The 72,089-nt window shown below is 44.3% G+C and overlaps 1 protein-coding gene across 1 annotated transcript; it reads right to left on the reverse strand.

The window, feature by feature from the left end:
- Nucleotides 1–13,273: 13,273 nt before the first annotated feature.
- FAM20B (FAM20B glycosaminoglycan xylosylkinase) lies at nt 13,274–49,297 on the reverse strand. The gene is made up of 8 exons (XM_082266620.1): nt 49,149–49,297; nt 34,951–35,408; nt 28,616–28,702; nt 28,419–28,528; nt 22,601–22,772; nt 22,332–22,523; nt 14,241–14,300; nt 13,274–14,102 (listed from the first exon to the last, which is right to left on the reverse strand). The coding sequence occupies exons 2-8, from the start codon at nt 35,325–35,327 to the stop codon at nt 13,871–13,873; spliced, it is 1,230 nt and encodes a 409-aa protein (XP_082122746.1). The 5' UTR covers nt 35,328–35,408; nt 49,149–49,297; the 3' UTR covers nt 13,274–13,870.
- Between the last annotated feature and the right edge of the window lie 22,792 nt (nt 49,298–72,089).

The raw sequence follows: 72,089 nt of genomic DNA on the forward strand, positions 1-72,089 counted from the left end.
ATCCTGCTGGAAGGAGCCATCATAAGATGGGAACACTGTAGTCATAAAGGGATAGACATGGTCAGCAACTACACTCAGGTAGGCCATAGCATATAAACAATGCTAAATTGGTGCTAAGGCGCCCAAAGTGTGCCATGAAAATATTTTTTAGTTACTTTTGCCTCATTATCATCTTGAACCAGTCTGCCCATTCTCCTCTGACAAGGCGTTTTCGTCCATACAACTGCAACTAACTGAATATTTTCTCTTTTTCTGACGATTCTCAGTAAACAAACCCTAGAGATGATCTACTGGGATTTTCATGCACAATCAGCAGTTTTTGAAATACTCAGACCAGCCCCTCTGGCATCAACAACCATGCCATGTTCAAAGTCGCTTAAATCCCCTTTCTCCCCCATTCTGATGCGCAGTTTGAGCTTCAGCAAGTCGTCTTTACCATGTCTAGATGTCTAAATCCATTCAGTCGCTGCCATGTGATTGGCTGATTAGCAATTGGTTACCAAGCAATTAACAAGGGGTACCTAATAAAGTGGCCGGTAAGTGTATATATATCTCACAGAATGCTTGGGATTGGAAAATGTATGCACCCCCGAGACACTGCATCTACAACACTTTGGCCAGATATGGTCCTTTGGTTCACAACAACCAATTTAGCAGGTGTTGTGGAATCAATAATACCATGGGATGATGGGGGTTTAAAAAAAAAAAAAAAAAATTTAAGCCTAGTACACACGCAACGAATTTCCACCGAACGGTTATCTGTCTTTTGTCCAGAGTGGTGTTTGTTGGTTGGAATGTGCTCTCTAGACTGCACACGAATTTTCCCGCACGACAGAATTCTACTTCAGAAGTGACATCAAGTGTTGGATTGCTTTGTATGTGTTCTTTCTTCTCTGAGCATGCCCAGTCTTGCTCATAAGATTTTTCCCTGTCGAAATCTGTACTGACTGCACGAAAATCGGACGTGTTTTGAAGGTGGACAAACATTTTATAGCCTGCACACCAGATTTTTTTCGGCCTAAAAGTCGGAGTCGGTTGTCGAGAGCACCATACTAACAAGCCAAAAAACGGCAGATCGGTCATCGGACGAAAATTCCCGGCCAAATTTCGACTCGTGTGAACGGGCCTTTAGTAAGAAGTGTGATGCAGGGGTTTTGTTGCTACATCTACAATTGGCCTTCTGCAAAGATGGGCAGTATGGGTTGCTTCCTCCAATAAGCAATCAAGTCCTTATCAAATGCAACAGAAAAAAAACAGAATTTGGGTTTAAATTAAAAGGAAAAAGAAAACTGGTCTGCAAGTTGAGATGGGAGGGTATGGAACTAAGAGGGGTGTACCTGGGGAGAGGGCTCTGTTGAGCCCTCTGAGGACATAGTGAGATCATCAATGAAATATCAAAGAATTTCCAATTTAGCATTCTATCCTTTTTAGGCCCATTACACACAGGCTATCCAGGTGCATGGTGTCCCTCCCAGTGTTTTAGTGCTCCTGGGACAGCTGCAGCATCCAGCTCCTTTGTAGGCAAGACTGTGGCTGGACAGGGTTGAAAGCTATACTAAAAATGGTACCCGGCCAGCATTCTAGACTTTCATCCCTGGACACACAGGTCCTAAAATGCCGGAACCACTCTGTACAGCATTCAGCCATAGACCTTGACAGGCTGCTTGCAAGGGTGCTGGATGCTGAACCTGTTCCTCCTGGGTGCACTAAAATGCCAGTAGGGAAACACTGCAGATGAACACCAACCTGCACAAACGGTGGAAGCAATGGGAGGATCAACTCCTCCAGTTACCCTGGAATTAGGAAGAATCAACAGCTGCACTTGCTGCAAGCTCTCTGTATGTCACTGGTCTCCATCATGAATTTTGTGCATTTAGTGGCATCAAGTTAACATCATCTCTTAGCCGCCCTCTAGCCAGGCATAGGACCCATTCACAGCTCTGCAGTGTGGTGTGTTGCAATGGGAATGCGTGCAATGACACTCAAGGCAACACAGAACTGATGCTCATGTGTTGCAGCACATCACAATGCACAGAAATACTCTAGACCAATATATCATACCAATATATCATACCACAACACTACTTTTTTTTCTTAAGATGTTTTGGTGTATTGTTATTTGAACAAACTGAACAGAACATGGAATACCCTGCATGGAATTATGCAATGCACCAGCACGCCAAAGTGTTCATGGGCTCTTAAAGTAGCAACCAATCGAACTGTCTTTACAAGATAAGGATATGCAAGTAGATGGTCAGAGCTTTCGTAGTAAATTGTGGGTTGTAGAATACAGGAGAAAACCCTGCCAGATAATTGAAACCTATTTGCGATGAGCTGAGTTGGCCACCATGCTGCCTACAATGAATGCACGTTTCTAGAAAATAGACACCCAATCATAAAACTGTATTGTAACTAAAGAGTTCTTTGCAATGTGGCAATGGTTACAAGGGATGACATTTGTTTCTAGAGCCAACTTAAAAGCAGTATTAAACCCAAAAGCAATTTAAATACATTATACTGTAGCTTACCAAGTCTTAGTTGCAATGGCTGCATTAGTTTTCTTTTTTATAATTTTCATCTGGTGATCCACCCAGTAAAGCTACTTTCACACTGAGCCACAGCAAAAAACGCAGTAAAAATGCATGTGTTTTTGCCACATTTTTCACAGGAAAGGAGACTCAAAAGCTGCATCAAAAAGCATCCGCGAGTTCGTTTTTGCCACGTTTTCTATGCATTTAAAGAGGAAGTAAACCCGCTGAAAAAAAAAAAAAAGGGAAAAAAAGACCTGTAAAGACAAAGGCATAATGAGCTAGTATGCATCGAATACTAGCTCATTATGAAGTACTTACCTAAAAATGAAGCCCCCGCAGTGCCAACAGGAAGGCCGACATGTTCGGCCGTCCTGCTTCCTGGATCGCGCCCTCCGGCCATCTGATTAGCCGGAGGCGCGATTACCTCACTCCCTCGCATGCGCGCAGGAGCCGCCGTTCACGGCACTGGGCTCTGAAGGAACAGCACACGGGTGGCTGTTCCTTCAGAGCGCATGCGCCGATGAAGTCATCAGCTGCATGCACTGTAAATATCTCCTAAACAGTGCAAGTTTAGAAGATATTTAATAGCACCTATAGGTAAGCCTTAATATAGGCTTACCTATAGGTAATTGTCAACAAAGTGGGTTTACAACCACTTTAACCACTTGCCTACAGTGCACTTTCACCCCCTTCCTGCCCAGATCGATTTTCAGCTTTCAGCGCTCTCACACTTTGACTGAGAATTACTCAGTCATGCAACACTGTACCCATACAAAAATTGTGTCCTTTTTTTCACACAAATAGAGCTTTCTTTTGATGGTATTTGATCAATACTGGGTTTTTTATTTTTTGTGCTATAAATAAAAAAAGACTGAAAATATTGTGAAAAAACGCATTTTTCTTTGTTTCTGTCATAAAATTTTGCAAATTAGTAATTTTTCTTCACAAATTTTGGCCAAAATTTATACTGCTACTTATCTTTGGTAAAAATAACCCAAGTAAGTGTATATTATTTGGTCTTTGTGAAAGTTATAGAGTCCACAAGCTATGGTGCGAATCATTGAAAATTGATCACACTTGATCACACCTGATGTACTGAAGGCCTATCTCATTTCTTGAGACACTAAAAAGTCAGGAAAGTACAAATACCCCCCAAATGACCCCTTTTTGGAAAGTAGACATTCCAAGGTATTTAATAAGGGGCATGGTGAGTTTTTTGAAGTTGTAATTTTTTCCCACAATGCTTTGCAAAATGAAGATTTTGTTTTTTTTTTTTTTTTTTTTTTACAAATTGCCGTATTAACAGGTTATTTCTCTCACACAGCACATGTATACTTGCAACTACACCCCAAAACACATTCTACTACTCCTCCTGAGTATGGAGATACCACATGTGTGAGACTTTTTCACAGCCTGGCCACATACAGAGGCCTAGCATCCAAGTAGCCCCGTCCGGCATTCTAGGAGCACAAATTACACATATAATTTCCTGACAGCCTATCGCACTTTTGAAGGCCCTGGAGCACCAGGACAATGGAAACCCCCATAAAATTACCCCATTTTGGAAAGCAAACAGCCCAACGTATAATTTTTGAGGCATAATGAGTCTTTTGAATATGTCATTTTTTTCCACAAGTTTTTGGAAAATGTGGAAAGAAAATGAAAACACATTTTTTTTACACAAAGCTGTCCATTTATGCAATATTTCTAACACATAGCATGTACATAGCAAAAATTGCACCCCAAAATACATTCTGCTATTCCTCCTGAGTATGGCGATACCACATGTGTAACACTTTTTCACAGCCTGGCCACATACATAGGCCTAACATCCAAGTAGCGCTTTACACAAAGTTGTCCATTTATCCACTTTAAGACTGGGCCTATTTTTGACACTTGGTGTTTACAAACTAAAATCATTTTTTTTTGCTAGAAAACTACTTAGAACCCCCAAACATTATATATTTTTTTTTAGCAGAGACCCTAGAGAATAAAATGGAGATCGTTGCAATATTTTTTATCACACCATATTTGCGCAGCAGTCTTCCAAATGCGATTTTTTTGAAAAAAAATTCACTTTTTTGAACTAAAACATAAGAAAACAGTAAATTTAGCACATTTTTTTTCCATAATATGAAAGATAATGTTACGCCGAGTAATTAGATACCCAACATGTCATGCTTCAAAATTGTGCATGCTCACAGAATGGCGCCAAACATTGGTACTTAAAAATCCCCATAGGCAACATTTTAAAAATTTCTGCAGGTTACTAGCTTAGAGTTACAGAGGAGGTCTATGGCTCAAATTATTGCTCTCGCTCTAACGATCGCGGCGATACCTCACATGTATGGTTTGAACACTGTTTACATATGTGGGCGGGACTTGCGTATGCGTTTGCTTCTGCGCGCGAGCTAACGGAGGCAGGGCGCTTTAATTTTTTTTTTTTTTTTTTTTTCCTATTTATTTTATTTATTATTTTTTTATTTTTACACAGTTTAAAAAAAAAAAATGTTTTGATCATTTTTATTGCTATTACAAGGAATGTAAACATCCCTTGTAATAGAAATAGGCATGACAGGTCCTCTTTATTGTGAGATCTGGGGTCAAAAAGACCTCACACCTCACAACTACACTAAAAAAGAAAAAAAAAAAAAAAAATTGTTGAAAGAGGAAAAAAAAAAAAAGCAAAAAAAAAAGCGGCCCTTTAAACCGGTTGCTAGGCAACGTCTTTTGACGTAGCTCCGGTCCTCCAAGACCATAGAGTTGAGTGAGGGCCATCTTGCCCTCACTCGACTTCCTGTCTCTGAGGATCCGGGACCGGATAGTTTTCCCCGCTGCCGGCGGGTCCGGTAAGCTGGGAAAACGTCTGGGACGCGGCAGGAGGGGGGGGGCGCACCTCTTCCCCTGCACCGTAAGGGTAATTCCGCGGCGAATCCGCCACTGGGACCACCCTTATCTGAAAGCCGACCGCCCGCCGTTTCAAAAAATACCGGGGTTATGGGGGCTATCTGCTGCCTTAACCCCAGTATTTAGCTTTTAATGGCCGACGCATATAGTCGTTAGGCGGTCAGTAAGTGATTGCATGCATATGGCAAACAGGTGACGATGACTGATGGGGTGACAGGTGACGATGACTGATGGGGTGACAGGTGACAATGACTGATGGGGTGACAGGTGACGATGACTGATGGGGTGACAGGTGACGATGACTGATGGGGTGACAGGTGACGATGACTGATGGGGTGACAGGTGATGATGATTGATGAGGTGACAGGCGACGATGATTGATGAGGTGACAAGTGACGATGATTGATGGGGTGACAAATGACAATCACTGACGGGGTGACATGTGACGATGATTGATGGGGTGACAAGTGACGATCACTGATGGGGTGTCAAATGACGATGATTGATAGGGTGACAGATGACGGTGACTGATGGGGTGACAGGTGACGATGTTTGATGGGGTGACAGGTGACGGTGATTGATGGGGTGACAGGTGACGGGCGATGGTCACTGATGGGTGACAGGTGACGGGCGATGGTGCACGGCGGTACTGATGGCAGTCTCTGGTGACCGGTGAATTTTAGGCTACGTTCACATGTGAGCGTAGCGATCACGGGCAGAATCACTGCGATTCTGCCCGTGATCCAGAAATCATTGCAAATGGCGGGACGCCTGTGCGTTGCCCGTGATTTGCAATAGCACCCCAAACGCTGTGCGATGTTGCAGCGATTTCCGCCTGCCGAATCGAGGTAACATCACGCAAACAACGCATGACGCCCCAAAGAAACTCTTGTACCTTTTTTGGGCATCATGCGATGTTTGCGCGATGTTACCTCGATTCGGCAGGCGGAAATGGCGGCAACATCGCACAGCGTTTGGGGTGCTATTGCAAATCACGGGCAACGCACAGGCGTCCCGCAATTTGCAATGATTTCCGGATCGCGGGCAGAATCGCGGTTATTCTGCCTGCGATCGCTACTCTCACATGTGAGCGTAGCCTTATGGGTGTCAATTTCTGGGCACTGATGAGGTGACTGTTGGGTGACAGGGGACATTGGGGGGGGCTGAGGACTGTGTGTGGGGGACCTTTATTTGTGTGCTTTTTACTTTTTACAGGGGTACAGAGCAGTAACTCACTATTTCTAGCTCTTCTCCCCTCATACTGGAAGCTGTATGAGGAGAGAAGAGCTAGTAACACTGAGTTACTGCTCTTTGTTTACATTTTGTGATCGGCTGTGAATGGATTCACAGCCGATCACATAGTAAACAGTCACTGTCAGTGACTGTTTACTACTGCCGGTGACAGCTGTGTTCCTACGGAACACAGTGCCACCGACATGACCGCGCTGCGCGCTCCCGATCGCGCATGCGCGGTCATCTCCCGGGCGCCTCCATTGTGATCGGCTGTGTCATTGGAACACAGCCGATCACGTGGGAAACAGCCATGCCTATTGGCTGTTTCCCCCCTGCCGGTGACGGGGGGTGTCCCGGGGACACGCCGACACCGGCAGTGCACGGCGGCGCGCCCGCGATCGCGCGCCTGCCGTGCATTTACTGGGTCACGTCATATGACGTCCGCCCAGGATAATAGCCGCACCGTCCCGCCGTCATATGACGGCGGGCGGGCGGTAAGTGGTTAAATGGGGAGTTGAGTTTTTGGTGCATTTTTTACTGATCCAAGCCTGCACAAAAAAATGCAGCAAGCAGGATTTTACTAAACGCAGCAGAACCGCAATGAATCAGTGTGAAAAGTTCCATAGGTCACATTTTTCTTCTGCTTTTTTTTAACACAGAAGAGGAAGAAAAATTTATTAGTGTGAAGCACTCCTGTAAATGTAGCAGTTTGGAGTGTTGAGACAAACCAGGGGTACTTATAATGAACAGCTTTTATATAAAACATCCCAAAAAAAATAAAATAAAAATTTACAAAGTGCTTGTGTATAGCAGTGGCCAAAGGTTTGGAGAATGACATGAATATTAATTTTCACAAAGTCTGCTACTTCAGTGTTTTTAGATCTTTTTGTCAGATGTTACTAATATGCTGAAGTATAATTACAAGAATTTCATAAGTGTCAAAGGCTTTTATTGACAATTACATAAAATTTATGCAAAAAGTGAATATTTGCAGAGTTGACCCTTCTTTTTCAAGACCTCTGCAATTTGCCCTGGCATGCGGTCAGTCAACTTCTGGGCCACACCCTGACTGATGGCAGCCCATTCTTGCATAATCAATGCTTGGAGTTTGTCAGAATTTGTGGGGTGTTTTTTTTTTGTTCACCCGCCTCTTGAGGATTGACCACAAGTTATCAATGGGATGAAGGTCTGGGGAGTTTCCTGGCCATGGACCAAAAAATGTCGATGTTTTGTTCCCCAAGCCACTTAGTTATCACTTTTTCCTTATGCTAAGGTGCTCCATCATGCTGGAAAAGGCATTGTATATCACCAAACTGTTCTTGGATGGTTGGGAGAAGTTGTTTTGGGCAGATTTTTTTGTACCATTCTTTATTAATGACTGTGTTCTTAGGCAAAATGGCGAGTGAGCCCACGCCCTTGGCAGAAGCAACCCCACACATGAATGGTCTCCGGATTTTTATTGTTGGCATGACACGGGATGGTGATGGTAGCGCTCACCTTTTCTTCTCCAGACAAGGTTTTTTCTGGATGCTCCAAACAATCGGAAAGGGAATTCATCAAAGAAAATGACTTTACCCCAGTCCTCAGCAGTCCAATCCCTGTACCTTTCGCAGAATATCAGTCTGTCAGTTTTTTTTCCCTGGAGAGAAAGTGGCTTCTTTGCTGCCCTTCTTGACGCCAGGCCATCCTCCAAAAGTCTTCTCACTGTGGGTGCAGATGCACTCACACCTGCCCCAATCCTGCAGCTGAATCAGAATCAAAATTGTAGGAGACGGTCCTGGCGCTTGCTGGACTTTCTTGGGCGCTCTGAAGCCTTTTTCACAAATGCAGTTGAAATGTTTTTTTTTATGGGGGTAAGTTAATTTTTATTGAAAAGAGGGATTTTGCAAATAATTTCAAGTCATCTGATCACTCTTCATAACATTCTGGAATATTTGCTAATTGCCATCGTAAAACTAAAGTAACAGACTTTTGAAAATTAGTTTTTGTGTCATTCGCAAAACTTTTGGCCACAGGTGTAACTGCAAGGTGAGCTGGAGTTTGGCTTCAATTTGTTGTGGGTTATGTGTATATATATATATATATATATATATACATATATATATATACATACACACACAGTGGGTACGAAAAGTATTCAGACCCCCTTAAATTTTTCACTCTTTGTTATATTGCAGCCATTTGCTAAAATCATTTAAGTTCATTCTTCTTCCTCATGAATGTACACATAGCACCCCATACTGACAGAAAAAAAAACAGAATTGACATTGTTGCAGATTTATTAAAAAAGAAAAACTGAAATATCACATGGTCCTAAGTATTCAGACCCTTTGCTGTGACACTCATATATTTAACTCAGGTGCTTTCCATTTCTTCTGATCATCCTTGAGATGGTTCTACACCTTCATTGGAGTTCAGCTGTGTTTGATTATACTGATTGGACTTGATTAGGAAAGCCACACACCTGTCTATATAAGACCTTCCAGATCACAATGCATGTCAGAGCAAATGAGAATCATGGAGGTCAAAGGAACTGCCTGAAGAGCTCAGAGACAGAATTGTGGCAAGGCACAGATCTGGCCAAGGTTACAAAAAGATTTCTGCTGCACTTAAGGTTCCTAAGAGCACAGTGGCCTCCATAATCCTCAAATGGAAGACGTTTGGGACGACCAGAACCCTTCCTAGAGCTGGCCGTCTGGCCAAACTGAGCTATCGGGGGAGAAGAGCCTTGGTGAGAGAGGTAAAGAAGAACCCAAAAGATCACTGTGGCTGAGCTCCAGAGATGCAGTCAGGAGATGGGAGAAAGTTGTAGAAAGTCAGCCATCACTGCAGCCCTCCACCAGTCAGGGCTTTATGGCAGAGTGGCCAGACGGAAGCCTCTCCTCAGTGTAAGACACATGAAAGCCCGCATGGAGTTTGCTAAAAAAAAACACCTGAAGGACTCCAAGATGGTGAGAAATAAGATTCTCTGGTCTGATGAGACCAAAATAGAACTTTTTGGCCTTAATTCTAAGCGGTATGTGTGGAGAAAACCAGGCACTGCTCATCACCTGTCCAATACAGTCCCAACAGTGAAGCATGGTGGTGGCAGCATCATGCTGTGGGGGTGTTTTTCAGCTGCAGGGACAGGACGACTGGTTGCAATCGAGGGAAAGATGAATGCGGCCAAGTACAGGGATATCCTGGACAAAAACCTTCTCTAGAGTGCTCTGGACCTCAGACTGGGCCGAAGGTTTACCTTCCAACAAGACAATGACCCTAAGCACACAGCTAAAATAACGAAGGAGTGGCTTCACAACAACTCCGTGACTGTTCTTGAATGGCCCAGCCAGAGCCCTGACTTAAACCCAATTGAGCATCTCTGGAGAGGCCTAAAAATGGCTGTCCACCAACGTTTACCATCCAACCTGACAGAACTGGAGAGGATCTGCAAGGAGGAATGGCAGAGGATCCCCAAATCCAGGTGTGAAAGACTTGTTGCATCTTTCCCAAAAAGACTCCTGGCTGTATTAGATCAAAAGGGGGCTTCTACTAAATACTGAGCAAAGGGTCTGAATACTTAGGACCATGTGATATTTCAGTTTTTCTTTTTTAATAAATCTGCAACAATGTCAACAATTCTGTGTTTTTCTGTCAGTATGGGGTGCTATGTGTACATTCATGAGGAAGAAGAATGAACCTAAATGATTTTAGCAAATGGCTGCAATATAACAAAGAGGGAAAAATTTAAGGGGGTCTGAATACTTTTCGTGCCCACTGTATATATATATTATATATATATATATATATATATATATAAAAAATCTCTGCTAGTACACCCAACACTCCCCTCTCCCCAGACTGACAATACTGCTGCCAAAAGGTGCCCCCATTCTGGATGAAGGAGCACTCTAATACCGGTGGTGTGTTACTTTGCCAGATTATCAAGTTACATAGTTACATAGTTAGTGAGGCTGAAAAAAGACATCAGTCCATCCAGTTCAACCAATGATGTGTGTGTGTGTGTGTTTTAACCGTACATTGTATACCCCTGTATGTTGTGGTCTTTAAGGTGTCCATCTAATAGTTTTTTGAAACTATCAATGCTCCCTGCTGATACAACTGCTTGTGGAAGAGAATTCCACATCCTTACCGCTCTTACAGTGAAGAACCCCTTACGTATTTTAAGGTTAAACCGCCTTTCCTCTAGTTTTAGTGAGTGGCCACGTGTCTTATTGTATCTCCTTTCTCTGAATAGTTTGTTCCTTATGCTAGGGTCGCCAGTACAGTATTTGTACATTGATATCATATCCCCCCTCAATCGTCTCTTCTCCAGAGAGAATAAGTGAAAACAGAGAGGGGAGAAAAATGCAGTCACCACATCTAATGATTGGTAAGCTGCAGTATATTAAAATTTTTTGATTTAATACTGCTTTATTTGGCATCAAGAAAATCTGCAGCCGATACATGTATATATGTTGCCTCATAGAGTCAGATAGGATTTAAACATTCTAAAAGCTGGAGTAGAAATCTGATTGGCTGCATGTTGACCAATGAAGCCGTCTCTGTCCTATTTACAAAATAATCGAGTAGACACCTATTGACTGTCAATAGTTTTACTCTTACGTTTTCAACCATTAGACATAATTAAAATGTAAAACATGTGCAGATCATCTTTACAACTGAGGGCCACAAAATAAAAAAAAAAAAGAAAGTTTTTGTTTAAATTAGTGATGAAAATATTAACATTTACAGTGCCAGACTTGTACAATCGACATATGATCATATACATTTTCCAAGCTCGCAATACAGAGCTTGTACAGATAATATTGCTCTGTGCCTGCTTCTTCCTATTTCAATGGTACAGTTTTAAGTGTACCTGTTATTTGGACTATCAGTCACAAGAAACCAGGGACATTATTGTGGAATGAGATACAGTGATGTCTGTGGTTGCAAGTGAATCGGCAAGCAGTAGTCACTGAATTACTGGCCCTTACCAGACAATACAATCCAAGTGTATGCCAGACAGGTCCACTTTAACAATATTTACTCCTGGTTTTCGAACAGCCCAAAGAAACAAAAAAAAAAAAAAAAATACAGCTTTTACAAGTATCACTGAATTCTGCAAATGTTCTCTTGTCTGACACCATGTTCCACCGCCAAAGATTTAGATACTAAAGGTGCTTTACAGTGATGGCTGTGTAGATGGGCCATAACTGGTGTCAAAGGAAAAACTGATACGGTCACAGCTGCATTTATGGGCAGTTTAAAGCAGAACTAAACCCATTAATTTACCGCTTTGCAAAACCGTTACATTCGAGGCATGCTGTGAATGATAACTGTCACAGTTGCTTGAGCTCTCAATGGCACTGTCAAGCCATCAAATAGATTGTGTCATAACTAATCACATGTACAGCACCATGGCAACTGCAGATCAAACAGACTAAGGTGGCAGCTTTTTTGGCTGTAAAAAATTGGGGGTTTAGTTCCACTTTAAGAAGGTAATCTATGGCTCCATCACTGTAACAGTCTGCCCAAAACCAAAGGTTTCAGATAAATGCTTCAAAGCTAAATTAACTCACTGATGTCATATCTCTCATATCGAATGAATGCTAATCGCACGCATTCCCCAACCTGCAGAAAAAACGCACGGCTCTTTAGAAGATGGGCAGGGGTGCCATTATTTCTCAGTGCCACACATTGAAACGCAGGGGTGCCATTATGTCTCAGTGCCACACATTGAAATGCAGATCGTTTTCAGGTGCAAGAAACTGCCGCATTTTGAAAAAGGGGTCAGGGACTCGTTCCCCGCATTTTTCAGCAGGTACAGCAGTCTATTGAAATGAACAGGCTGCTGCGCCCACGCAAACACGGCACACAGGATCCGCACAAGAGCGCACCTAGCCATAGCTTTATTTTAACAGCTTTAGTTTGGGCATTGGCGGAAGCTGGGGTCCCAGAGCTGTGGTTCACCTGCAGTCTGCATAAATGAGAAGTAAAATAGTATTGTCAAATAGTTTTTTTTTTTGGTCATACTGCTCTTGTGGGTCACAGGAATGCACTTTTTGCACTCCTGTGACCCAGAAATGGCTGACAGCAGACTAAAGTCCGTTGTCGGCTGATGTCACAGAGCTGCTCCAGGCTCTGGAAGGATCCTGACCATATTTGTTGGGATCCATCCAGCTGGTTGATTGACAGCTGGCTCCGGCTCTCAGCTGAGCCTGTCCCCTCTCCAGGCTGGTGCTCCAGTGAACGCAGAAGGGGCAGAATGGAGACCAGTGACTGACAGTCACCACTCTCTGCTCAAAGCAGACCAACAGCTGAGAAGTCATGTGATTGCACAGTTCTCGGGCTTAGAGCCAGAGGGGGGGAATTTGCAGTATCACACCGATGCTGCAAAATAGAGGGGAGTATAGATTAGGTTTTTTCTCTCCCCTCACACCCTAAACTTTTAACATGCTGGTTGCCACGCACAACTGAAAAATCAGTTTTAAGCAGACTTCGCATCACTGCTGCAAATGGAAAAACATAACTTGGACTATGGACAAAGACTTCCAGAAGAAGTAAGCAGAATTCAGTGGATCAATAATCTATAGTATAGTACTCCCAAATAAAGAGGGAACTATTTGTAATAATCTGCAGCTGCCAATAAATAAAAAAAAAAAATACTGGCAGTAACAAGGTCTGCCAATGTTTAATGCCAGTTTTTAAAGACTATTCCATAAATTAAAAGTTTCTTAATGATCTGGAAAAGGGTTTACCCTGCAAAAGGAGAGCGAACAATTTGTACCACAAGGTTCCTGTAAAGTGTGGCAGTGCCACCATGTGGCCACTGTGCAAACTGTATTGTTGTAAACCGTAAACCAACACCCTCAAGATTTAAAGGTTAGACAACCTTTTAGAGAAATAAAAAGAAAAAATTTTACAAGAGAATAAATTATGAGATAAAGACAAAATTTGCCATTCTTCTTCTCCATACTTTTAAGTCCTGAGCATCACAGGCTTGCGATGTCCCTTGAGTTCTATAAAAATCATATTTAAATGTCCACATCATCCAATCTATGATGTGGTATAGAGTGCTTAATTCTGCCCCTTGGCCTCTTATCCCTCCAGTGTGACAGGCCATAGTCTCTGGGGGGTGCTGTGCTCTGCTGTGTAATGTATTCACACCAGCTCAGTGTTCTTCCAAAGAATCTCGTCTCTTCTAGCCAGGGCTAGGGTTACACATGAGAGAGGGTCATCCGGTCTTCCACCATCACCACATCTGAGCCAAACTGGTCTAAACACTGCTGGACGGTTGATAGAATACCCTGCAGGCGGCGTTCTAGAGCTTCCAAATGAGGTTCAGCGAGTACAGGGAAAAGTGGGTCGTGATTGGTGGCCGAAAGCAAAGCAGAACGTAGGGTGCCATGCTTCAGGTGAGAAAGCCGATTCCAAGTAGAGACACGAATACTGCCACAAGATTAGAAAAAGAAAAATGAAAGAGACAAGTTAAAAAACTCAAAATAAGAAGAGAGAACAGAAAAAAAAATTAAAACTATATGATTAAAAATTTGGGGGGGGAAAAAAAAAAAAAAAAAATCAACTTACATGCAACACTGATACAAGGGTGCAAGAATACTGCGCTCATCTGCTGAGGGGTTCCCGAAACTGAAAGACAGAATAAGGTCATTGGTACCATTGTACAACACTAAAACAAACTTAAAATGAGATTCATAGTAACTTTTTAAGCTTTTCAATGAATTAAACACTGGGGGGAAAGAATCAATATGACTGGTTGCCATCACAAACTTTTCAATTTGAAGATTTCTAAATATACGCAACTGTATTACTTAAACAGCATAACATTATGCCATTCTTACTGATATCATTCAGTGTTCATACTCTTCATTGCAATAGGTTATGATATTTTGTAGCTTATCTTGTTCTGACGAAAAATTCTCAATAAAAATGTATTAAACAAAAAAAAAAAAAAAACATAACATTAAATTGATGGTTGAATCATTGGTGTAACTCAGAGAAGAATTTTATTACATAATCCCATGGCCCTTACGGAATGACACCACGTAACCCTTGCTCATACTTTCAAAGAAACTTCTTACAACCTCACCTCGTGGACTTGGGTCTGAAGAGATAATTAAAAACTTCAGATGCTCGTATGACTGGATCAATGAGCATTACACCTACAGCATGATTACATTAATATGTAACCCAGGGTTGGCAGAAGTGTGTGTAGCTGTTTTTCCATCATAATCACCACTAATATGGTTTGTAGATAACGTATTTCAAAACCCGCAAATGTCATAAAACTACAGGAAACCTCATGGAAGAGTTTACTTTCTTTAATCAGGTATTTTTTTTTATTGCATAGACAGGCACAGAGAACGGTACACATAGAACCTTTTGCTCAAATCTAAAGCATAAACTAATAGTAAATACAAGGAAGGTGCCAATTAGAGGTAGCAGTTAATATTGAAAACAACAAATGCAGCATTCTCCATCCTGTTCATTAGAATTTATTAAAGTGGTTGTAAACCCTTACATATAGCCAGTGAAGTGATGGGTCTCTGGTGATAAACCGATTAAACATCTACATAAGTTATACCTGTTTATCTATAGCCCTCTCTTCTCTACATCCGTTCAAAGTGCTGAATTTTTTACAGCTTGCCTGAGAGTTCCTGAAAAAAAGTGAGCAAGGAGCTAAGGTTACACTCTGCAGAGCTCAGTAAGGAGAGTTCTGAGAGTTGATTGGAGGGGAAAGGATACTTCCCCCCCCCCCCCCACACGAATAGAGCAGAGGCTATCAGATCCCTCCCGTCACCATTTTTTCTCTTGGTGACAGGAGAGCTTGTCAGAAGTGACTCATGCTGATAGAGGAAGGAAGCAGCAGACTGAAATGACACTTAGTGCTGCTCTTAATTGAGACAAGTACACACTGTAGAGGGATATGCTTTGTTCATATTTCATGTCTGAGGTTTACAACCACTTTAAAGCGGTAGTATCCCGCTTTTTTACACTTTTACCTACAGGTAAGCCTATAATAAGGCTTACCTGTAGGTACAATTAATATCTCCTAAACCGGCACGGTTTAGGAGATATTTGCAGTGCATGCAGCCGCTCACGCGAGCGGCGCATGCGCTCTGAAGGTCCGGGGGGACCTTCAGTTTTGCTTGCCGGGAGCTTGCCGGAAAATCACTCCCGCGCACATGCGCGAGAGTGACGTCATCACGGCTCCGGCCAATCACAGTGCCGGAGCCCCCGAACCCGGAAGAGACGCTGAGGGATCATGGCAGCGCCCGCAGCGATTTTTCGGGGGTCCGTGTCGGGACTTCGTTCTAATACATAATGAGCTAGTATGCTATGCATACTAGCTCATTATGCCTTTGTCTTGTAGGTTTTTTTTTTTATTTTTTTTTTGCGTTTTTGGGTTTACAACCGCTTTAACAAATAATTGAGTATAGCATAGGTTTGGTACTTAGGACAGGGTTTGACAAATTTGCCTGAAATCTAGGAGCCAGCTGAAAAAGTTAGGAGCCAGTTTTTTTTTTTTTTTTTTAAACTAACAACCAAGCTTTATTTAATAAAACGGATACTAAAGTTACACATAAATATGACTAGAACCCCACTCTCCTCTATAGCGCAATTGGATGGAAACAGACTGTCTCTTTCCATCCGATGCCATCTGATCCGGTCCACGGGATGGATAGAAAATAGAACCATCCGTCTGTTTTTGGCGGACAGGATCAGATGGCGGCAGATTACTGCTCCATAGAGGAGAATGAAGGGTCTGATCAGGTCTGCCTGAGATACTGACAGGCGGATCTGATCAGACAGCCCATGTGAAAGGGGCATTCAGCTGTGGCATGGCGATGAGGGAAAAAAAAAAAAAAAAAAAAAGAATTTTATATATATATATATATATATATATATATATATATATATATATATATATATGTGTGTGTGTATATATATATATGTCTTTTTTTAATAAGAATTGGAAAAAAAATGTGTTTATTTTTTTTAATAAAAAAGAAAAATTATTTATTTTTTTTACATTTAAAAAATAAATAATAACCACACTCCCTGTCCACTTACCTTTAAGCAAAAGGTAACTGGACAGAGAGATGAAGCCTTAAAAAAAACTTCCCTCTCCTCTCCTCTTTGGAAGGAGATAGGAAGGCATTGAGAGCATGCATTACTCCCGGCCACCACAAGAGGGCACCAGTTCCCCAGCCTCTCTCATCTCACAGAAGAAGGCCGAAAAGCCGGGGCCTCAATTTTTGGACGGCGCGGAAGTCCGTGCACTCGAGGAGGAGGTGAGGGGCGCAAAATGGACAGGACACCTCCTGAAGGGCACCCCAGGCGCCAGGTCGCTAATTCTAGTCGCAAATGCGACCTGGCGCCCAGGGATTGTCGAACCCTGACTTAGGATAACAACAAACGGCCAAAACAAAAACAGAAAAAAAAAATGGAGACGTAAGAAACTTTTTAGCTGTGAATGACCTTCTTACTACCAGTACAAACCTCTTTGGGTAGGTGTATGCTAACAGAGTGAGAATATCAGATGTAACATTAGCAGAATATAAAAAAATGAACCTATGCACTGAATGTTTTTGCACATTTTATTTCTATACATGCCACAAAGTAACCATAGTTCTCAAAAGGATTTCTTTGTAAAGGGGGCCTGCACTGCAGTATTACATATGGTTAAAAGTGGTTTAGGTGGATTAGTAAAAGGATATAAATAACATCCCTAGAGAGATGGTTACTCCAGGGCTGGTCATAGAACTGAAGGCCTGAGCACTTAGTAAATCAGATTAGCAGATTCTAGACTGGCTGACTCTTCCTTTAGCAGGGATCACCTGACCCTTCACTAAAGATGTAGCTAGCACTGAAGGGAGCCTGGAACAGCATTTTCTCCAGGAGAGGCAAGACTTTAAGGCTTTTACACTTTTATCCACCCCACCAAGACTGTTAACATTTTTAGCATCCAAGTACATGTCCACTGTAAAGAAATAAATGGAAAACTATTTATACCTAAACAAACTCACCCATCATAACCACATAATTTCAGAGGAATTCGCCATTGAATAGGAGGCACTGCTACCAAGGAATAAGACGCATTTTCCTAATGCACAAGGGGGGTGGTGATTGTATTCTCCCCCTCCTGTCAGCATACCAGATTGGCTCCCTGTGCTGCTTCTCCCTCCCCTCTACTGACACAGACCCCCCCCCCCCACCCCTAACCCCCTCGTGACTGGCTGTGATTGACTGTCTGACCCAATGAGGAGGAAGAGAGCAGACAGAGCCTCTGCTCTTGTGCACATCGCAGGATCGAGATCAGCCTCAGGTTAAGTATGGGGGGGGGGGGGGGCTGCAGAGGGGGACTGCATACAGAAGCTTTTTTTACCTTTATGCATTAAGGTAAAAAAAAAAAAAGCTTCTGCCATTAGAACCACTTTCAGCTTTAAATGTAACCCTCAAATAGTAAGGAACTTCCTGATCCAGATACATCAGTTTCAGGCTTCGGGAACTATGTGTCTGGAAGTACCCTGTGCTAGAATTTTGACAATAAACCAAGTTAAAAAAAAAAAAAATAAAGGTCCTGAAGCTTGGTCTTGCTTTCATGCTTCAACACAGGGAGTTAATCAACCCATAAGACTGGGGATAAATGGATTTTTGTAAAATCTTACCGTAAAATCCTTTTCTCTTAAGCTCATTGACAGACGTAGTCCTCCTTGATTAATATCAACTCGGGTTATACTGCTCTCTACAGGAGTAGGACTAGACAGGAAAGAAAACGTTCTGGCCACACCCTAGGGGCAGTCCCAGAGGGTATATCCTCTCTCTCTCTGCTACAGCAAATCAGTTATGTCACAAAGCAGTGTTTAGAGAATTTAACCCAACCCAACTCAAAAACAGAGGGGCGGGTACTACGTCTGTCAATGAGCTTAAGAGAAAAGGATTTTACGGTAAGATTTTACAAAAATCCATTTTTCTCTGTCGCTCATTGACAGACGTAGTCCTCCTTGATTAATATCAACTCGGGACGTCCCAAAGCAGTGCCACAAATGAGGGGTGGGAAAATGGAAATCAAAATCCAATCTAGAAGGCCCAACCGGTGCCAACTAGAAGTTTTAAAGGCTCATCAATCACAAGATGAGACTCAACTGAAATTCCAACGGAAAAAAACCCTCGAGGTAGACCACCGGTCTCCTCAAATTGCGGCCTGCAAAACCTTGCGGCCAAATGAGGCATCCGCCGATGCCATCACATCAACTTTATAAAATTTTGTAAAGGTATGCACCGACGACCAGGTAGCCGCCTTGCACACCTGGACCACTGACGCCTGATGGCAGAAGGCCCAGGAAGTACTGAGCGCTCGAGTGGAGTGCGCCTTAACAGGGAACGGAGGATTCCGACCCCTAATAGAATAAGCCTGTACCACCGTCTGTCTAATCCATTTGGAGATAGTCGCGGCAGATGCAGACAACCCCTTTCTGGGGCCATCCGTGATCACAAAAAGTGAATCCGTCTTACGGAACGATTCCGTAGTCTTCAGGTATACCCTGATTGCCCGAACCACATCCAAGGAATGCAACGCACATTCCCGAGGATGATTGGGCTTAGGACACAAGGAAGGTAGCACAATATCTTCATTCAGATGAAAATCTGAAAACACCTTAGGAAGAAAGGATGGCTTCGGATGAAGAACTACCTTATCCCTATGAACCACTAGATATGGGGAATGGCATGATAATGCAGCCAGTTCTGACACCCTGCGTGCAGAAGAAGGCCACCTTTTGGGATAATGTAAGCAAGGGAATCTCCCTGATATTTTCAAAGGGAGGTTTCTGAAGAACCGACAACACCAAATTAAGATGCCAGGATGGTAAGGGCGCGCGCACTGGCGGAGCCAAGTGCTGCACCCCCTGGATGAAATTCCGCACCAAGGAATGAGTAGCCAGAGGCTTCTGGAAGAAGATTGCTAACGCTGAAACCTGACCCTTGATAGTGCTCAAGGATAGTTTCTGCTCAAACCCCTTTTGCAGAAAAAGCCAAGATTCGGGTCACCGAATAGGTACGTGGGGGAAAAATCCAACGATTCACACCACGCAATATAAGCCTCCCATGTGCGATAATAGACTTTGCTGGAAGTTGCTTTCCTTGCTTTAATTAGAGTAGGAATAACTGAAGCTGACAACCCTCTGTCCTTCAGTACCTGGGTCTCAATGGCCAGGCCATTAAAACCAGCGACTGTGAAGCACGATGGAAGATCGGTCCTTGAGACCGCAGATCCTCCCTGAGAGGAAGTCTCCAAGGAGCGTCCGCGACTAGCCTGTCCAAGTCGGCGTACCCGGCTTGACGAGGCAAGCCCGGAATTTCCAGGATAACTGGAGTTCCCTCCACCTCTATCCTGCGGAGAAATCTCAGCAGCAACTTGAGAGGGGGGGGGGGGGGGAAGACATATAGTAGCTGATACTGCCTTTACGGGCCGTTCAGCGCGTCTGCTGCGTCCGCTAGAGGATCGCAGGCCTGCGTTACCAACCTCCGTGCCTTCCTGTCGATATGCCAACAGATCCACCTCCACGATGGTCTAATGAAGACACAGATGGTGAAATCCTTGGTGATTGACCTAAGTCATCACCATGATATTGTCCGACTGGATCCGAACCGGGCTGCCCTAGAGCTGCTTGGTCCAGGCAATCCGACAAAGTCTGATCGCTCTCGGTTCCCACACATTTATCAGAAACCTGATTTCTATCAGAAGTGATGACTTCTCCTGGTTGAGCATTAGAGACCGAAGTCACCAGACCAGAGGCTCCTTGGTCCGCTCGCTCAACCGGATCCGATTCCTGGAGGGAACAGAATGATCTTTGGAAAATGTAAAGAAAATGATCTGCTCAGGGAACGGGAACTACCGCTCCCTGTAGCATATAAATGTTGGAAGGGAAGAATCGCACCAGTAGCAGTGATCGACACTCGATCTTGTATCCTGATCGTATGATCTCCTGAACCCTTTAGACCGGGATTCAGGAAAGACCTGGATCTGAACCCCCGTGAAGACGTCCCCCCACCCCTGAGCTGGGTGGGGGCGCACCTTCAGGCTGTATTAGCCTTATCTTCAGGTTTGGCTGAGTCAGCCCTTTGTTTACCCGACCAGCGCTTTTTGAACCCTCCTAAAGGAGCTTTGCCCTTCCCGCTCGCCCCAGCGGAGCAAACAAACCTTTTATGAGCGGAAAAGAAAGGTCCACGCCTGTTACGAGGTCCTTTAGCTTTAGCAGCCTGCGGCAAAAAAGTGCTCTTGCCCCCAGTGACATCCTTTATGATCTCATCTAGGGTGGCCCCAAATAGGCGATCCCCCTGAAAAGGGAGATTCGCCAAAGCTTTCTTGGAACCTTGATCCGCCGACCAACATTTTAACCACAGCACACGCCTGAGGACTACCACTATGACAGGTAGGATACCTCTATACCTCAATAGTAATGCCTTTTAGTAGTCTGCCACTGACTTCAGTCACCCTTACAGTCATATAGTGACTTTAGATAGTCAGCTCCCAAAACAAGCCTCCTGGTTTCTTATTCACAAAATCACACTCAAATTGGGGGATCTGTGACCTGTTATAGAATAAAGGGGGGCCCCAGAACCTGAGTGTCCGACCATCCCAGAGAGGGGCCCGCATCCACCAACAAACCCGACAGGGGGAGAGGGGGAACATTTTACTCACCATACCGGAACCAGGCGGGCGCCAACTTCTGACAGAACCCCTCTCCACCGGGGTGGGGGGGCTGTCGACCAATACGGACGCCGTGACTCTGCTGGTCATTGGCGTCCAGGCGAGACGTTTACCTCGCAGGGTCAGTCCCCGTCCAGTGGGACTATGTCGCGGCCGACCCAGCGCGGAGCTATGGCCTGCACGCGCTCGTAGGCTGAACTGGGGTGACCACTGGATCTCAACATCCAGCCCGTCGCCCAGTTTCAGCGTGCTTGCTTGAAGATCTCACAGGAACACTGGAGAAGAAAAGCTGCCTAAAAAAGTATTTCTAAAAAATCCTGCCAGGACCGAAGATCCTAGCAAGGAATCTAGGTCCTTACTCCTAACGATAGAGAGATAGAGAGAGAGAGGATATACCCTCTGGGACTGCCCCTAAGGTGTGGCCAGAACGTTTTCTTTCCTGTCTAGTCCTACTCCTGTAGAGGGCAGTATAACCCGAGTTAATATTAATCAAGGAGGACTACGTCTGTCAATGAGCGACAGAGAAATCTAAATCGTTCAAAACTATTACTGTAGGGAATGCACCAGAACGCACTGGCCCTGGGTTTTCTTTTTTAAAGTTTGAAAAGGCCTATGCCACCTACAGCTCCTAAAAGCCTATATGTGTGTGCGAGAGGCTATAGAATAACATGGAGGGGCATTTTTAAGCTGCAAAAAAAAAAAAAAAGAAAAAAAAAACCTCTGGTGCTCCTAAAAGCAGCTGTAGAACACCCTGTGTGCATGAGGCCTAAAAGGTGGAAAAAATTCTGAAATTATTTCTCTTTGTCTCATTTTTTTTTTACATAACAGAAACCTGACATTTTAACAGGGGTGTGTAGACTTTTTATATCTACTGTATATATATAGCAAAGGTTGTAAAACGCAAGAAAAATGTACAGCTTGCCAGGAGGTGAATGCACACTAACCTCTTAGCATTGTCCAGCAATATGAGCATGCTAGCGCCCTCGTCATCCTGGAAGCTCTCATAGTGATGGCGATCTGCATTTCCAATTAGGTAGTCAAAGATAGCTGTATCAATAATGTCGAGAAGCCGGGGACCAGCATCGTAAGGTGGAGTCTTCTTCACCGCATCACAATAGCTTTCATCATATTCCCATCTGATAGGAACACTTATATCAGCAACTGAAGGCATCAGGAGAAGATAAAGAGACACTTACTAAACTCAAAACCTTACCTTGCCAGCTTGCCCTCACGATATGTCCTGCCCCAGGGATGTCTGTGCTTCTGAAGGGGCCACACGTCAGGAAGCCAAAGCGTGACCGAGCCTTCCATCACTTCCTTGTCTGCACAGGCAGGCTCAGTCTCACGGCAGTAGTAACACTTCCCATAGAAACAGGTGTTATTTCCTATAGGGAGCAGATAACCCAGTTAAACCAAACCAGATTTAGGCAAGCCTGCAAGTGGGCATTATTTTTCAAGACAGATCCACGTGACTCGTTAGGATTTATAACATATATATAAAACTCTACAAAGAAGCAATGCATTTAGGTCACCTTAACCTCTTCTGCCTGGTAAATGGACAATGAAAGTATAGCACCAGACCCATGAAGGCATCTGTTTTCTCAGCTCCTGTAAGCAAGCTGCTATTGCCAGCATTATTTAGCAGAGTCCTGACATTCTGACACCTGACAAAACAGCTAAAACGATGCTGCAGCATGTGGAACTATGTATGAGTTACAGGGCAAGCTGGAAATACTTAAAGGTTATAAAATGTACTGTAAATATTTCAAATGGCTCACATCCTATTAGCTAGGCTAATAATGATATGCTGTAACAAAATGAGGAGAGATAGGAAGAAGCTATATGCAGTCTATAGAGAGACAATTCGCACCAAGGAAAGGCAATATAATGTGTTATCCTGGAGAGAGCTGCAGTAGGGTCACATTCCATGCAGCCTGTTCATTCTAAAGTTGACTAGTGCTTAGTGGGTATCTGTCCTGCCCATTATTTTTCTACCCCCGTCTTGGCACTGTAGCAGACAGTGTCAGGAGAATTATAACTCCATAGAGGGGTGGGTGCTTTGTCCATCAATGAACATCAGAGAAATGGGTTTTACGGTAAGTCAAACATCCCATTTTCTCTTTCGTTCATTGACGGACAGAGCTCCTGATATTCATAACCATTGGGATGTCCCAAAGCAGTGTTAAACATGAGGGGTGGGAGTTCAGACACCCTGCACGCAGAGGTGATAGCCACAAAAAAGGCCACCTTCTGGGACAGTATATGCAGGGGAATCTCCTGAATATTTTAAAAGGGAGGCTTCTGAAGACCTGAAAGCACCAAATTAAGATCCCAAGGCGGACACGGAGCCCACACTAGAGGAACCAAATGTCGGACACCCTAAAGAAAGGTACGCACTAGGGAGTGTGTGGCCAAAGGTCTTGGAAGAAGACCGCCAAAGCCGACACCTGGCCCTTGATAGTACTCAAGGCCAATTTCTGTTCAAACCCGTTGAAGGAAGGTCAAGATCTGACCCACCGAGAAGGAGCGAGGAAGAACCCCAAGAGACTCACACTCTACAATGTACGTTTTCCACGTACGATGTTAGATCTTCCTAGAGGTATATTTCCTAGCTTTCAACAGTGTAGGAATTCCCGAATCGGATAAACCCCTATCCTTCAGAACCTGGCGTTCAACAGCCAAGCCTTCAAAGCCAACAAATAAAGCAGGATTGAAGATTGGTCTTTGGGACAGCAGATTCTCCGAGAGGAAGCTGCCAAAGAACGTCGGCAACCAGCCGCACCAGATCAGCGTACCAAGGCCGGCAAGGCCAGTCCAGAGCCACTAAGATGACCGGAATCCTATATGCCTCTATCCTGCATAGAAGTCTTGGCAGAAGCTTGAGAGGAGGGAAAGCAAAAATCAGACGATACTGACCCCACGGGGCCACCAGCTTGTCTCTATGGCGTCCGCCAGAGGATCCCTTGATCGAGTCACAAACCTCTGCACCTGCCTAAAGAAGGGGTCCTGCATGACCCCGAAATGTTGCACCCATCTTAATGTGATCCTTTTGCATTAAAAAGTTTCCTCGGACTGCTGTGATTGATCCTTGGTGTGCTGGTGAATAGTTTTGTATCCATGATTGAGCCAGTGTCCAGCTGGTGATCGCTGCAGCACCCACAACTGATGTGCCTATATCCAGGAAGGGTGCGATGGGAATATGAATTATTCTAAACCTCTGAACCTTTCTGTTGAGCCGAGATGCAAACAGATCCCCCTTGGGGGTGCCCCACCGGAGACAGCTGATGAAACACCTCCGGATGAAGGGACCACTCCCTGTGGTCCAACGCCTGCCGACTGAGGTAATCCGCCTGCCAATTTTCCACCCCGGGAATGTGTACGGCAGAGAGGGTGGTAATGAACCGTTCTGCCCACCCTAGAATGCCTGCTGCCTCCAGAGTCACCAGGACACATCTTGTGCCCCCTTGGTGAATTACATAAGCCACAGCAGTGGCATTGTCCGATTGAATACGCACTGGACAACCCTGAAGACGATCCAGACATAGTCTGATCGCTCAGAGTTCCAAGACATGGATCGGGAGTCTAGACTCTTCGAGGGTCCAGATCCCCTGAGAAGAATGCTTGCAGAGGATGCCTCCCAAACCGGACAGGCTGGTATCCGTGGTGACCACTATCCAATGCAACGGGAAGAACGAATTTCCCGGCCGAAGCACCGGAGAACGAAGCCACCATATCAGGGACTTCTTTGTGCCCCGATTCAGCCGGATCCAACAGTCCAGAAACGGTCTTGTCCCATTTGGTCAGAATTTCCCTTGCAAAGACCTCGTATAGAACTGTGCAAACGGAACTGCCTCAAAAAAAGGTAGACACCATCAGGCCCAGCACCCGCATGAAAGTCCGGAGGGATGACCATTTGTTGGACAGCAGGAGGCGAATTGCAGCCTGCAATTTTTGGAGTTTGTCCAGAGGAAGGAGTACTATGGCTAAGGCCAAGTCCAGAGTCAGGCCCAGATAATCCAGCTTTGTGGACGGAACCAAAGCAGACTTCTGAAAATTCAGATACCAGCCGAACTCCCAGAGTTCCTATTGTGATCTCCAGGTTCTCCACCAGAGCAGAGTAAGACTCAGCTCGCAGAAGGAGATCATCCAAGTAGCCCAGTACCACGATCCCCCGTTGGCATAGCAAAGCTAGCACTGGGATTAACACTTTTGTGAAGACCCAAAGAGCAGATGCGAGACCAAGGGGCAACGCCACAAACTGATATTGCCCCTCTCCCACAGCAAAGCGGAGGAAAAAACGCTGGTGACTGGCACATATTGGAATGTGAAGGTAGGCGTCCTTGATATCGATAGAGGCACGGAAATTCCCCTGACGCACGGATGCCACCACTGTTCGAATGGACATCATTCTGAACCCGCACAAAGCAGTTTAGCGCCTTGAGGTCCAGGATTGTACACACTTTGCCTTCCTTCCTGGGAACTGTGAACAGGTTTGAGTAAAAACCCTGAAACTTTTCCGAGGTTAGAACCCGGGATAATCAGCCCTTGAAGAAACAGGGCTTGTACTGCCCCAAAACAGGCCGGACAGGCGCAAGTTGGAAGGAAAAAACCTTGCCGGGGGACAAGAGCAAAACTAGATCTTGTAGCCAAGACTGAATGACTTCCCAGGTGCAAGACAAGTCATTCCACAAAGTTAAAGGGTCCGGAAACCAGCAAAGACGTCCCCCCACCCCTGATACGGAGCCTTGTCCCTGGGTCTGGAGAGGCCTGATCTTGGCTTGCCAGACCAGGTTCATTTGGATTCTCCAGAAGAGGCCCTGAAAGGCTTCGAGCCCTTGTCAGTCAACCCTGAGAGACAAAAAAAAAAAAAAAAAAAAGAAGAAGGAAGATCAGTCCAGGCCTTTTTTGAAGTATGATCTGAAAACCAGCACTTGAGCCAAAAAACACACCCTGAAGGACCACCGCCAAAACAGAGGCGAGCCACCAGGGGAGCTGCATCCAAAGAGGCATCACAGATAAACTGCAGCCCCTGGACCAGCTGGTCAGCCAGCTCGGCAAAGGCAGGGGGGAGCTGTTCCCCCTCCAGGTCCCGGTGTAGGAGCTTAGCCCACTCGGTCAGAGTTTGAAACACTAGGGCAATGGTGAATACCGGCCTCATTGCCAAACCAGCCAGAGTGTACATAGTGCGGGCCTTCGACTTCCGGTCAGCCGGATCCTTAAAGGCCAGGGACTCTTCAACCGGACTCATGGTTGCCTTGTTTAATCTGGAAACCGGAGGGTTCACCAACCGGTAACAGAGTCCACTTATTAAGGAGGGACTCCTCAGAGGGGTAACACCTAGTAAAGTGCTTAGGGACCCCACGGGGACGCTTTGGTCGTCCACACTCTTTAGCGACAATTCTGTCAAAATAGGCAGGGAAAGGAAACACCTTTGCCGCTTTGGATGGCTTGTGAATGTCAAAGGGCACCTGCACCGCCGTCGCAGCTTTAGCTGTGGTCGCCATCTACAGGGTTTCACGCACAGATACAATCAGTGCATCCACCAGTGCCTTTTTGTGCGCGGCCACAGACGTGGAAGAATCCTCACTATGAGAGGAATCCAGGCATGTGGTTGCAGACCCAGCAGGTGACCCATGTCCGCAGCGGCTGAAACAGATTCAGGATCTGAGGAGACAGGGGAAGGAGGGGGGCGCTTTTTGCTATCCCGGCGCCCGCAAGCCACATCCACCTGGGACACAAGGGACTCCAGGACCACGGTCAGTGCATGGATGGATGGTTGGGACCCAGAGGGCCCCGCAGACTCAGAGGAGGATCAGGTGGGGAAATGTGCTCCAAAGACTCCATGAGTCACCAGAGGGACCCCACAAAAAGTGTAAAACACCCCCACTGCGCTGGCAGCACCACCCGATCACCAGGCACAAAGCAACAAACGATCCTCAGCAGAGAGGGAGAGGACCCCATCAGACTCACCACCCACAGAAAAAGGCACCTGCAGCTACCAGGACAATCTGCACTACGTGAGCAGCGATCAGGAAGTAAAATGATCCAGGAGTCAGCACCAGGGGATGAGGAGGGGCTCCAACTGCCAAAATCGCTGCCCACAGGGTTCCACTGTCATAGCCACTGCTATTTCCAATGGGAAACCACAACAAAAATACCAGTTACGTTAGAGCCCCCCCCAGTAAAATGGCCAGACCACCAAAATAGCCCAAGCGTGGAGGGGGCAGGATGGAGGTACTAGGCAAGTTGGGGGGGGGGTGCCTGTGGGATGGAGGGGAACTCTGAGGTCCGACCGTCCCAAGGAGGGGCCCACCCCCAAAACACTCCAGGGGGGAAAGGGAGGGACAGCTACTCACCATACCAGGAACCAGACGGGCACCGCTCCAGACAGAACCCTTCTCCATTTAAATTGGGGCGGGGGGGGGGGGGGGTCGGCCAGGAGGAACACTGTGACTCGAGCTGAGGCCCGGTCGTATGCGACCTCGCAAGGCGTTTAAATAGCCAGACTGAGGTGACCACTAGATCTAGATTATTTATCCCATCACCCAGTGCGGCAGTTGATTTTAGATCTCACAGAAGAAAAAAAAAAAAACAAACATTCTACCTAAAAGACCAAAGATCCAATCAAGGAAATAGGTCCTTACTCCTGACTAGGCAGAAGAAAAAAAAAATGAGTGGCTATAGCAGAGAGTGGGAGTATACCCCCTGGGACTGCCCATTAGTGTAGCCAGAATTATTTTCGGTTTAGTGTCCTACTCCTGTAGGGGGGGTGGGGGGGGTATGACAATGTTTATGAACATCAGGAGCTGTGTCCGTCAAACTAGCAATATATGGCAATCAATGCATTTATGGCAAGAAGTGATTCACACCAAGGAAACAGTTACCCTACAATCAGATTACATGCAGCTTGTTCACTCAGTCTTGTGCACTTTAGTGAAAAGTAAACATGCACCTGTAGGTGCGCACGTACACATTAGTCCTGTATGCTCCTTACTTGCTACAATTCAACATTCCTTTAAACTGGCACTCACCTTGCTTTAGAAATGTGCTAAGCAGCTGTTCAGTAGCTACTGGTTTAATCTCTGTGATAAGGTTTACATATCGGCCAATCACCAAAGGCGCTCGTCTGAAGCCAAGGATCCTGGAAGAGAGGGCACTAGTCAGTCTCATGCCACAGAAGGAAGCTGTGAGATACTATGACATATAATTCTGAAATCAGAATACACACCTATCTAAGTGAAAAGCAGCCACCTCGGCATTGTGACGGTCGTATCCAGCATAGGGCTCTCCTTCCACTACATGATCCCGGCTGTATCTGTAACAACATATGTGCATCAGTATGGAAAAAAAAAAAAAAAAACCCTGAAACAAGCTCTGCTCCCCACAGACAGAAGTATAAAAGAAATGCTTCCTCCAGGTGGTTATTTCCACCCACAAGTGGCTCCAATTATACCATAATCGCACTAATGTCTATGCTACACAGTGTCATCTTAGACAAAATATTTTTTACCTGGCATTAATACAATGCTTTGTTTACTCATACTGTGCTTAATTATTTGGAAGCAGACAAAACCTGTATAAAGCAAAGTCTACACAGAAACTCCCGTGACTTGGAGACGGCTGTGTAATTAGCTTAGCTACTAATATGATCGGTAAGATTCATCTGGTTCAGAAATTAAGTGAGGAGGTGTTACAGGATGAAGCCACCAATAGAGAGCTCAAAGGCTTTGCCGCTGTCAATTTTCTTTCCTAATACCTTTTGTTAAAGAATCCTCCATTAAAAATATTAAAAAGAAAAAAAAAAAAAACACACACAGGTGGCCCTCCACATGCATACCTGCACATATGAAATTAAAACAGAAAAATGCGAGCACCAAGCATTTTCAAGCACATGCCTACACAACAATTGAAATGTCAATAACATTTTTGATTCAGGTATTCAAATTGGTTTTTGCAAAAAGGAGTGGATCTTCCTTAACCACTTCTGGACAGGAAGGTTTTACCCCCTTAATGACCAGGCCATTTTTTGTGATATGGCAGTGTGTTACTTTAACTGACAATTGCGCGGTCGTGCAACACTGTTCCCAAATAAAATGGATTTCATAGTTACATAGTTAGTGAGGTTGAAAAAAGACATCAGTCTATCCAGTTCAACCTATGATGTGTGTGTGTTTGGTTTTAACCGTACATTGTATACCCCTGTATGTTGTGGTCTTTAACCACTTGACCACCGGAGGATTTTGCTGTCTTTTGTCCAGGCCACTTTTTGCGATTCGGCGCTGTGTGATTTTAACTGACAATTGCGCGGTCGTGCGACGCCCTACCCAAACGAAATTTACGTCCTTTTTTTCCCACAAACAGAGCTTTCTTTTGGTGGTATTTGATTACCTGGGCGATTTTTACTTTTTGCGCTATAAACAAAAAAAGAGCGTTTATTTTGAAAAAAATAACAATATTTCTAACATTTTTTTATATGAAATTCCCCCCCAAAAAAATGTAAAAATCAAATTTTTGGCCAATTTGTTTTCTGCTACCTATGTTTGGTAAAAAAAAAAAAAAAAAAAAAAAAAAAAAAAAAAAAAAATCGCAATAAGCGTATTTTGATTGGTTTGCGCAAAAGTTATTGCGTTTACTAACAAAGGGAAAGATTTCTGTCATTTTTGGTGTTTTTTTTTTTAACGAGTAATGGCGGTGATCTACGATTTTTTTTGCGGGACTGCGACATTGCGGCGGACAGATAGGACCCTTGACTGACATTTTTGACACTTTTGGGGGTACCAGTGACATTTCTACAGTAATCAGTGCTATAAATATGCACGGTTACTGTAAAAATGACACTGGCAGTGAAGGGGTTAATTTTATTGGAGAGGGAGGGGTTAATGTATGCCTGGTGCTTACTGACGTGTGGGGGGGGGGGTGACTGAGTGACAGAAGGACAGATCGGATGTTCAGCTATGCTGAACACTCCGATCTGTCAGTCCCTGTCACTATGGAGATCCGCCCGCTCTGTTTACACAGGTGGGCGGATCTCCTCACTCGATTCCCCGACGATCGGGGCAGAGCAGCGGCGATCGCCGCTGCTCCTCCCCTGGCCCGACTCCCGCTGTGAATGAAAACAGCAGGAGCGCGCCTCCGGCGGCGCGCGAGCGCCGCCTACAGGGGGAGGAGTCCAGCGACGTAGGTCTACGTCGCTGGACGGGAACGAGCCACTTTGCCGCAGTACGCTCCATGTGAGCGGTCAGCAAGTGGTTAAGGTGTCCATCTAATAGTTTTTTGAAACTATCGATGTTCCCTGCTGATACCACTGCTTGTGGAAGAGAATTCCACATCCTTACCGCTCATACAGTGAAGAACCCCTTACGCACTTTAAGGTTAAACCGCCTTTCCTCAAGTTTTAGTGAGTGGCCACGTGTCTTATTGTATCTCCTTTCTCTGAATAGTTTGTTCCTTATGCTCGGGTCACCAGTACAGTATTTGTACATTGATATCATATCCCCCCTCAATTGTCTCTTCTCCAGAGAGAATAGGTTCAGTGCTTGCAGTCTTTCCTCATAGCTGATGTCCTCCATTCCCCTAATTATTTTTGTTGCCCTTCTCTGGACTTTCTCCAGTTCCAGCACATCCTTCCTGAGGACCGGACAGCATACTCCAGATGTGGCCGGACCAGAGTCTTGTAGAGCGGGAGAATAATCTCTTTATTTCTGGAGTGAATCCCCTTTTTTATACAACCCAGTATTCTGTTTCCTTTTCCTCCCCACAAATAGAGCTTTCTTTTGGTCACCTGTGCGATTTTTATTTTTTGCGCTATAAAATAGACATACATACATTTTTTATATTACTTTCTGCTATAAAAAAACATTCCCAATAAAAAAAAATAAATGTAAAAAAAAAAAAATCTAAATTTTTTCATCATTTTAGGCCAATATGTATTCTGCTACATATTTTTGGTTTGCGCAAAAGTCATCGCGTAGGGGAAAGATTTGTCATTTTTATTTTATTTTTTTTACTAGGAATGGCGGCGATCAGCGATTTTTAGCAGGACTGCGACATTGCGGCAGACAGATCGGATGGGCTTGCTGGATGAACACAGGGACCTGTGTTCCTAAATAAGAGGAACACAGGTTCACTGTGTTCATTACTGACAGAACTGCGGTCTGCTGTGTTTAGATCAGCAGACCGCCATTCTGTCTCCACAGAGTGATCGCGGGTGCCTGGCAGACATTGCGGTCGCTGGACCCGCTGATTGGCTTCCCCTGTGAGCAATGGGTGCGTGTGTGCGCACCCTACTAGCTATCCCACAAGATGTACATGTACGTCTTTTCGCAGGAGAGAGCCGGCCTACCACCTTATGAGTACGGCGGCTGGTTGGCAAGTGGTTAACCCAATCTTGAGCAGTTTATATAGCATTCAAAAAGGCAAAAAGACCAAAGTCAACTTAACTGCAGCAACCAAAGGCAGCAAGAACAGTGAATATGTTCCGATTGGCTGCTATTGCTTACTGCATTATGCTTTTTCCTAAAAGAACAATCTGCTCATCCCCACCACAATGGTCTGTATCTGCCCCAAAGGTGTCTCTTCAGTTGGCAGTGTCAGAACACATACATCATCTGTAAAGGATTGACACAAAGGGAGAAAGGGGGGGGGGAACCTTCCTTTCAGCTATGCCTCTGCCCAAGGAAGTGAGCAATGCTAGGTAAAAGAACGAAGCAACTATAAAGAAAACCAACTGGTAAAAGGACCATAGGCACATGGCAACAGCCCACAAAAGTCACAAGTCGATATATGAGGGCTCCAGGACAAAGCTTTGTGTAGGTGGCATAAGGATTGATTCTATACTCTGAGTTAATGCTGACAATGCAAAGTCTTGTCTTCGGAGCCAGGTTTCTCTGCATTCAAATGTCATGGCATTTTCACAGGGATCCCATTCAGTATTTCTCAGATCAGAAAACAGACATGTACAGAGGTAGCAAAAAAGTATTCCCTGTATTGGGACAGGGAGAAAAGAGGCTATTTTGGTTAAAAAAAAAAAAAGAAGAATGGCAATTGGGATACAAAATAATTAGGTTACTTTAGCTCAATGGATACATTTATCAATAAAATGTTTCCCCGGTTAGGAAGATACTAGAACCCCATCCACTGTGCATGACAAAGGCGAAAAACACAACACAACATAAAACAGAACCGTTCGGACGCCAGGTGATCCTGACACAGGAAATTACTACGGCAAGTCGCTGTATCCAAATTACCAAAAATGTATGTATAAAAAGGTAATATTCCTGTGTGTGAGCCCCTGGGAGCTGGAGATAAGAGATAGTCCTCCTATAGACATTTCTGTCCTATCAAATCAGAAGATGCAGTTTTCTATTTCTATAAGAAAAGGGGTAATAACCCTATGGTAACTGCCAAGTCCAATGGATGAGCCTATGTCTATACAATAAAGTAACAGGTGTCATGGGGGGGAATTCCCTAGATGCTGTATAATCCAATTACTATGTGGATCGCCAGTCCATAAATTGGGGTATCATAATGAACAAACCCTCTGAAATAGGGACTCAAAAGAGAAAGGTTCCTCTGCTCCTATAAACCGCAATGGAACTATGACAGATAAAACGACCATGTGGATCTCTGCTGGTGGATAGTAGATTGATAAAGCCCAATACTGTGGGGGAGACAATGGATTATTTCAGGTGCTGCTGATGCCCAAAAGGTGTATTGTGAAGCTCCCTTTTTCCTAGTGCTGTTGAAAGCAGTTTTTAAGGGAATGGTGCTGCTGGTGTACAGGGTCTTCAGTGTATGTGGGATATAGGGTATACCGGGTGTTAGGCATATGGTCACATCATGTACAGCTTAGGGATGACACACATTGTAGTCAAAGCTGTATTAGCGTGGTACTTTACCCCCCCTTATGGAGCTGACAAACCGCCGATCACTACCGTGGTATTTTAGAGGATATACAGTTGTGCTCATAAGTTTACATACTCTGGCAGAATTTATGATTTCTTGGCCATTTTTCAGAGAATATGAATGATAACTCAAAAATCTTTTCTTTCACTCCTGCATCTCCATTGGACTTGGCAGTTACCATAGGGTTATTACACCATCACTTATCGAAAACAGCACCTTCTGGTTCGATAGCCCTCCTATAGACATCTCTGTCCTATCCCTTAGCTCGAGCCTCCAGGGGCTCACACACAGGAATATTACCTTATACATACATTTTTGGTAACTTGGATGCAGAGACTTGCGGTGGCAATTTCCTGTGTGTCAGGATCACCTGGCGCCCGGACGGACGTTTATCTAGGTTGTATTGTATTGCGTTTTTCGTCTTTATGTCAGAATGTCTAACATGCACAGCGGATGTGGTTCTGGCATCTCCCTAACCGGGGGAAACATTTTATTGATAAATGTATCCATTGAGATAAAGTAACATAATATTTTATTTTGTATCCCAATTGCCATTCTTTGTTACCAAAATAGCCTCTTTCCTCAATGTCCCTAAACAGGGAATAATTATTTGCCGAATGTTTGCCAGGCTATGCTGACAACACCATATAGGTGTAGGTGATATTGGGTATATAATTTTTTTTAAATCAGCCTCGATCGCTGGCTCTTACATAGGTAGCCAGGGGGATGGATCTTTGAGACTTGAGATCTGCGAAAGGCAGTTTTCAGGATTGCCAAATCTTTACTACACTTAAGTGGTCCATTCAGAAAACAGATAGAGAACTGCTGATATGGCAAGGGAGAGAAAGAATTCCAGACTGGATAATGAAGAGTCAAAGAAGGTGAAGCCTTAACAAAAAGGCCTGTGCATCGAGGAAACCCCCAGATCTGCAAATGTATATGTGCCATTTCTGGTCTACCAGGGCCTGAAGTCCTGGTGATAACTGTAGCAGAAAACAGGTATCCAGGTGGAGAAGGGGCCTTACAGAAGGCATATCTACTATTGGCTACAACAAGAGGACCCAAAGAGGCACAGTTCCAGCAAACATACAGCTTAAAGTCATTACCTAAAGTGAATATCTGGATCTGTGGGTCCTGTGTGACCTTATTGGTTCAACCAACAGCTGGAGTATTTCTGTACATGAATCACTTGATCTGGGGTCCCCTTGTGGCACTGCAAGGGAGCCATGGGAGAGAGAGAGACATACTCCTGCAGCTAATCCAGATTTGAATACAATTAAGGGACAACCCTTCAGGAACATAGAATTCCCTTTATCTGTCAAGCCTGATGAAGAAATAAAAAAAATTAGTTTGCCAATATTGTGATGTCAATAGAACAAAGAACTCTACCCCATAAGTTTGCCAGTTCTTTATTACTGGCTGTGCTCCTAAAAGGGAAGATCTCCCTTCACCATCCAACATTATCTTGGTGTCACTAACCCCTAGTAAAAATGTACACACCTCACTCCTAAAGAATGCACATCCTGACTGTCAAGATTTATTATTTCAAAATATGTAGACCATCATATAGTTGACATTGATAGGGAGCAGAGCGTTAAATAGAATGGTAATTCTAGTGGAATTCTATGCTGCAGTAACAACCCTTTCCTAGTCTCTCACCTTTTTGGTTTGAAGACCACCTTCTGTCCACCCTCCAGGACTAACAAGGCTTTGAGCTGCGTACCTTTGTAGCCCACGTCAGCTCTTATAATCTTCTTTGTAGCCATAGCATGTAGAACTGCTCCCATTTCTGGGGTATCTTCAGGATACACCTCTCTAGGCACCACCCATTGAGATGCTATTTCCCATGGGGACTGTAGAGTATGCTCCAGCCGAGAGTCCATGGTCAGTCGTAGGCTGGACATCATGCGCTGAAAGGAAAGTTGATCCTGCCTCTGTGCAGCTGAGGTCTCCAATCTGTCCAGCAATAGAAGTTTAGTGAGGACCAGAATCACAAGTAGCAAAGCCAGCACCACAACCCGCTGTTTCAGCTTCATGATGACCCAAGTCGTGGGTTAGCACTGATGATAGGGAACGTTATACAGATGTGGCATAACTGTGCTTGATTCCTCGGGAACCTTTAGAGAGAACACAAATAAAAGGTTTCCAGGCCTTTTAGTCAAAGTAATATGTGACGTAATATACAAAACGCATATTTATAATGTTATTCTATATTTCTTCATTAGGCGTCAACATATTTTTCAGTGCTATCAGACCAGTCTCTTGGTCAAAGGGACCTTACAGTATAACGTAACTTAATATGGGTGAAAGGCAATTCAACTATCAATAGAAACCAACAGCTTACATTTCTTTATCTACCCTGTGGGGAGAGAAATACATAGGCTGCCATTGCAGACTTCTGCTGCTGGAAATTCTATCTGCTTTGCTGTCATGCTGATCCAATAAAATTAATTTGTTTTGATTCACTGTCCAAGAGCAAAGGATGAAGCCTTGCCTGGATAGTGGGGATGCTTGGCAATTACTGCAGGGCTGGCTCAAAATTTCAAGTCTTGAGCCAGTAGCCAGGCCCTAAGAATTACTGGCCACCAGTTGCCCCACCCAACCCCTACCACGTCCCTAAACACACCCTCATAAATTATTGCAAATGTTTTAGGCAAAATTAAGTTACAAAAATACAATTTAAAACAACTTTCTGTCCATCAATGCAACCTCCCCAGTGCCCATCAGGGCAGCCTCACCAGTGCCACATACTAGTGGCCATCAGTGCAGCCTAATGGGAGCTGGTTATCCTCCCAGAGTTCAGCCAGGAAACTGTGGGGAAGGGAGAGGAAGAGGAGAGCGGGCCGGATTACACAGAGAGGAAAGGAGATCTCTGCTGTCAAACAAAGTCCTGCTTCCTGGACCAGCTCCTGTGATAGACCGACACAACAATACTTACATTTTCTGGCATTGGACCAGTGTGCTGGCTATCATAGCCGGACCAGAAGGCAGGACTTTGACAGCGGAGATCCCTTTGTGTGATCTGGCTGGCTCTCCTCTCCCTTCCCCACAGTTTCCTGTGAAGAGGAGAATCAAGGGTGCTCTGAGCAATACCATTGCACACAGCATTTAAAGTGATTGTAAAGTCTCGTAGAAGAAAAAAAAAAAAAAAACTTCCCTCCTCTGTGCTGTGGTTTTGCACAGAGCAGCCTGGATCCTCCTCTTCTTGGGTCCCTCTTTGCTGCTCCTGGCCCCTCCTACCTGTCGAGTGGCCCCATAGCAAGCAGCTTGCTATGGGGGCACTCGAGCCAGGCTGCAGCTTCGTGTCCATTCAGACACTGAGCTGCCATTTGACCCCTCCCCCTTTGATTGGCTTACTGACTTTGATTGACAGCCTCAGGAGCCAATGGCGCCGCAGCTGTGTCTCAGCCAATCAGGAGAGAGTTCCGGAAGGCTTAGGGAGGCTGCTTCAAACAGAAGGCTTTTTATCTTAAATTCATAGAATGTATTGGGATAAAAAAAAAAAAACTTCTGACTTAAAAACTCCAAATATAACATGTTTGTTTTTTTTAGAAAAAAATCTGAACAATTATAATCCCTTTCATACTAATAAAATCTATTTTTTTTTTCACTTGCGGTATACCGTTTTTATTCTTTAGGGTCACTGGAACAAGTGTCCCCATGGGAAGATTTCCCCTCTATTCCTGTTTTGGGGGCAACCCAAAATTTTGGATTTTCTTTCACTCTCACTTTTGGCAATATGATAAACAGGAAAACAGGGACACCAACAGCAATAAAAACCTGACAGGTGTTCCAATCTGTCTCCACTATATTCAAAACTTGAAAAAAAAAAAAAAAAAACTTTTTTTTTTTTGTACTAATGTACTTTTGGAAATAGAACACGGAGAAAATACACAACAGAGAGACTGTGGCCATCCCCTATTACATATGAATAATCAAGACAGCTGGAATGTCAGTACACCAGAGATCCTTCATACTGTATAGTATAGGCAACTGCTAAAACCCTTTTTTACAGTTTAGATCCAGTAAAAAAGCATTTGTTGCCATCAATGGGGTATTAGCTGACAATAAATTGAATGCCCTTGGTATGCTGAACAGAAATATATTTCTCCTTCCTTGATCATCGATCTGTTACAGAGATGCAAGTATGGAGGTGGAAACCAACAGCCTCTAGCTGCTGTTATTTGGGGTTGCCCATGCTATCCCTATAAATTGGTATTCTTACATTCATGCTAGGCAATAGATAGCCATTTTACTTAATTATTGCATTGTAACCAAAGAAAAAAAAAATCAGTTGTATCTAGGATAATATTGAATGTATTAGAGCCAGTGCTGGAGAAGTCCTAGCAGGCATGTACGTAATAACCCAATAAACCTGCTCACTGAGGGGGACCCAGAAGATCAACACTCCCAGATGTTTTGCTTTCGCTTTGGACTGCAGCCAGAGATTTGTCACCAACTGGGAAAGGTAAGTAGCCACTTGTTCCTTTTGCAGGTATGCCTATGTTCCATTGTGACAGATAATGCCAGGGCCGCATTAAAAAAAGTACAAACTGAGGCTTTCAACCGGAAACCTAATTTTCCTACCAAGTCATTTTAAGACCTGGTCAATGTACGCAGGCTGGGACTTCGGACTTTACCAGCTGCATGTTTGCACCAAGCCTGGAACAGTAAACACGAAGCCCAAGCTTGCTTAAAGAGGATGCAAATTTTTTTTTGTTTTTTTTTTTTTAACCTAGTAAGCGACCCCGAAGAACCTCCTTTTCTGGGGTCTCCAACTGGAGATCCTGGCTCCTCCTCTTTTATGAGTGCCCCATAGCAAGCCGCTTGCAATAGGAGCACTCGTGGGGGCTTGATCCAAAGCCGGGTTGTGTGCGTCTATAGATACACGCCCCACCCACTGCTCCATCCTCACAGGCTCTGACTGACAGCAGCATGAGCCATTGGCTCCTGCCACTGCCGAATCTCCTGTGAGAAGAGAGACAGGGAAGAAGAGCTGCAGCAGATGAGCACAGGGTTGGATCAAGATCGGGCTTAGATAAGTGTTTAAAAGGTGGGGGGTCTTCAAATGATGGCCTTCCAGTTGGAACCCTGGTTTAAAAGGGGGGGGGGGAGGGCTGAGGGGAGCAACTTAAGGAAGTTTTTCTTTGTTTTTACCTTTATGCAGAGAATGCATTAGGGTTAAAAAAAAAAAAAAAAATTGCTTTTTATCCACTACAATATTAGTCTGTAATATCCCTTTATTACCAGGACATTTTTCAGTGCTTAGTTTGGCAGGTAATCCACTCATGCAACACCCAAAGTCATTTTATATATTTTTTTAACCACTTGCCAACTGGGCCATAGCTGAATGACGGCTACGGCGCGGTCGGCTTATTCTGGGATGGCATACAATGACGTTCTCCCAGAATCGCGTTTCCCACATGCCCCACTAGAAGTGTCCGAGATAGTCGGGTTCTCCGGACCCAGCGCATCACGAATCAAGGTAAAGGGCTGAGGACAGTGGCCCTTTACCACGCTATAGCTCCGTCCAATCACGGAGCGATCATTTACCAACAAACCAGCATGTGTCAGGTTCAGCTCTCTCCTTGCACGCTGTACACACCGATCAGTACAAGAGGAGGTAGAGCGCAGCAGTGCGCACCCGTACAAAAAAAAAACACCTTTAGACTTACAGGTAACGGTATTTCCATGAATCTTCCATGACAGCTACTTAGAGAGGATAAGCAAGATTCTATACCTTAGGGAGTACTTTACATCCAAAGGAGACGTACAGATGCTCTCCAGCCAGGACTCTATCATGCCTTATACAGGGAGTGCAGAATTATTAGGCAAATGAGTATTTTGACCACATCATCCTCTTTATGCATGTTGTCTTACTCCAAGCTGTATAGGCTCGAAAGCCTACTACCAATTAAGCATATTAGGTGATGTGCATCTCTGTAATGAGAAGGGGTGTGGTCTAATGACATCAACACCCTATATCAGGTGTGCATAATTATTAGGCAACTTCCTTTCCTTGGGCAAAATGGGTCAAAAGAAGGACTTGACAGGCTCAGAAAAGTCAAAAATAGTGAGATATCTTGCAGAGGGATGCAGCACTCTTAAAATTGCAAAGCTTCTGAAGCGTGATCATCGAACAATCAAGCATTTCATTCAAAATAGTCAACAGGGTCGCGAGAAGCGTGTGGAAAAACCAAGGCGCAAAATAACAGCCCATGAACTGAGAAAAGTCAAGCGTGCAGCTGCCAAGAGGCCACTTGCCACCAGTTTGGCCATATTTCAGAGCTGCAACATCACTGGAGTGCCCAAAAGCACAAGGTGTGCAATACTCAGAGACATGGCCAAGGTAGGAAAGGCTGAAAGACGACCACCACTGAACAAGACACACAAGTTGAAACGTCAAGACTGGGCCAAGAAATATCTCAAGACTGATTTTTCAAAGGTTTTATGAACTGATGAAATGAGAGTGGGTCTTGATGGGCCAGATGGATGGGCCCGTGGCTGGATTGGTAAAGGGCAGAGAGCTCCAGTCCGACTCAGATGCCAGCAAGGTGGAGGTGGAGTACTGGTTCGGGCTGGTATCATCAAAGATGAGCTTGTGGGGCATTTTCGGGTTGAGGATGGAGTCAAGCTCAACTCCCAGTCCTACTGCCAGTTTCTGGAAGACACCTTCTTCAAGCAGTGGTACAGGAAGGAGTCTGCATCCTTCAAGAAAAACATGATTTTCATGCAGGACAATGCTCCATCACACGTGTCCAAGTACTCCACAGCGTGGCTGGCAAGAAAGGGTATAAAAGAAGAAAAGCTAATGACATGGCCTCCTTGTTCACCTGATCTGAACCCCATTGAGAACCTTTGGTCCATCATCAAATGTGAGATTTACAAGGAGGGAAAACAGTACACCTCTCTGAACAGTGTCTGGGAGGCTGTGGTAGCTGCTGCACAAAATGTTGATGGTGCAACATTGAACAGATAAAAACACTGACAGAATCCATGGATGGCAGGCTTTTGAGTGTCCTTGCAAAGAAAGGTGGCTATATTGGTCACTGATTTGTTTTTGTTTTGTTTTTGAATGTCAGAAATGTATATTTGTGAATGTTGAGATGTTATATTGGTTTCACTGGTAAAATAAATAATTGAAATGGGTATACTGTATATTTGATTTTTGTTAAGTTGCCTAATAATTATGCACAGTAATAGTCACCTGCACACACAGATATCCCCCTAAAATAGCTAAAACTAAAAACAAACTAAAAACTAATTCCAAAAATAGTCAGCTTTGATATTAATGAGTTTTTTGGGTTCATTAAGAACATGGTTGTTGTTCAATAATAAAATTAATCCTCAAAAATACTCATTTGCCTAATAATTCTGCACTCCCTGTAAATGCATGAGTGTAAGACCAAACGGCAGCCTTGGATATTTCTTCCCACGATGCTCCTGCCCTTTCTGATGATGATGTGGCCAAGGATCTTTGTAGACTGAGCCCTAATCCTGCTAGGAGGAGCCTGACCTGAAGAACTGTAAGCCTCGCAAATGGTTTCCCTGATACACCGCGTGAAGGAGCGCCTGGGCCCCACAAAAAAATACTAGAAGTTGTGAGCGTAAACTTTAAGTACAGAAGAATGCATCTTCTAACATCCAGAAAACTGAATCTTTCCTCCTCCGTATTCCTTGGGGCAGGTACAAAAACTGGGAAGGACCACTTCCTTTGAGCTTGTGAAAACTATAAGTGACCTTAAGTAGAGAGGGTCTGGTTTAATAACCACCCTATTACCCAAAAGAAAGGGACTCCAAATCAGAAATTCTTCTACCAGAAGTGATGGCTAAAAGAAACGTTATCTTCATAGATAATAATTTTAGGGAAACCTCACTCAAGGGTTCAAAAGGGAGCTCTAGTAAGAGTATTCGGCACTAAAGACAAATATCAAGGAGGTATTTGTCCAACTATCCTGGGAGTATGTCTGGCTCTTGATAAGAGAAAACTTATTATCAATGGATCCTCTGATAGTCTGACATCTAGGAACAGTGACAGAGTGGCAATCTGAACTCTAAGGGTAATCACAGAAGGTCCCTTTTTCTACTCCCTCCTGTAAAAAATACAGGATACAGGGAATAGCAAGAGTGTTAAACCAGACCTTATTTTGCCAGGAAACAAACATTTTCCAAACCTTACTGTAAATGTTTCTTGTGACCAACTTACAGCTGCTAGAATAGTAAAAATAACTTTCTCCGAACACACCTTCAACTGTAAGATGCGCAGCTCAGCCTCCAAGCCGTCAAACTGTAAATTCAAGAGTTTGGATGGAATACTGGCCCCTGTCAGAGAAGGGGCCAAGGAGTAGTTGTGGAAAAAGTGTGCTCAGAATTGAGAACCAACTCCTCCTGGGCCACCAAGGAGCTAACAAGATTACATCTGCCTGTTCGTGGACAATCTTCCAGATCACCAGAGACAAAAGCACAAGTGGCACCAAGGCATAAGACAGACTGAACCTCCACGGGAAGGTCAATGCATCTGTTCCCAAAGTCTTCATATCTCTTTTCAGTGAGAAGGCAGCAGGAAAGTTCCTGTTTTGACTGGATGCAAAAAGATCCAAAGGGACTTCATCTCCCTGTGATTTCTTGGAAAACTTCACTGTTTAACTCCCAATTACTGCTGACGACTTCACCCAGCTCAAATATTTGCTGTGCAACTGATGTGGACAGTCCTGGTTGAGGCAATATGGCTTTCTGCCCCAGCTCAGGATTTGCTGGGTTAGGGATAATAGATTGTTCGAGTGGGTGCCCCCTTGTTTGTTTAGGTATACTACAACTGTGGCGTTGTCCATAAAAATCAATCTCTCTCCTGCTTGAATTCTTGGCTCGAGAGCTATAAAGTAGAAACGCCCTTCCCACTGAAAAGAGTTCTCTTAAATTGAACGACCTAGCTGCCTCCTCTAGGAGCCAAGGTCCATTAAACCTGCTAGTCCTCCGAGTGAGCTCCCCAACCCCAATGACTGGCATTCGTGGTAACCTTTAGGAGGTGACCACGGTGTCCAAGGCCTCCCTCTCTGCAAATGTTCTGGATGTTCCCACCAGGATCCAGAGAATCTACATCTGGAAGTTGAACCATGAGATTCAAGGAGCGCTTATTGTGATCCCAACATCTGAGAAGAAACGATTGAACAAACCTGGCATGTAACTGAACCCATGGCACCCCCGGGATCGCTGCTATCATTAACCACTTGCCAACTGCCGCCGCATATATACTGTGGCAGGCTGGCTTGGCTGCACTAATTGGCATAGGTGGCAAGTCGATTCGCGGGAGTGGTGTTGGGGGTGAGCATGCGCCATCAGCGCACTCCCGCCCCCACTAGGCAGCGGGGATGCCGATCCACAGAACCGGTGGCCGCGATTGCCGCCGGACACCCGCGATCGTTTTCCGCTGGGAGAGGACGGTCAGCTGTAGTAAACACAGCTGACCGTTCTCTCTGAAATGATCACAGAGCACCTGCAATCCTTCTATATAGAATCACAGGCCTCTATGATCATTTCACAAGTCCCTCCCCCCCACAGTGAGAAAACACTTCCCTAGCCTCACAATTAACCCTTTGATCGCCCCTAGGTTAACCCCATTCATTCCAGCTTATTGCGATTTTTTTTTTACCAAAAATATGTAGCAAAACACAAATTTGCATAAAAGGATGAAAAAAAAAATGATTTTTGATTATTTTTTTTGAATGTTATATAGCAGAGTTTGAAAAATAGTTTCTCCCCCCCCACCCAGAATTGTCGCTCTTTTTTTTGTTTATAGCGAAAAAAAAATCACCCAGGTGATCAAATACCATTAAAAAAAAGCTCTATTTGTGGGGAAAAAAGTACATAAATTTTTGCGAATCGCAAAAAATGGCCTGATCATTAAGTGGCAAATCATTCTGGTCCAGAACTGATTAAAGGGCAACTTCACTTTCATGCTGAAAAAAAAAAAAAATTGCAAATAAAGAAAAAAACAATTTAGTGCATACAATTGCAACACAAATCATATTGTATTTGAATGTTATTAAAAATGACCACACCCCAGAAACAATTTTCTGCTTGTGTGATTGGCTCACCAACTTCTGCCTAATGCCCCGTACACACGTGTCGAAAATTGGCAGGGAATTTTCGGCCAACGTCCGATCTGCCGATTTTCGGCTTGTTAGTATGATGCTTCCGACAACCAACTCCGACTTTTTGGCCGAAAAAAATCTGGTGTTCAGGCTATAAAATTTTTGTTGGCCGTCAACACAACGGCCGATTTTCCGTCAGTCAGTACAGATTTCGGCAGACAAAAATCTGATGAGCAAGACTGGGCATGCTCAGAGAAGAAAAAAAAAACACACGGAAAGTAAACCAGCACATGACATCATTTCTGAAGTAGATTTTTTTGGCCGAGAAAATTAGTGTGCAGTCTAGGCACATTCCAACCAACAAAACACAACTCTGGACAAAAGTTGGACGATCGGTCGGCCGATAATCGTTGCGTGTGTACGAGGCATTAGTATGGTGCTTTCGACAGCCTACGCCGACTTTTCGGCTGACAAAATCCTGATGTGCAGGCTATAAAATTTTTGTCGTCCGTAATACAACGTCGGATTTTCGTCTCATTAGTACAGATTTCGACTGAAAAAAATCTAAAAGAGCAAGACTAGGCATGCTCAGAGAAGAAAGAACACATACAAAGCAATCCAACTTTCTTTCCACATCAGACTAGCATGCCACAAAAAGGGACGACAGATCATTCGATAATCTGATCATGTGTACGGGCCTTTACTCCAACCTCCTCTACAGGTGTGTCAGAGGATAGTAAAACATCTAATCTCTGAATCCAGGATTCTAGCCACACACATGCAAGCTATGGCTGGACCCAGGGAGAAAGCTGAGGCATCCTAGGCTTTATGCAGCAGTGTGTCTGCTTTCCTGTCCATCTGATCTTTCAGTACGCCAGAATCCTCGAAGGACAGGTCTGGTCTCTTAGATATCTGAGACAGGAGCATCTAATCTAAGGCACCTAAAAAGTACCTCTTCAATTTCAGACTGAAATGGAAAATGCTTCTTACAGCTCCTGGACTGAAACAAACTTTTTTCAGACTCTTTCCACTCATCCTTCAGAGAACGATGGACTGGAAAGGTCCTAGGCTTACGTCCCTGCAAACCCCTGTACATCTTAACCTGAACTGACAGAGCTGGTTGTGGAACCTCAATCTTTTTGGAGGTATAGATTGCCTTTAAAAACTTATCAATTTCTTCAATCGGAAAGAGATATTTAGGTGAGCTAACCATTTCCTATACTTCTGGAGGCAGAATCCTCATCAGATGAGGAAGCTGAATTCTCCCCTTCTTCTAGGCCAGAAACAGCTCGAGATGGTCTCCAATTCCAAAGGGGGAAGAGATCTGGCAGAGACTGTAGGTAAAGGTTCCTGAGTCACTGTAACTGACTGAGGTGGAAAGGCCCAACCCCACCAGCCTATCTCTAAGATTGAAAGGAGGAAACCACCTCCTTCACAGATAATTCCTTCAAAGAGGCAACTGACTCTGAACCTGCCACAGAAGACATACAATCATACAGTAACTTCTAGAAACTATCAAGAAGTCTAGACCTACAATTTCCACATTTTTTCATAAGTGGTTTGTTGGCCTGGAAGAAAGCAGAGAGTAAAAGCATATAAGGACAACTTTCACTGATTGCAAGATAACCACACAAGCTCCGATAGCTCTCTATGCAAAAAATAGAGACATACCTTTGGGGCAGTGTTGGCAGAGGATAGAGCATCTGGATCCATTTGAGCAGGTGCTCCATCAGGGGGGTGTCCTCACTGTCCATCTTAGGGAGCCCACAGGCTTTAATGCTGGTGAGGAAGGTGAGGACTTCCTGCAACTGCAAGAAGCTGACCGATTCCTAGCAGCGGCTCCCTGGTTAAGCATCTTCTCCGGCCAGTTGGGAAAAAGTAACCCGCGTCCGAAAGCATGTTCGGCCACTTCTGGTTCCGGCGGCATCTTGCCGCATCACCAGAAGTGCGTTATCAGACGCCATTTTGGTACACCAAAAGCAGAGAGAAGAAGTCCAGACACAGCATGCTCTCCCCTCCTGGCTCACCACGGCAAACATACTTCAGGGGCTTGAAGAGAACCGGGATGTGGAAGTTGCCTACTCAAGTCAATAAGGCAAGTGCCACCACACAAGGGAAATCCTTTTAGTTAAAGAAGAAAAGCAGACCACAGCCTGAGTATTAACCGCCATAAAAAGGGGGGTCCGCTAACCACAGTTACCAGACCAAAGAAAATAAACATTTCGGTGTATACTCCTGGAGGTCTGGGAAAACAAAACAAAAGTGAGGGTCAGAGGAAGGGGAGGGCCTTTTAAATTGTGTCTGATTTGTGTTTCCTGTAGAAGGCGGAGCCAATCATTTCTCCGTGTAGCTGTCTTGGAAGATGAAGGGAGACATTACATGTTCAAAAGACTCATTGCCTCCTAGATTATGTGTTGGGGTGTTTGCTTTTTAAAGTGGATGTCCTGGTGCTCAAGGGCCTTCAAAAGTGTGATAGGTCCTCATGAAATTACGTGTATAATTTATGCTCCTAGAACGCCTGGAGGTGCTACTTGGATGTTGGGCCTCTGTATGTGGCCAGGCTGTGTAAAAGTCTCACACATGTGATATCTCCATACTCCGCAGGAGTAGCAGAACATATTTTGGAGTGTAGTATGTCTATACATGGTGAGAGAAATAACTTGGTAATATGAACATTTTGTGTAAAACACACCTTCATTTTGCAAAGAAAAAAAATTACAACTTCAAAAAACTAAACAACATGCCTCTTACTAAATACCTTGGAATGTCTACTGTCCAAAAAGGGGTAATTTGTACATTCCGGGCTTGTTACTGTCTCAAGAAATGAGAGAGTACATCAGGTGTGATCAATTTTCAATGATTAGCACCATAGCTTGTAGACTCTATAACCTTTATAAAGTCCAAATAATATATACTTATTTGGGCTTTTTTTTTTTTACCAAAGATATGTAGTAGAATCAATTTTAGCCAAAATGTATGAAAAAAAGTTACTAAATTGCAAAATTTTAAAACTGAAAAGGAAAAATGCATTTTTTTTTTTTTAACAAAATTATTTTTTCATTGTACAGTCCTGCATGAGTGAGTAATTGTCATTCAAAATGTGAGCACTAAAAGCTGAAAACTGCCCTGGTCAGGAAAGGGGGTTTAAGTGCCCAGTGGGCAAGCAGTAAGGAGTCCTCCAGGTCTTCTGGACCAAACCTATGCAAACCAAATAGCCATAATGTCTTTATTCATCCATCCCTTCTCATGAACTTGCATAATAATGCCAGGTGCCTCTCCACCTCCAATGGGATGTGTTCCAATTGGTTTGTGCAGTATCAGCTGACAGTTACATAAGTCTTGTGATTGGAGGAAGCCAGTTAGCAGAGACAAGGTATGGACAGTTTAGCTTGTGATTGGAGGAAGCCTGTTGGCACAGACAAGGTATGGACAGTTTAGCTTGTGATTGGAGGAAGCCTGTTGGCACAGACAAGGTATGGACAGTTTAGCTTGTGATTGGAGGAATCCTGTTGGCACAGACAAGGTATGGACAGTTTAGCTTGTGATTGGAGGAAGCCTGTTGGCACAGACAAGGTATGGACAGTTTAGCTTGTGATTGGAGGAAGCCTGTTGGCACAGACAAGGTATGGACAGTTTAGCTTGAGATTGGAGGAAGCCTGTTGGCACAGACAAGGTATGGACAGTTTAGCTTGTGATTGGAGGAAGCCTGTTGGCACAGACAAGGTATGGACAGTTTAGCTTGTGATTGGAGGAAGCCTGTTGGCACAGACAAGGTATGGACAGTTTAGCTTGTGATTGGAGGAAGCCTGTTGGCACAGACAAGGTATGGACAGTTTAGCTTGTGATTGGAGGAAGCCTGTTGGCACAGACAAGGTATGGACAGTTTAGCTTGTGATTGGAGGAAGCCTGTTGGCACAGACAAGGTATGGACAGTTTAGCTTGTGATTGGAGGAAGCCTGTTGGCACAGACAAGGAATGGACAGTTTAGCTTGAGATTGAAGGAAGCCTGTTGGCACAGACAAGGAATGGACAGTTTAGCTTGAGATTGGAGGAAGCCTGTTGGCACAGACAAGGTATGGACAGTTTAGCTTGTGATAGGAGGAAGCCTGTTGGCACAGACAAGGTATGGACAGTTTAGCTTGTGATTGGAGGAAGCCTGTTGGCACAGACAAGGTATGGACAGTTTAGCTTGTGATTGGAGGAAGCCTGTTGGCACAGACAAGGTATGGACAGTTTAGCTTGTGATTGGAGGAAGCCTGTTGGCACAGACAAGGTATGGACAGTTTAGCTTGTGATTGGAGGAAGCCTGTTGGCACAGACAAGGAATGGACAGTTTAGCTTGAGATTGAAGGAAGCCTGTTGGCACAGACAAGGAATGGACAGTTTAGCTTGAGATTGGAGGAAGCCTGTTGGCACAGACAAGGTATGGACAGTTTAGCTTGTGATAGGAGGAAGCCTGTTGGCACAGACAAGGTATGGACAGTTTAGATTGTGATTGGAGGAAGCCTGTTGGCACAGACAAGGTATGGACAGTTTAGCTTGTGATTGGAGGAAGCCTGTTGGCACAGACAAGGTATGGACAGTTTAGATTGTGATTGGAGGAAGCCTGTTGGCACAGACAAGGAATGGACAGTTTAGCTTGTGATTGGAGGAAGTCTGTTGGCACAGACAAGGTATGGACAGTTTAGATTGTGATTGGAGGAAGCCTGTTGGCACAGACAAGGAATGGACAGTTTAGCTTGAGATTGGAGGAAGCCTGTTGGCACAGACAAGGTATGGACAGTTTAGCTTGTGATAGGAGGAAGCCTGTTGGCACAGACAAGGTATGGACAGTTTAGCTTGTGATAGGAGGAAGCCTGTTGGCACAGACAAGGTATGGACAGTTTTGCAATGGTGTGGTTCTCTCCTCGGCTTACTTACATGTATAGGACAACCCTCAATTTTTAGTCGAAAGATTTTAGACAAAGTTATGGTCTTAGACATGCGGTATGTGTGTGCAGCTGGCGTCCCTTGTGCGTGCGAGAGTGCTGTCGCTGACCGTTCTCGCTCCGGTTTATGATTGGGAACCAACGTGGCAGCCAATCACAGTGATCACAAGACTGGAAGCTCATTAACACCTTTGCTGTTACAAACTTTTAAAGGGACAGTTCCCACCTTCCTTTGCCGGCATCTTCTTCTGTATGCCGGTTTCTGTTAATCTTCATTGAGCAGCACACAAGCAGGGAGTTAGTCATGTCAGCACACAGGGAATCGGGCCGGTGCTGTACACTGCACAGCTCCGTTCCCATGCCGGGGGGGGTGTTAGGTGCATCTTGCTGGAGAAAAGCTATTGATTGCTGACAGAGAATAAGAGCAGGACTTTAGTTCTACATTATAGTAAGGCTGGTACAGACAGCAAACTTTCCAGGAGCCCTCATGGCAGCTGACATTTGATTGGTGCTCTGCCCTCACCCAACCAATAAGATTTCTATAAATATTTGGGAACAGCCCACCCCCACATCTATCCTCAGGAGTGATGGTGACCTCTGACATTCGCCTGCTTTGCTTCTCACCGTTCAGGGTCAGGCTCTCTCAAATCTGCAGCTGCTATCCCACCAATAGGATGAGGAGCCCATCATTGTGAGGGTCCTTTCCTCAGGTCAGAGGTGTAATGCCCTCCCCCCATGGTCTAAGGTGATGCTGCTGCAGTGTCTGTCTACATCGGATCTATTTTATATCGCATAGTACAGATGTCTGTGTCATGTCATCTATGTAAAATAACATCACCTCTCTGTTCCTGTCCTTCTTCCTCCGCGGTGTTTCAGTGGGGCGGACGCTGCCCCCTTCCTCTCCTTCTCCCCTCCATGTCCGGGTGGTTTAGCCTGTTGCCGGGTCACTTCCGGCTATGGGGACGCATGCACACGTAGCACGACAGGACTGCGCGTGCGCCGTACGTGTTTAGCCTATGGCGGCCATATTTGCCAGGGGCAGTCGCTACACCGGATCCGGAAGTTGGGATTCTGCCGACCTTTTACGCTTGCGTGTTGACGCAGAAGGATACTGGCGCCCATGTTACTTTGGGACGACCTATCAGTAGCTTATATGGGTGGGACTAATGAAGATGCGCCCGATTTAAAGAGGAAGTAAAGCTTCCTCTGTAACTTCTACCTATAGGTAAGCCTATGATAAGGCTTACCTATAGGTAGTGTAAATATCTCCTAAACATGTACCGTTTAGGAGATATTTACTTTGAATACAGCCAGTGACATCACTGGTGCGTGCGCTCTGAAGGAACGGCCGCTGTTCCGTGAGAAAAACCTACCCTGGCAGTGTGCATGCTCACAGCCCCTAGTGCGCATGCGCACTAGTATGAAATGATGATTGTTCCGTGAAAAAAACCTATCATCGCGGCGGGTACGTTAAAACAGCTGGCCTGCAATATGAGTAAGCTCCGCTCCGGTCCCTGTCACTTCCCTGATCTTGTCTACTAAATATAAAAGCGGCTCTCGGCTCCGTGATTAATGTGGTCATACAGCCGCCGCCGGTTTTATTTTTAGTAGCCAAGACCAGGGAAGTGTCAGGGATAGCAGCGGAGATGACTCATATTTCTGGCGAGCTGTTTTAATGTAAACCACCGCGTTACAGACACTTTCGTACACCGGAAGTGACGAGGGGTAGGTATTTCTCACGGAACACCGCCTTTGCTGTTTCTTCAGAGCCATGAACAGCGGCTCCCAGGCACATGACGCCATCGTTGCTCCAGCCAATCAGATGGCTGGAGGACGCAAACCCTGAAGGAAGACGGCTGAAAATGTCGGCCGTGTCACCAGTGAGGCATCGGGGGTTGGAGGGGTGTTGTCCCCTCCTGCTGCCTGTAAAAGCAATCCAGAGGTTGAATAACTGCTAGGATGGCTTTTACATTAAAATGGGTGTAAACCCATTTTAATGACTTTTACCTATAGGTAAGCCTATATTAAGGCTTAACTAAATATCTCCTAAACTTGCACTATTTAGGAGATATTTAAAGTGCATGCACCCGATGACGTCCTCGGCGCATGCGCTCTGAAGAAACGGCCGCCCGTGCCGTTTCTTCAGAGCCCTGTGCCGTGACTGGCGGCTCCCGCGTGCATGTGCGCGAGTGACGTCACACGGCTCCGGCCAGTAATACAGCCGGAGTCTGCAGACCCGGAAGGAAGATGGGTGAAGATGGTTCCGGCCAGCAGCATGGACAACGCGGGCTTCGTTGCAGGTAAGTGTCACATAATGTGCTAGTATGCGATGCATACTAGCACATTATGCATTTACTTTGCAGGGAGAAAAAAAAAGTTAAGAGTTTACTTCCTCTTTAAAGGGCATCCCTGGCTGAAAACAAAGATATCTGAATGATGCATGTAGCTCCAGGCATCATTCAGATATCACCACTTCAGCCTAACGATGTCATATGACGTCCTACGGGTGGGAAGTGTGTGGTGTATACCCCCCGAATGCACATGCACAGATAGGTTTACGTCGCTTTGACTGGAGAATGCATGTAAAATCGTGTGCATCCAAATGTGCTGTACTTTTGCAGATGCGTGGGCCTGCTAGTAATTCTTAATGACACCCCCCCACACATTGGCCCCCGCAGCGAGTTTTTATGTGCACCCCATGGTGCCAAAGTACCTTGCTTTTCAGTGCGACACACTTTAACCACTTTACCACCGGAGGATTTTGCTGTCTTCCGTCCAGGCCACTTTTTGCGATTCGGCGCTGTGCAACTTCAACTGACAATTGCGCGGTCGTGCAACGCCGTACCCAAACAAAATTTACGTCCTTTTTTTCCCACAAACAGAGCTTTCTTTTGGTGGTATTTGATCACCTGTGCGATTTTTACTTTTTGCGCTATAAACAAAAAAAGAGCGTTTATTTTGAAAAAATAACAATATTTTTAACATTTTTTTATATGAAATTCCCCCCAAAAAAGATGTAAAAACCAATTTTTTTAAAAATTTTTGGCCAATTTGTTTTATGCTACATATGTTTGGTAAAAAAAATCGCAATAAGCGTATTTTGATTGGTTTGCGCAAAAGTTATTGCGTTTACTAACAAAGGGAAAGATTTCTGTCATTTTTGGTGTTTTTTTTTTAACGCGTAATGGCGGCGATCTGCGATTTTTTTTGCGGGACTGCGACATTGCGGCGGACAGATCGGACCCTTGACTGACATTTTTGACACTTTTGGGGGTACCAGTGACATTACTGCAGTAATCAGTGCTATATATATGCACTGTTACTGTAAAAATGACACTGGCAGGGAAGGGGTTAATTTTATTGGAGAGGGAGGGGTTAATGTATGCCTGGTGCTTACTAACGTGTGGGGGGGGGGAGGTGACTGTGTGAGTCATGGACAGATCGGATGTCCAGCTATGCTGAACAGTCCGATCTGTCACTCCCTGTCACTATGGAGATCCGCCCGCTGTGTTTACACACAGCGGGCGGATCTCCAGACTCGATCCCCGACGATCGGGTAAGAGCAGCGGCGATCGCCGCTGCTCCTCCCCTGGCCCGACTCCCGCTGTGAATGAAAACAGCGGGAGCGAGCCTCCGGCGGCGCGCAAGCGCCGCCCAGAAGGGGGAGTGTCCAACGACGTTAATACTACGTCGCTGGACGATAACGAACCACTCTGCCGCAGTAGTATTACTGTGAGCGGTTGTAGAGTGGTTAAAAAATTGTTGGTGACTTATTTTCCCACGTTTCTCGCAAGTAGGGCAGCCCATTGAAATGAATGCGCTGCTGTGCGTGCGCAAACACACTCGCACCTATCTCAATGAAATAAAGATGCAGAAGCTATGTGTGTTTACAAGCAGCTGGCAGGCAGCCATTCCCTTATATAATGAATGGCTGACTGTATAATGTCCTGGGATTTCTAGATTCAGGGGAGTGTAAATGTGCGTGTGTATGAGACCTTACTCTCACCACGTCTTCTGATTTCCTTCTCTGCACCTCTTCTGTTCCACTGGGTGAGTTTATACATACAGCACGGCTTAGGCTGGCCATACACTATACAATTTTCCTATTCAATTTCCTTTAGATTTACCTTAAACTATGTAGTGCAAGGGCCTGCCTGATTGCATACAAATTGAAAGTGTTTAGGTTTGACCCTATATTACATGGTTTTGGTAAATCTAAAGGAAAGTTGAACAAGAAAATTGTATAGTGTATGGCCAGCCTTACATGTCTGCATCTGCTCTCTCATTCCTCACCCATTTCAGTCTCTCTCTGTAGCTGCCTGAATAAATCAATCACAAACAAGATGTCCTCCACATAGGTACGAGGTCACGCTGAGGGTATGGGCAGCCAGTCTATAGCAAGGTGGAGGCTGCAGTATATCTTCCAACCTGAAGGTGGCACTGTGGTTTTTCTTTAATCTGGCAGGAGCCTATTGAGGACTAATTGCCCCCTTCTATGGACTCCAGGCAGCCATATTGGGGATGATGGCATATCTTATTGGATACTAAATTCCTGTAAAGATTGGGCAGCCATATAGTAGTATATAGTGTCATTCGGTGTGCCCTCAGTGTGGGAATGAGTCCCTGCTAGTTAGTGAAAGAGTAGAAATAACATTAGGGAGAGGTACATGTCAAGGAGGGAAAGAGTAGGTTTCCTTTTACAGGGTTTCTCCTCTGTCAGCTTCCTAGAACAGTTTCCCACTGGGAGCCAGATCTCTGCAAGGCCTTTTGGGAATTACAGTGTAAATAAGCCATAACTCCCTCCTACGGAATTGCTCCTCTGGCATTCTTTGGTATGTAAGCATCTGAGACATTACTATTGGAAAGTGCCTTATGGATAAACAGTGCCCTCTTCCGTGTGAAGAAGTGTATGACTTGCAACATTTGTGGTGTCATTGCTGTAAATTGCCTTCATTTTATGAATAGTCAATTTCTACAATATAGACAAAGTGTAAGTATCCACGTGTGTTTACTCAGTTCTCGGGTACACTGGTTAGGCCCCACTTCCATACATTTATGGCTCACTACAGCATTGATCTAGCTAGACTCGCATCCAGAGACTTTGGCAGAGGCGGACGTCTTCTTTTTTTTTTTTTTAAATACGTCAAGTTGATGCGCACGCTGCCTCGTTCTGAGTACAGTTTGGAACGCACGCCGCAATAGGAGGTTTGCAGCGGTGCAGCTTCCTAGCAAGTGTGTGGGCAACCCATACAGGGCGTTTGAGGCTGGAAACAGAGCTTTTAATCCTATATATTAATCGTTGTTGTCCCTTTTTAATTATTTTTTTTTTTTAATCTATATCTTTATTTGTGATTTTTTTCATATATACATACATTTCAAACAAACATTGTCATGTTCTGACCAAACCCCACCCCCCTTACCTCCCCCTCCCTCCTCCCCCCAATTAAACCGAAAACACACAAAAAAAAAAAAAAAAAGAAAGTTTTTATACTTTTATCATTCCCAGCATTTCTACGTATGAAGATGTATTCCATACTATACTACCGTACGCCAGGAGGGGTATGGGGACCGTCCCCCTGCAGCCTGGACCAGGCTCCACCCAGGGTGACCCTCTCTTAAACTCCCTTTAAGAAGAATTGGCTTCCAAGTATTGCACCCAGGGTCTCCATCTCAACTTAACTTGATCCTCTGAATTTCCCAATATGGCGGACAGTTCTTCCATCTTAAAAATCTCGTTGACCTTCCCACACCACAACTCGTAAGTTGGGATCACTGTCTTCCAGAAAATAGGTATGCATGCCCTTGCTGCATTCAACAGACGCAGAGTCAGGGACTTCCTGTAGCTCCGTACTGAGCTTCCCGTTAAATACAGCAAGCACAACGCGGGGTCCTCTAGTATATCCACGTTGGTTATATGTTTTATAGCCCCTGCTATCTTATTCCAAAATGGCCGTACTCTTTTTCATCCCCAAAAAATATGCACCATATTTCCATCCTCCAATCCACACCGCCAGCATTTTCCTGAGACCGCCTCTTTTATTCTGTGTAATAGTGATGGGACTCTATACCATCTGGTTAGAATTTTATACCCTGTCTCTTGGATCTTACAATCTAGTGACAATTGATGAACTAATCTCAGGATCTTATTTACCTGCTCTTTTGACCACACGGTATTTAACTCCTGCTCCCATTTTTGGATAAACGGCAATTGTTGGTCTCCCTCATCTTTTGACAATTGTGTATAGAACCTTGAGATCAGATGGCCCGTCGCGTTACCTGTTCTACACATATTTTCCAGATCCGTTAGCTCTCGTGGTGCATACCCTTTCTGCCGAACTGATCTAATATAATTATACAGCTGATAAAGGCTGAAATAATCTAGCGGTTCTCCTGCACCTGTCCTAAGTTCTTCTAGGGAGGGCATAGGCCCATTTTGCCATATATCACATAGGCGCCTTTTACCATCCTGAGCCCACCTACAGATTCTGGCATTTATACACCCCGGGGGAAAATCCGGGTTCCCCAAGATCGGTGTCATCGGAGATAGACCCGGGGCTACCCTCCAATGCAACTGAATTCTCTTAGTTTCTTTTATAGTCGCTCCCACTGTAGGATGTTTGAGAATAGCGTCTTTAGATTCGAACACCGACCATGGGGCTGGGGGGGTTAGCTGTCCTGTTTCCTCATTCTCTAAATCCACCCATCGTTTGGTAAGTTTATTGCAGTGCCAGTCTACCACCCTTACTATATGGACCGCCCTGTAATATCTCAGGATATCTGGTAATCCAATCCCACCTCTTACTTTGGGTAAGGCCAACGTCTGCATCTTAATTCTAGGGGATTTGTTTGCCCAAATATAGGCGCGGAGTATGCCCTTAAAGGATTGAAAGAATTCTTTTGGAACTGCTATTGGAATTGTCTGCATTAAATATAAGATACGGGGCAACACATTCATTTTAATAACGCTACAGAGCCCAAATCACGTCACTGCCAACAGCTGCCATATTCTAAGATCTACTTTAATCTTTCCTACAAGCGGAAGGTAATTCTTTCTATAGAGATCCGTGGGATCTGCCGTTAACTGTATCCCTAAGTATTTCAGCGTATCTGAGGCCCATTGAAACGGAAACGCTATTTGAAGTGCTCTCTCTTCTTGGTCAGATAACGATACGTTGAGTGCCGCTGATTTAGTTACATTAATTTTGTAGTTAGAGCACCCACTGTATTTTTTCAGGGCGTCTAGAATATTTGGTAGTGAAAGAGAAGGGTTAGTAGCAAAAAACAGCAGGTCATCCGCAAACGCGGCCACCTTATGTTGTTCCCCCCCGCTTTGGATTCCCGCTATATCCGGAGAACTCCGAATTCTGCACAATAGGGGTTCCAGACACAACACAAATATAAGCGGGGATAAAGGGCACCCCTGCCGTGTGCCATTAGAGATAGGGAAGTAACTTGACCTCCATTCATTTACCCTAACCGCAGCCGTAGGGATCGTATAAAGTGCCAGTATAAATTGCAGCATTTGTGGTCCCAGGCCTATGTATGACAGGGTGGCCCGGATAAAATCCCACGCCACCCTGTCAAAGGCCTTTTCCGCATCTGCTGCGAAGAGAACCATCTTCTTCCGTGATGTACGTGCCAGATGTATTAAATCTATGGCTCGGATTGTATTATCCCGGGCCTCCCGGGTAGGAATAAAGCCCACTTGGTCGAAATGGACCAAGTCTGCCATATATGGTAAGAGCCGATTTGCTAATATTCTTGCGTATAGTTTCGTGTCTACATTTATCAAGGATATCGGGCGATAGCTGCCACAACACAGGGGGTCCTTCTCTTCTTTAAGTATTAAAGTAATATGCGCCCGTAGAGAATCCAGCGGGAATGCCGCTCTTCTTCCCACTTCATTGAAATGTGATAGTAGGGGGTTCTTTAAACGCTCCCCAAATTTCTTGTAATAACTTAAAGTAAAGCCATCTGGGCCAGGTGCCTTATGTGCCTTGGTCTGTGAGATAGCAGCGGCCAGCTCTTCCCCCGATATCTCGCCTTCCAATGTCAGTACTTGGTCTTCTGAAAGTGTACGCATGCCCGAGTCTCGTAAATACTCCTCTATCTGCTTCCCCTTTTCTGGACTTTTCTTACTCCCTATTTCCGGTAGGTTATATAGTGACCGATAGAAAGAGCAGAACTCTTCTGCTATGTCAGCTGAAGTGTGAACCTCCCCTCCTTTTGTATTTCTAAGACGTAAAATTTGAGTTCGTCTTTTTGGGCCCCTCAATGCTCGTGCCAGCATCGCCCCTGGTTTATTTGCATATTCATACAGGTGTCTTTTCAACCATAACATATTTCGTACTGTCTTTTGAAAAAGTATCTGATTTAATTCCTCTCTTACCCGCGTGAGAGGGATCAAGTGAGCTTCCGCAAGCGTTCTCTTATGCTGTCTACTCAGCTGTTCAATTTTAGTTAGATATTCTTTAATTTTCGCCTCCCGCTCTCTTTTACGCTGTGCACCCAACTGTATCAGTACCCCTCTTATCACGCACTTGTGCGCTTCCCAGATCGTGGAAAGGTGAGAGCGAGTCCGATGTATTTTCTATAAAGTAGCTATGTAACGCCTCGTCTATCTTCCCCTCTGCTTCAGAGGATTGTAATAAGGCCTCATTTATGCACCATGATCTTGGACTACAATTTTTCGATTCCAATTCTCTACTCACATACACCGGAAAATGGTCAGAGATTGAAAAATCTCCGATATCTGAGTCTGTCACTAACGGCAGGTCTGCCTGGGTAACCAGGATTCTGTCTATCCTGCTATATGCCTTGTGGATTGGAGAATAGAAAGTGTAATTTCTCCCTCCTGGGTGCATCAGCCTCCATGGATTGATGAGGCCCAGGAGGGAGATCTCTTTTTGCAGCCTTCGTAATTTAGCAAATGACATACAGTGGGTACGGAAAGTATTCAGACCCCCTTAAATTTTTCACTCTTTGTTATATTGCAGCCATTTGCTAAATTCATTTAGGTTCATTCTTCTTCCTCATGAATGTACACATAGCACCCCATACTGACAGAAAAACACAGAATTGTTGACATTGTTGCAGATTTATTAAAAAAGAAAAACTGAAATATCACATGGTCCTAAGTATTCAGACCCTTTGCTGTGACACTCATATATTTAACTCAGGTGCTTTCCATTTCTTCTGATCATCCTGGAGATGGTTCTACACCTTCATTTGAGTCCAGCTGTGTTTGATTATACTGATTGGACTTGATTAGGAAAGCCACACACCTGTCTATATAAAAATCAAAAAACGTGCTGCGCCAGAAGGGCACAAAAATAATTAGTGATTACATGAATCAACAAGTGTTATCAACAAAATATGGTGTCCATCATATGTGCTCTGATGAAACAAATGTTCATATAAAGTGCTCCAAAGTAATGATTAGTATATCCAGGTGATGACAGGACAGCCCCAATCCCTTGTGAATCAAGCAGGAACCACCAGTGTGTGAACTCCCTCCACCAGTAAGATTGGCCTCTCACCTTGATACCAGACCCAAACGGGCCAGCATGAGCATATCAGGGGATAAACAGACTATCACAGGTAACCTCTCCAGCCTTCACATTTGTTGGGCACTCAGCCGTGCCTGCTGTTATGGCATTCAGTGTTGGAGAGTAGCACCCGAGCGATCGGCGTCAGGCACGCAGGCTCCGCCTGTCATCACCTGGATATACTAATCATTACTTTGGAGCACTTTATATGAACATTTATGTTTCATCAGAGCACATATGATGGACACCATATTTTGTTGATAACACTTGTTGATTCATGTAATCACTAATTATTTTTGTGCCCTTCTGGCGCAGCACGTTTTTTGATTTTTATGTTTTTGTTGTGAGGTGTGGACACAATTTGTGTATGCAGCTGGATTTATATATTGATTTATTCTAGCACATTTTATACACATTTGAATTTCACTTAGTCTTGCGCTGATAGTTTTTTCACTATATTCACCTGTCTATATAAGACCTTCCAGATCACAATGCATGTCAGAGCAAATGAGAATCATGAGGTCAAAGGAACTGCCTGAAGAGCTCAGAGACAGAATTGTGGCAAGGCACAGATCTGGCCAAGGTTACAAAAAGATTTCTGCTGCACTTAAGGTTCCTAAGAGCACAGTGGCCTCCATAATCCTCAAATGGAAGACGTTTGGGACGACCAGAACCCTTCCTAGAGCTGGCCGTCCGGCCAAACTGAGCTATCGGGGGAGAAGAGCCTTGGTGAGAGAGGTAAAGAAGAACCCAAAGATCACTGTGGCTGAGCTCCAGAGATGCAGTCAGGAGATGGGAGAAAGTTGTAGAAAGTCAACCATCACTGCAGCCCTCCACCAGTCGGGGCTTTATGGCAGAGTGGCCCGACGGAAGCCTCTCCTCAGTGTAAGACACATGAAAGCCCGCATGGAGTTTGCTAAAAAAAACACCTGAAGGACTCCAAGATGGTGAGAAATAAGATTCTCTGGTCTGATGAGACCAAAATAGAACTTTTTGGCCTTAATTCTAAGCGGTATGTGTGGAGAAAACCAGGCACTGCTCATCACCTGTCCAATACAGTCCCAACAGTGAAGCATGGTGGTGGCAGCATCATGCTGTGGGGGTGTTTTTCAGCTGCAGGGACAGGACGACTGGTTGCAATCGAGGGAAAGATGAATGCGGCCAAGTACAGGGATATCCTGGAAAAAAAACCTTCTCCAGAGTGCTCTGGACCTCAGACTGGGCCGAAGGTTTACCTTCCAACAAGACAATGACCCTAAGCACACAGCTAAAATAACGAAGGAGTGGCTTCACAACAACTCCGTGACTGTTTTTGAATGGCCCAGCCAGAGCCCTGACTTAAACCCAATTGAGAGGATAAATTCGAATTCTGTGTTTTAAACCTGGGATCTTGCCAACATCCCTAGTGAATATGGAACAAAAATAACCCCTGAGGATTGGGACTTTCAACGGCAAGAATCAGGACTTGAGTATGAAAATATATAAATTTTATTACACATATAATGAAGATAAATTATACATAATCACATGTGAAGTATAAAAACAAGGTCATAGATACGTCTTGGAACCAGGAGGGTCTGAGGTGTCTGGATCGGACTAGACGCGTTTCGGTCCAAATGCCTTTCTCAATGGTCCACAAAACACCAGAGCTCAGACTAGGAGCATAAAAGGTAATAATGAGTATAATATAACGAGTAAATATGAGGTTAGATTTAACATGTATTAAACAATGTTAGAAGCAATGTAACACATAATTCATTATACATAGTGTTTGTCGTATTTAGATGTGAAAAAAAGGGGGGGGGCAAAAAATGCCTCTATGATTACGTACCAGATATGTAAGACCTCTGTGGAATCCAGGACGTGAGACCAAAAGGGATGGGCCTTGGTGAATGAGAAGAAGGCCTTCAATTGACTATGGCCGCAAAGAGTATATGCTAAACAAGTTGGGTCTATACAAGATAGACTTAGAGTAATATGTTAATGTTTATATGGGTTTCAGGGGAGATTTCAATACTTATAAGCCAAATATACAGTGATATGGCAAATGACAGTGAGAAAGGAGCTCCACGGACAGAGAATCCCACGAGGATCTCCAGAGTGAGGTCAGAAACGCACAGGTCATCTAGAAAGTTATGAAAAGAAATAGAGGAAAAATTCAATGAGGTATGTCAATTATGGAGAATAAAAGGGAAAATGAGACAGGAAATTGTGGGTAAAGAATACCTGTAAAAAAGTAGTAGAATGAGCATGTCCCCCGATGGATTTATAATGCTGGGACGTGTCCAGCCATGCATCCCTGTTGACATAGAATATGTCAAGCCTGAAATCGTAAGGGATATCAAAGGGTAAATAGATAGGGAGTAGATGCGACAGTAAAGAAAGGTCTCGTTTCCCAACGTGAGTACTACAGTTGGTAAGGAAAAAAGAAAAAACTGAGTAAAGAAAAGGCTGAGTAGTGAAGAGGAATATGGAAGCAGTGTGTAGTCTGGGATAAGAGTTACTGAATGAGAGAAAAAAATAGTACTAGTAGGAGTCTCAAAGGGTGCCCAGGTATCAGAATAAAAATTAGCCAGAGTTCAATGGCAGAGAGCAGATATCCTAGGAATCAGAAATAGGAGTAACCAAGTGAAGGGAAAATAGTCCCAGTAAAAGTCTCAAAGAGTGCCCAAATACCAGGAATAAATGTTGGCCAGAGTACAGTGGCAAAAGCGGGTCCTAAGGGCAATTTAGAATATCCAGAGAGAAAGTAACTTACCTGTATAGGTCTGTACGTGTGAGTAATGGCGGCGCGCTGTGAGTAGAGCGCGGTCCGCCATTAAGTACGCCGGCGCATGCGCCGGAGCCTGCGTCTAGTCTCCTCCCAGGGCGTGTGTGGACCAATAGAGGTCCCCCGTGTCTGGAGCGCACAGACGCCGCCCACACATGGTTGGCCGCGGCGTGCGTTCCGGGCACGCCGACGCACAGTGTCCGGGTCTGAATCTCCGCCCACGGCGGGATCAGATGACCGGTGACGGGGCGAAAGAACGCCCCCATGTGCGCCGGGGGGAGAATCTGTACGGGAAGCATACACTGTCACTGACATTTGGCTGCAGCTAAGGGGACAGAACCAAGACTATAGACATATAAACACGGCAAACTCTATGTTTACACAAAAATGCAAATATAAGGAAACGGATGTAGATTGATATTGGATACTTTGCAATAGCATTCAATAGGAACAGGAGAAAAGAAGCACTGCAAGGAAGGTGTATTGAATAGCCACATATTTACATAAAAAGAAGGCAAATATAAAAAGAAGATGATATGGATTAATATTGGATACTTTGAAATAATACTCAATAAAAAACAGGAACAAAAAACCACTGCAAGAAGGGTATATTGGATGACCACAAAGTGGTACTTATATGTTATATGATGCAAAGAAATTTATTTATTCTATACATATGAATAAAAGGGAGAAAAACAAAAAATTCATATCCCATATGTTATGGGTATGTAGATGTGTTATGGTAATTTTGAAGTGAAGCATAAATTACATTTAAAGACATTACTCCAGGATAATATCATAGGGTGATGTCCTCAAGAGGGAGAGAAAAGGGGGAGTCGTGTCCAATATGCAATGGGTGTATATATACATTTGGTAATTTTAAAATGAAGCAAACATTGCACAGAAGAACGTTGCCTCATAATATTGTCGTTTAACCACAGATAGATTATGGATCCCATCCTCCTGATGAGAACCCCTCAAGGAAGGGCTTGAAGCTGATGTTTTCATTGAGTCCTGGGGGGATGGTAGCTCTAAGGTTATGGATCCATCTGGATTCCCTCTGTAAAAGAGTTTTGTCCCAATCTCCTCCTCTGCTGCTGGGGTGCACACGGTCAAGGATGACAAAAAAACAGCGTGGAAAAATACCGCTGTGTGTGGTCAGGACGTGTCTCCCAAGGGGGAGATCGGGATTGCGTTGGCGCATACATGTAATATGTCGTTGAGCTCGTTTATGAAATTCATTTTTCGTTTTCCCGACATAAAAGCACCCACAGCAGCAGAGGAGGAGATAGACTACTCCTATCGTTTGACAATTAGAGAAATGTAGAGGTCTGTATGGGGATCCATTAGGTAGAATTATATTAGGGTCTGTGCAGATGTATTGGCATATATTGCATCCTCCACACTTAAAAGTTCCTAAGCGTTTACAGGGATCTTGGCGAAATTCGCCTGTGTATTCACTTTTAACTAACTTGTCCTTGAGTGAACGAGTCTTGCGATAAGTTATCGCCGGTTGGTCAGTAACAAAGGGATTAAGGTGTGGATCACATGTAAGTAAGTGCCAGTATTTGTTGAGGACATTGTAAACTCTATCATGTTGTTTCGTGTACGAGGTTATAATACGTGCCTGATGTTGGATCTGATTATTGTCACGTGAAGTTTTGATCGATTTTTTGAATATGAGATCTTGTCGTTGTTGCGATTTGGCCCTACGATAGGCCTTTTTAAGGCAAGTTTGTGTATAGCCTCTGGAGGTCAATCTTGTTCTAAGTTTATCTGCTTCCAACTTGAAAATGGGGTCTTCAGAGCAATTGCGTCTGAGTCGCAAATATTGCCCGTAAGGGATAGACTTTATTAAAGGAGCTGGATGAGCACTAGTTGCGTAAAGTACTGTATTAGCAGCGGTGGGTTTTCTAAATAGTGTGGTAGTAATGTTTCCTGATTGATTTTTATTGATTGTGATGTCCAGAAAGTCAATGGACTTGCTATTGTAACTAAGGGTGAATGAGAGGTTAAAATTGTTTCTGTTCATAGAGTGAACACAGTCTAGGAGTGATTCCTCATTGCCTGTCCAGACAATGAGGAATCACTCCTAGACTGTGTTCACTCTATGAACAGAAACAATTTTAACCTCTCATTCACCCTTAGTTACAATAGCAAGTCCATTGACTTTCTGGACATCACAATCAATAAAAATCAATCAGGAAACATTACTACCACACTATTTAGAAAACCCACCGCTGCTAATACAGTACTTTACGCAACTAGTGCTCATCCAGCTCCTTTAATAAAGTCTATCCCTTACGGGCAATATTTGCGACTCAGACGCAATTGCTCTGAAGACCCCATTTTCAAGTTGGAAGCAGATAAACTTAGAACAAGATTGACCTCCAGAGGCTATACACAAACTTGCCTTAAAAAGGCCTATCGTAGGGCCAAATCGCAACAACGACAAGATCTCATATTCAAAAAATCGATCAAAACTTCACGTGACAATAATCAGATCCAACATCAGGCACGTATTATAACCTCGTACACGAAACAACATGATAGAGTTTACAATGTCCTCAACAAATACTGGCACTTACTTACATGTGATCCACACCTTAATCCCTTTGTTACTGACCAACCGGCGATAACTTATCGCAAGACTCGTTCACTCAAGGACAAGTTAGTTAAAAGTGAATACACAGGCGAATTTCGCCAAGATCCCTGTAAACGCTTAGGAACTTTTAAGTGTGGAGGATGCAATATATGCCAATACATCTGCACAGACCCTAATATAATTCTACCTAATGGATCCCCATACAGACCTCTACATTTCTCTAATTGTCAAACGATAGGAGTAGTCTATCTCCTCCTCTGCTGCTGTGGGTGCTTTTATGTCGGGAAAACGAAAAATGAATTTCATAAACGAGCTCAACGACATATTACATGTATGCGCCAACGCAATCCCGATCTCCCCCTTGGGAGACACGTCCTGACCACACACAGCGGTATTTTTCCACGCTGTTTTTTTGTCATCCTTGACCGTGTGCACCCCAGCAGCAGAGGAGGAGATTGGGACAAAACTCTTTTACAGAGGGAATCCAGATGGATCCATAACCTTAGAGCTACCATCCCCCCAGGACTCAATGAAAACATCAGCTTCAAGCCCTTCCTTGAGGGGTTCTCATCAGGAGGATGGGATCCATAATCTATCTGTGGTTAAACGACAATATTATGAGGCAACGTTCTTCTGTGCAATGTTTGCTTCATTTTAAAATTACCAAATGTATATATACACCCATTGCATATTGGACACGACTCCCCCTTTTCTCTCCCTCTTGAGGACATCACCCTATGATATTATCCTGGAGTAATGTCTTTAAATGTAATTTATGCTTCACTTCAAAATTACCATAACACATCTACATACCCATAACATATGGGATATGAATTTTTTGTTTTTCTCCCTTTTATTCATATGTATAGAATAAATAAATTTCTTTGCATCATATAACATATAAGTACCACTTTGTGGTCATCCAATATACCCTTCTTGCAGTGGTTTTTTGTTCCTGTTTTTTATTGAGTATTATTTCAAAGTATCCAATATTAATCCATATCATCTTCTTTTTATATTTGCCTTCTTTTTATGTAAATATGTGGCTATTCAATACACCTTCCTTGCAGTGCTTCTTTTCTCCTGTTCCTATTGAATGCTATTGCAAAGTATCCAATATCAATCTACATCCGTTTCCTTATATTTGCATTTTTGTGTAAACATAGAGTTTGCCGTGTTTATATGTCTATAGTCTTGGTTCTGTCCCCTTAGCTGCAGCCAAATGTCAGTGACAGTGTATGCTTCCCGTACAGATTCTCCCCCCGGCGCACATGGGGGCGTTCTTTCGCCCCGTCACCGGTCATCTGATCCCGCCGTGGGCGGAGATTCAGACCCGGACACTGTGCGTCGGCGTGCCCGGAACGCACGCCGCGGCCAACCATGTGTGGGCGGCGTCTGTGCGCTCCAGACACGGGGGACCTCTATTGGTCCACACACGCCCTGGGAGGAGACTAGACGCAGGCTCCGGCGCATGCGCCGGCGTACTTAATGGCGGACCGCGCTCTACTCACAGCGCGCCGCCATTACTCACACGTACAGACCTATACAGGTAAGTTACTTTCTCTCTGGATATTCTAAATTGCCCTTAGGACCCGCTTTTGCCACTGTACTCTGGCCAACATTTATTCCTGGTATTTGGGCACTCTTTGAGACTTTTACTGGGACTATTTTCCCTTCACTTGGTTACTCCTATTTCTGATTCCTAGGATATCTGCTCTCTGCCATTGAACTCTGGCTAATTTTTATTCTGATACCTGGGCACCCTTTGAGACTCCTACTAGTACTATTTTTTTCTCTCATTCAGTAACTCTTATCCCAGACTACACACTGCTTCCATATTCCTCTTCACTACTCAGCCTTTTCTTTACTCAGTTTTTTCTTTTTTCCTTACCAACTGTAGTACTCACGTTGGGAAACGAGACCTTTCTTTACTGTCGCATCTACTCCCTATCTATTTACCCTTTGATATCCCTTACGATTTCAGGCTTGACATATTCTATGTCAACAGGGATGCATGGCTGGACACGTCCCAGCATTATAAATCCATCGGGGGACATGCTCATTCTACTACTTTTTTACAGGTATTCTTTACCCACAATTTCCTGTCTCATTTTCCCTTTTATTCTCCATAATTGACATACCTCATTGAATTTTTCCTCTATTTCTTTTCATAACTTTCTAGATGACCTGTGCGTTTCTGACCTCACTCTGGAGATCCTCGTGGGATTCTCTGTCCGTGGAGCTCCTTTCTCACTGTCATTTGCCATATCACTGTATATTTGGCTTATAAGTATTGAAATCTCCCCTGAAACCCATATAAACATTAACATATTACTCTAAGTCTATCTTGTATAGACCCAACTTGTTTAGCATATACTCTTTGCAGCCATAGTCAATTGAAGGCCTTCTTCTCATTCACCAAGGCCCATCCCTTTTGGTCTCACGTCCTGGATTCCACAGAGGTCTTACATATCTGGTACGTAATCATAGAGGCATTTTTTGCCCCCCCCTTTTTTTCACATCTAAATACGACAAACACTATGTATAATGAATTATGTGTTACATTGCTTCTAACATTGTTTAATACATGTTAAATCTAACCTCATATTTACTCGTTATATTATACTCATTATTACCTTTTATGCTCCTAGTCTGAGCTCTGGTGTTTTGTGGACCATTGAGAAAGGCATTTGGACCGAAACGCGTCTAGTCCGATCCAGACACCTCAGACCCTCCTGGTTCCAAGACGTATCTATGACCTTGTTTTTATACTTCACATGTGATTATGTATAATTTATCTTCATTATATGTGTAATAAAATTTATATATTTTCATACTCAAGTCCTGATTCTTGCCGTTGAAAGTCCCAATCCTCAGGGGTTATTTTTGTTCCATAAACCCAATTGAGCATCTCTGGAGAGACCTAAAAATGGCTGTCCACCAACGTTTACCATCCAACCTGACTGAACTGGAGAGGATCTGCAAGGAGGAATGGCAGAGGATCCCCAAATCCAGGTGTGAAAGACTTGTTGCATCTTTCCCAAAAAAAACTCCTGACTGTATTAGATCAAAAGGGGGCTTCTACTAAATACTGAGCAAAGGGTCTGAATACTTAGGACCATGTGATATTTCAGTTTTTCTTTTTTAATAAATCTGCAACAATGTCAACAATTCTGTGTTTTTCTGTCAGTATGGGTTGATATGTGTACATTCATGAGGAAGAAGAATGAACTTAAATGATTTTAGCAAATGGCTGCAATATAACAAAGAGTGAAAAATTTAAGGGAGTCTGAATATTTTCCGTACCCACTGTATATGAGCTTCTTTTGCAGGTATCTAACAGAGGTTCTGGGGCATAATTAAAGTCACCTCCCATCACTAAGTGCCCTTCCCGGAATTCCAAGACAACTGGAATCATTTTCTTTAAAAACATTACATGCTCATAGTTGGGAAAATAGACATTTACAAGGGTTACCTCGACCCGTCCTATCCACCCCTTCACCAGCGCGAACCTACCCATTGGGTCAGCCAATTCTTCTTTTAGGGTCCAATTCATAGCACTTGATATTAAGATGCTCACACCCTTTGATTTAGCAATAGGGGATGTAGCGTGGTAAACCCATGGAAAGTCTTTATTGTACAATTTTGGTACTGCATCTTTACGGAAGTAGGTCTCCTGAATGAAAGCTATTTGTGTAGCATCTCGTTTTAGATTCCCCCATAAGTTTCCTACGCTTCTGTGGGGTTGATAGTCCCCTCACATTATAGGTCGTAATCTTACAACCTAATGTCCCCCCCTGGGTCGCCCCACCTCCAGCCGCCATTGTGGACGGTCCCCCGCCCCCCACGGCCACACAACCTATGCGAGGAAAGAAAAAGCAAGACACAAAAAAAAAAAACCGACAAGAAAAGAAACCCCCCTTCACCCACACAAGTATGTATATACTATTTAATACCCACTACCCCTACACCCCTCTAATGGTTATCTAAACCAGCGCAACCAGGCGCTATCTACTGAGGGGGCCGTGGTTCCCAAAACCCCGCGAGCAAGCCACTGTACCTGGACACTCTCCTTCAAGAACAAGAGAAGGAAAAAAAAGAAAAAGCTAGGCTCCAAAAATTGGAGCTAAGAAAATGGGCTCTACTCCCTCTCACCCCTGCCGTGGTGTAAGGATGTAGTCCCTTTCTCGTCACTGACAGACAGTAAAACTATAAATTTTAAGTGTCCAGCTAGAGGAGCTCTGACTCGGCGGACAATCGCCTCCCTTCACATAATGTCAATGTCCTACTCCCCCCCCCACCCCAGAGACCCCCTCTTACACCTACCAATCTAACGGACCCTAAGTATGATAATGAACACACTCTAGGTTTGACTTTCCCAGCCTTCCTCCTACAAAAGGTCAACAGGGATGCATGGCTGTACGGCCAAAACGTCACCCCTCTCCCCTAGGGGAGCGGTTCTCTCGAGGCCCATATGCACCCCTGGGTTGGAGTCAAACTACCCCGAGCCAGGTCGCAGATAAAGAGGACTTGATTACTACATAGTCAGATCCCTTACTTGTGCCTTCTACTCCTATCACTCTATGGATTCCCCTCCACCTCCCCCTCCCCCCATCTACCTTCCTGAGGGCCCCGGGGCCCCCTCACCCCCCCTTCTGCAAAACATTTACCCTCCCCTCAACTCCATCTTAACCCTTCAGACTTGAGCTAGATCCTGGGAAGATCTCTCTTACTCACTTCTGGTTGCTGTTAACCATAACTATTCTCTGAGTCACTATACCCTCTGTATACACCCTAATAGTGATTTAAATTCGGTATTATTAAGTCTCACATATCTTCTTTTTTATGTCTTAAGCGTGTCCCGCACGAAGTGAGGGAACACTCTCAAATTACCTCTACCTCAGTGCCCCCTTCCCTCGTGACCCTTAAGATAGCGCTCCGGCCCTCCATGGCTGGCGGGGGCACGAACAGAAGCAAAAAAAATAAAAAACACACCTTGTGAAATTGTAGTTGATCTCTACAGATACAAATATATAATGTCCAACTTTCCTGTGAAGCAAAAATCCAAAAACACACACCAAAGTTCCCCCATAAAAAAAACACGAGAAAATAAAACAAAATCACACAAAAGGTAACCCCCCCCCCTTCCCCTGCGAGGGTGACTCAGATAGTAAGGACATATAAAAAATAAGACAGAAAAAATGCAGAGAAAACGCCCATCTCTCGACAAAGCAAATGTTCGAGGCGGGTGTGGGGATACCAGGGACCTCCGCACATCTTAACTTTCCCCCCTCCTAGAAAAAGAGGGAGAGGAGGAGATAGGGAGAACCCCAAAAACAAAAAAAAAAAGGCATGGGAAAAACCGGGAAGATAAAAAAAAAAGAAAAAAACATGGAATAGGCCAGGAACCTGTGTGCAGCACTTTTAGGTTCATTATATTAATGTCTCCTTGTCCTGATCATCTGTTTTGCTCCCACACCTATCTACTCCAAATTTCACCCATGTTGTATGGCTTAATTCATGTAATAGTTCACGGAGTTTCCTAGGACATCTAACCAGTCACTCACATGGATCGGGGCACACCCCAAAAATGTAAAGAGCCCGGGGAGCTGGTCTGGCCATTTCAATAAGAACGTTTCTCTGTCTTTCACCACTTTCAAATGGAAGGGGTGTCCCCAAAAATAGGTTGCTCCCACTTTTCTTATGACCTCTAGGAGGGGTTTAATTGCGGCTCTCATCTTTAGGGTCCCCCGTGAAAGATCTGGCAACAATTTCAGCTGAGAACCTTCATACTCGATCTGCCCTTTTGCCCATGCTTGTCTCATTATGTCTTCTTTAAGTGAGAACAGGTGAATCCTAATCAAGACATATGGGATTAGTTCTGTTACCGTCCTTCGGGGCGCTTTCACCCTGTGCACTCTGTAAATTTCCATTTTTTCCGTTTGGGGTCTCTCCAACAAACCATTCAAAATACTCACTACCGTGGTTCTGAGCTCTGGGCCCTTTACGGATTCCGGCAAGGCCCGCAGTCGAATATTATTCCTCCGGCTGCGGTTCTCACCATCATCCTGCTGCAGCCGCAACCAGGTGACTTGTTTTTGCAGCTGTACTCGTGAACTTTCTAATTCAGAGATTCTGACTTCAAAATCACATTGTACTGACTCTGTATTCACCAATCTGCCTTCAATTTGATCAACTTTTTGTTTTAAACCACATATTTCCATTTTAATGTCACTCACGATTGCTGCAGCCATATCTTGGATATCCTGTTTCGTCAGGATCAGCTTTACAAACTCACCCCACTCCGCTGTTGATGGTATTTGGGGCTGTTGCGGCAAAGTCAGGGACTCTTTGGGCTCTTCGTTCCTTTGTTCCTGCGATATATCCATTACTAAAGGCTTCTTACCACCAGAAGAGACCCCAATAGATTGAGTGTTTGTAGCTTTGGGCCCTTTCTGCTGAACTGCCATTCCTGAGTTTGTTTGGCGTTTCTGTGATGCCTTGGTCCCAACAGTACTTCGTGATGCCACTGTGTCTCTCAGAAAATAAGAGGTAATGTCTGTCCTTCTCTCTAGGGCTTGCTTCTGCTCCGGGCTGGCTGCTTGAGTCATATATACGGGGGAGACCAGCGACCTCCGCATCTACTGTCCCAGCTGGCACTCGACCCCGGCTCTCCGCCTCCTCAGCCCCACACCGTCTTCCACCATATGCTGTACCTCTCTCACTCTGAGGCAGGGTCTCGCACATTCAGCATATGACCGCCTGCATCCTTGCCACCACCGCTGCTTTAAGGCTCCCCGAGCCTGGATTTCCCCATTACCGTCCTCCGTGAGCCTCGGGCCCCGCTCTGCACCTAGCGGGGGAGGGGGGGAGAGCCGACTCACTCACTGCACGGCGCTCTCCTCCACCACGCAGAGCTCCTCACTGCTCGGCCTCTCATGGCGCCATTGACGAACCACGCCCCATTTCAAATTTACTTAAATACACACAGCAAGGTTTGTCTGAGAGTCACCATCATAAGCCCTTTTTCATTATTTAATAAAAAACAGAGATTTAAAAAAAAAAAAAAGAACACTACACCATGAGGAGTCCATCTCTTGTGTTTTCAAATGCTTATGTCTAGGAATATCCTCCATAAAGCAAGTTTGGGCTGATGGACTAGAGAGAAGCGCTATTTGATCTTTTGTGCCGTAAGGTAATAAGATCAACAACATCTGGTGAGTTTGAATTCTTTCTGATTATCACAGTACACACGGAGGGTGTCACCATCACTATTGAACTTGGTCAGTTAGCGCTTTTGAGAGGATTTCATGCTATTTTTTGGAATTCCAGTATACAGTATTTGTGGATGCACTTCCAACACATTTGGACTACTGTTTTTTGTCACTTTACTTTGGACACTACATTTGGACTACTGTTCTTTTGCAATTTATTTTGGACACTATGTATGTTTTATGACATTTATCAATGTTATTTATCACTAATGCATTGCACTTGAGCACTTTATCCTTAGTATGATATTTATAAATAGTGGTTCCTAAGCACTTTGTTCACACATTTGAGGAATTGCGCTGCTAATAGTTGGATGACTATATATTTTCTTATTCTTCACCTTTAGGGGATGTAGTAGCGGCAGTCCTTAAAATTTATTGTAGTGCTATCATTTATAATTTTTAGTTGGCGCGAGTGAACTTATTTAATTTAGTATAATTGAGTATCTGACCAAACCAAATGCTAACACTCAGCTAGGGCCAGCTGGCAACCCAGAGCCCTGTGGTGGTAGCCATCACAACTGGGAATGGTCAGCGTCAATCTAGACTCCACATGTTTTGCGATACTTTGCTTCTTCAGGAGCTCATTTGATTATTTTAGTTAGATAAAAAGAACAACAATAAATACACAATACATTCAAACAATTTATTTTCTAAAAGATAAACCATAGGTAGAAAACCTGTGCTCGGGGTCCAAAAGTGGAATACGGACATGCAAAGAGCCCAGGGGGAGATGTGAGGCGCACACAGTACTAGCTCCATAATATAGTAAAGTGTCCCTCATTACACAAGAAAATATAACTAAAATAAGAAAAAGGAAAAGCGAAGCACATCACCTTAGGGAACATTAAAGGGTAGGTTATGAACCAAATACCCAAAATGTCTCTACTTGCAGTAAATAGTGTCATGGGTAGCCCTTCCTCATATTGACAACATCGCCTGTGGAATGGCTCAATCAGATAAATTTACATGACAAAAGTATTATGCCATCTATTAAAAAAATAGTGTAAAATATATACTGCATATAAGGGGTATAGCACAGAGGGCATACATCAGTCCGTTATGGCTGTGTTGGCCCTTTAACTACTTACAGACCGCCCACCGCAGTTATACGTCTGTCCTTTGACGTTAAATAGATAGCTGCCATAACCGCTGTATTTTTTTAAACTGCGGGCGGTCCATTTTAACATAAGGGTGGTCCCAGCGGGCATACATCAGTCCGTTATGGGTGTACTGGCCCTTTAACTACTTACGGACTGCCACCGCAGTTATACGTCAGTCCTTTGACATGAAATACTGGGGTTATGGCAGCAGATAGCCATTTCGTTTTTTTTTTGTGGTGTGAGGTTTCCCTTGTATTTGGGAGGGGGGGACCCTACGCCCTTTTTTTTTCATTTTTTTATCTGTATTGCAACAATACATTACAGCCGCGAGCAAGTTTAAATGAAATTTTTTGCTGTATAAATGTCAGTATTTGCCTCCCAATTAATGTATATACTGTACATTGGTGGCTTTTCTCACAGCTAAATAACACAGCCAGGGCAGGTGAGGCTGCGGTGGTGTCCTCATATGAAACACTAACTAA

Source organism: Pelophylax lessonae, assembly GCF_965119305.1.
Source record: "Pelophylax lessonae genome assembly, chromosome: 8".
In the NCBI taxonomy this organism is placed as follows: domain Eukaryota; kingdom Metazoa; phylum Chordata; class Amphibia; order Anura; family Ranidae; genus Pelophylax; species Pelophylax lessonae.

Excerpts from the sequence above, each read along its gene's own strand:
- FAM20B (XM_082266620.1), bottom strand. The coding sequence starts at position 35,327 with ATGAAGCTGAAACAGCGGGTTGTGGTGCTGGCTTTGCTACTTGTGATT. Across the intron at positions 28,529-28,615 it reads GCTGCTTTTCACTTAGATAG|GATCCTTGGCTTCAGACGAG; the intron begins GTGTGTATTCTG and ends CCTCTCTTCCAG. Across the intron at positions 14,301-22,331 it reads TTGCTGGACAATGCTAAGAG|TTTCGGGAACCCCTCAGCAG; the intron begins GTTAGTGTGCAT and ends TCTGTCTTTCAG.